Here is a 62,510-nt window from a genome sequence, read left to right as displayed (position 1 = left end):
TGGTCCTGCTTGACCAGACGACCTCCAGAGGTCCCTTTCAACCTCAGCCATTCTGTGACTTCTGTGCTGTCTGTTGCTGAGCTGGCTGGGACCAGCACAGGGCAGTCCCTGGCCTCTTCCCACACAAGACACCCTGCAGCTCTCTCACTACCAAAACCCTGACAGTTATGCTCAATACATGACTGTACAGGGTTTTCTTGCAAATCAAGTCCTTCAGTTTGGGCTGACGGTTTTTGTGAGTGGTAGTTGGTACTGTATTCCCTTTCTGTGTTACTGTTGTCTTAGGTCAAGTAAGTGAAACTCCTAAGGATATAATCAGGCATTTATAGCCAAGTTCTGCGTCTGGTTACATTTGCATCCCCACTGATTTCAGAAGACAGAACTTAGATCTCCACTTGACCAGAGAAGCAGCCAAAGGGGTAAACTACTTTCTTTCTGCTCAACCCTTCATTATCATGAAAACAAATCTTTGTATAGTCTCTATATTCTGTAAACTGGCATGAGGAAACAATACAAAGTCTAATTTGAATCAACAATCAAAAGTCCTTGCCAGCTGAGAGTTGAGTAACCGGAAAGGGGGGAATAGATTCACTGCTTCAAACAAAAATCAAGTTGTGTATAGTTGGTGTGTGTATTTTTAAATATTTAATTTGGATTACTTGAATACTAAGTGTTATGAGCCTTCCCACGTTAAAATGAGGACTGATATATTTCAGAAGTACTTTCTCTTCTTTAACTGTATTAGTGTGCTGTTGTTAACTCATAGTTGTACTGCTGGAAAGTCTGTTTTTAGAATACTTGATCTGAGAAGTCACAACTAAAGAGAGCATAAGCTTTTCCACAATAGACCTTTTATGGTGGTATACTCATATGTTCTGTGAACAGCTGTTGGATCTATCTTTTTAAGATGTTCTTTGCCATAGGTGAGGGGCCATAACAAATGTTGAAATGTTCAGAATAATTGCACTTATCTATTCTGTTTTCTTAATGTATTTCCTATGCATACTGCCTTACCTGTATGTACTGTACTTCACTGGAGGTACGAAAGGTAAATATCAGGTTCTTAATTTATAAAATGTAAATGAGTTTTAAAAATAATTCTGTAATACTACATATTTTCCAGTGATATCTATCTTCTAAGAGAGGGTGATGGTGGTAAGCCCAGGTGAATTTAGTAAAAAATTAATATTGGTGGTCTTTACATTCTCACTTAAGTTCTGACTGATTTTGATAATTTGAAATATATTTTTTCTTTTAAGATTTTTGTAGAGGCTAACCTATGTTAGTAAGACAACTTTTAGGTGATTTGTAACAGCTCTGATACTGCCTCTGACTCATTCAGTTCATATAACGTCTTTGTAACTTATTTTGTGCCTTTTCTTCCCCTGACACAAAATATCTCAATAAAAACAAGCTCTTTTGCAACACTGCAAACCTATTTTATTGTACTGATTTTTTTTTTTTTTTAACTTGCCTGACCCTTTTGTTTTGTTTTCTGGAGGGGGCTGAAGCTCTCATAGTAGAATAGATATTTATAACGGACCCTGCAGAAGAAAATTGACAAGGTGGAAAGCAGGTCATTTTGGAATGGCAGCGCTACAAAGCGCCTGGGAAACTGGGACTGTCAGTACTAATCAATATATTCCACCATATCTATCACAAATCATTTCTAACAAAAACCAGCACCAGTGGAATGTGAGAATCAATTTACTACTGGCTTCAGTTGTCAGTTGTGCTGATTGATGTTGAAAGACTGGAAACACTTTGGGGGGTTTAGCATAGCAAAATGTCTGTGGTAGTGTTACTAACATTTGGGGGGGGGCGCGAGTTCCCATGAACACTAGCTGGGCACTTAACACCCCTTCTTTAAAGTGCTATGCAAATGCACAAAAACATAGTCCCTGTCCTCAGGGCTTCTGTCTAAACATCTTGGCAGGGAATGGCAGAATTTGAACATTTGTCTTCATTACCTGGAAATGAGGTGATAAATAGCTTGACTGCATTTTCTGTCCCCTGTCCAGTGACAAAATATTGTCTGAATCTGAAAAAAAGTGACTGTGGGAAATGGGGATCAGTGCTCCATTTTAAACTGCTAGGTACCAGAGCTTTCATACCTCTGTATATGCTTAAAAAAAAAAAAAGTAGTTTAAAGATTCTCCTTGAATACCTAGTCCCTTGAGCAGATGCCAAAGCACTTCATCTATCAGTATTTTAAAGTGTACATACTAAAGGAGACAGGTGGTCTACATGGCAGATAATATTACCAGACCTTGTGTTATGTTGCATTTTACTCTTCCTCAACATGGAGCTAAGAACAATAATCCAGCCAGACTCCCTGTTCATCCTTCCTGGGCACAGACCACTGCAAAAGTCATCCTTTGCTCTTGTATTGCTTACTGCAAAAGAAAAATGCAACCATCTTAAGTATCTTTTCTGATTGTAACCAGATGTAACCAAAATGATTAGTTCGTTCTTCTGTAACTAAGCAACATAGAGATAAGAGCGGGGTAGACAATACTTTAATGTTGTGTTTGTACACCAATGGCTATGGATATGCTACTGTGCCCAAGGACAGTTGGACAAGGAGTAGTATGGACATGCTGCTATGTTCCCAGTACAGCCCCAGCCCATCTGGACAAAGAGTCGAGGGTGGCTAGAATAATTGGTTTGTGTTAAGGGTGCCAAATCATTGTTAGGGACCATGCACCATGAAGAAGGGAAGCAAGTTACATAAGCAAGGTGGGATTGTGCATGTCCAGAAGAAGGGGTCAACTAAAGGACACACCTGTATGACCACCAAGGACCACCAGAGACCCCCACGGAAGCCCCTTGGAGTTTAAGGATGCGTGCGTAATGAACATGCGAATGCGATAATTAGTTCTGGGAAACAGAGTGAATATGTATGATCATTCTGGGAAATGTGATGCATATGTATGTAATTGGACAATATAAGTTTTGGTTGATGTAACCTGCGGTATGCACGCTAGGTGGAACGATCCCCTGTGCATCCGGCACCGTAATAAAGAATGCCCGCTTCTTAATACTACATTGGTGTTAAGGAGTTTGATTCCCGATTTTGGTGACAGTTTTGGCACCTCAGATGGGACTCTGCTTCTGAATTTCAACGGATCCGAGGGATCGCAGGACCTCCAGCTGGCACCGAGGGATTCTCAGGGAGAGCCTCCCATCCCCGGACCAAAGAATTCTGAGCAAGATCCCCTGGAACAAGGTAATAAGGCATTCTTTCTCAGTATACCGGTAATAAGGGTTGGTTGCCTGTCTGTAAGGTGCAGCGAAAGCTACGCAGGGTTGGGCTAAAAAAGGTACCTAAGGTAGCTAATCTCTGCTAGGCGAAAGCCTGGGGAGCTCTGGCTTAAAGGGTTGGCGTTAGAGTCCCCTATAAGGTTGTGGGTTAGAGTCCCTCTTAAGGGGTCAGAGTCCCCAACTGGCTATTGGTCTTTGAATTTTGGTCTGGATATTGGAACTACGCAGTTGTTGTGCGTTTGGATATAGTTTTTATGGTTTTGTGTTGTCATATTGGTTTTTGAATTTTGGTCTGGATATTGGAGCTATGAATTTGCTGTGTGTTCGGATATAGTCTCTATGTTTTTGTGTTGTATTACTTTATAATGGGAAGTCAGCAGTTGCTGGAAAGGGGGGACCTGAGAACATCCCCTCTAGGCTGTATATTAAGGCACTGGAAAAATCTAGGAGGAGATCCATTAACTTGGAAACAATTGATTGAGTATTGTAATCAGTGGTGGCCACTCTATACTTTAGATAGTGGGGGAAAATGGCCAAAGAATGGTACACTGAAGTATAATACCATCTCGCAATTAATGCTGTTTTGTAGGCGGAAGGGTAAATGGGATGAAATACCTTATGAGGTTTTTATTTTTCGCTTTAAGAAATCATCCAGAGTGGCAAAAACAGTGTGGGATTATCCCGCAAGATTCTATGGTATTGACTTTGGAAAAAAACAGGGAAGGAATAAGAGTTTAAGATGATGTTGCTCTGCCTGTAGCATTGGGAAAAGGTGTTTGAAATGTGGAAAGGAAGAGGACGGAAAGCAAGAATAGGTAGGGGAAGGGGAAGAGGAGGACCACCAGGAGGAGCAGCACCTCCCTTTAGACCTCCCTGGCTGGCAGAAGATCAGTGTGCTGTCTGTAAGGAGAGGGGGCAATGGAAAAGGGAATGTCCCAAAGTGAGAGAATTGGATCCTTCGCTCCAGGCAATTAAGTTGATGACTCTGAATGATGAGGACTGAAGGAGACCAGGGGAGTCAACCCCAGCTGAACGCCTGGTTACATTAAAGCTGGGGAATGATGAAGTAGAATTTTTAGTTGATGCAGGGGCAACATATTTGGTATTAAATATATGCAAAGGGGGGTTTAGTTATAAAACTATAAGTGTTGTTGGGGCAACATGGCAGAAGGAAAAATAGCTGTTTTAATAACCTTTGAAATTCAAATTGGGAAAGCAATGAGTAACTCATCAATTTTTGTATATGCCAGAATGTCCATCATCTTTGTTGGGAAGAGGTATATTGAGTAAATTGAATGCACAAATAATTTTTAAAAATGGGGAGACTCACCTGTTAATACCCAAATCAAAAGCTGTGGAAGTGAGAATTTTTATGTTACAGAACACACCACGACCGAAGGAAGAAACTCCTGCAGAAGTGGAGGGTGCAGTAACACCCTTGGTATGGGCTAGCGGAATCCCAGGTTGGTCTAAATTGGCGGAACCAGTAAAAGTTGTTCTAAAACCTGGAAGCAAACTGGTAAGACAAAAACAGTATCCTATTAAGTGGGAAGCTAGAAAAGGGTTGGAAGAATTAATAACAAAATTTTTGGATTATGGATTATCGATAGAGTGTGAATCAGAGTATAATACCCTGATATTGTCAGTGAAAAAGCAGAATGGCAAGGAATACAGGTTAGCTCAAGATTTAAGAGCCGTGAATCAGATTGTTCAAGACATTCACCCAGTAGTAGCTAACCCATATACCTTGCTGACATCTTTAAAAGAAAAACATAAGTGGTTTACTGTACTTGATCTCAAGGATGCTTTCTTCTGCATACCTCTACACAAAGATAGCCAGGCATATTTGCCTTTGGGAAAGCCCCACCACTGGACGCAAGACACAACTCACCTGGACGGTGCTACCTCAAGGGTTCAAAAATAGTCCTACAATATTTGGTAATCAGTTGGTAAAGGAACTGAAGTGTGGAAAAAGGAAAATTCAGAAGGAATAATATTGCAGTATGTAGATGACATCTTGATAGCAGCAGAGACTCGAGAGGACTGTTTACAAGTGACCATCAGCTTGTTGAATTTTTTGGGACAAGCAGGATACCAAGTATCAAAAAGCAAGGCCCAGATTGGGAAAGAGACTGTGATATATGTAGGCTTTGAAATTTCACAAGGACAAAGGAGACTGGGAGCAGGCAGAAAGGAAGCAATTTGTCAAATTCCAAAACCCAGAACGATACGGGAATTGCAGACATTTTTGGGTATGGTCGGGTGGTGTCGATTGTGGATCCTCAATTATGGATGTTAGTAAGACCTCTTTATGCAGCTTTGAAAGGATCCCAGGAGAATCACCTGTTGTGGACACCTGAGTGTCGGACAGCTTTTAAAAATCTGAAGAAGGCTTTGACATCCGCACCTGCGTTAGGACTCCCAGATTTAGCAAAGCCTTTTGAATGTTTGTACATAAGTGATAACATCTTGCTTTGGGTGTGTTGACTCAAAAATTAGGAACCTGGAAATGGGCCGTTGGGTATTTTTCTAAGCAATTGGATAATGTTAGCAAGGGATGGTTGCGAGCGGTGGCAGCAACTGTACTCTTAATCCAAGAAGCAAGGAAATTAACCATGGGGCAGAAAATTACGGTTTATGTCCCACAGATGGTAATTTCTGTCTTGGAGCAAAAAGGGGGGCACTGGCTGTCCCCAAGCCGCATGCTCAAATACCAGGTCACTCTCTTGGAACAGGATGATGTGGAACTTAAAACTACAACAGCAGCGAACCCAGCAGTGTTTTTGAGCTCGGAAATGGGTGAGTCTTTACACTGTGATTGTTTGCAAACTATTGAACAGGTATATTCTAGCAGACAGGACCTGAAGGATGAACCATTGCCTAATCCTGATTTGGAGCTGTTTACGGATGGAAGCAGTTTTATCTGAGATGGAAAATGAATGGCGGGGTATGCAGTGGTCACCACCACCCAAGTGATGAAAGCTGAAGCCCTCCCTGTGAAAACATCAGCATAGAAAGCAAATTAGTGGCTCTAGGACAAGCTCTGAGAATTGCTAAAGGAAAATGGGTGAATATCTGGACTGATTCAAAATATGCATTTGGCATGGTTCGCGCACATGGAGCTATCTGGAAGGAAAGAGGACTGTTGTCAGCTCAAGGATCGCCCATTAAATACAAGGAAGAAATTCTCCAACTCCTCCAGGACATCCAGCAGCCCAAGGAAGTAGTGGTAATGCATTGTAAAGCACATCAATTTGGACAAACCGTGGTAAATGTGGGCAACTGATTGGCTGATAAAACTGCTAGAGAGGCAGTGGAGCAAAGCATCCTTGCCCTGGTACCAGTAAAACAGGTAAAACTTCCAACCCTAAAACCAAATTTTGGTAAATTGGATAGATTATTGGCAGAATAGTTGAGAGCAGTAGAAAATGAGGATGGATGGTGGGTAACACCCACCCAGCAAGTCATAGTTACCCCACAAATAATGATAAAAATAGGAAGAACATAGAGAAACACATGGGGGAATTGAAGCGATGATTGTGGATTTACAGAAATCAAGATTGCTGTGTGCACATCCCAAGTGTTACAGCTGCTTTGAATGAACAAATAGATGATATGAAGAGGGTGGCACAGCAGACTCAAGGTTTAAGGAGTGAAATGCAAACAAATTGGTTAGGCCAAATTTTGGAACATTTTGGATTTCCTCTTAAAGGATGGATAACTGAGTTGTTACAGACAATAATTATTTTGATTACAGTTGTTTTGATTATTTGTTTGGTTTATCACTGTTTAAATAAAATGTTGACACAGACAATGTGTAGGAACTCTGTAGCAATTTTAAAATCAGTGATGAAGCATCATACACCGATGCTGGGAGAGAAGCCACCTGCTTATATTGAGATATGAAAGATTAAGAGTGGAAGTATTGAAAAGATTATTATTTCAAAACTTCCAAAGGGGGGAAATGTAACCAGATGTAACCAAAATGATTAGTTTGTTCTTTTGTAACTAAGCAACATAGAGATAGGAGTAGGGTAGACAATGCTTTAATATTGTGTTTGTACACCTATGGCTATGGATATGCTACTGTGCCCAAAGACAGTTGGACAAGGAGTAGTACAGACATGCTGCTATGTTCCCAGTACAGCCCCAGCCCATCTGGACAAAGAGTCGAGGGTGGCTAGAATAATTGGTTTGTGTTAAGGGTGCCAAATCATTGTTAGGGACCATGCACCATGAAGAAGGGGAGCAAGTTACATAAGCAAGGTGGGATTGCGCATGTCCAGAAGAAGGGGTCAACTAAAGGACACACCTGTACGACCACCAGGGACCACCAGAGACCCCCACGGAAGCCCCTCGGAGTTTAAGGATGCGTGCGTAATGACCATGCAAATATGATAATTAGTTTTGGGAAACAGAGTGAATATGTATGATCATTCTGGGAAATGTGATGCATATGTATGTAATTGGACAATATAAGTTTCGGCTGATATAACCTGCAGTATGCACACTAGGTGGAATGATCCCCTGTGCATCCGGCACCGTAATAAAGAATGCCTGCTTCTTAATACTACATTGGTGTTAAGGAGTTTGATTCCCAATTTCGGTGACATGATTAATCTGTCATATGCTTTCTAGAATCTCCTGAAGCTTTAAACAAGGTATTTTGAAGTCTTTTCAACACCACGTGTTTTCATCAGCAGCCTTTCTAGAATGACTAATTAGAATATATGAAGCATACACCACCATCCCAAATCACTTGTATTGTTCATCCATTGATCTAAAGTTACCAGATGAAGTCCATCTTTTGTACTTGTTTATTGCCAATTTCTTCTGAGCCTTACTCTTATTTCTGGTACTTGAGACACTTAGTGAAAACTAAAGTAAAATATTTGTGCTGCTGTTTCACCATGGAGGTGATAATTGAAGGCCCAGTTTTTCAGATGTGTCTAGTTATGTGTTCAGCATAGTTCCACTCGTAGCCATTCAAATTTATTGTTCCCTCCTCTCTAATAGGTTTCAGCTACATGCTGCAGGGAACTACTGGCCTGAAAGCCTTTGCTGGTTGTTATCTACACGAGGATAAGGAGTGCTTCTGTGAGCAGCCTGATTCACAGGGCTGATGCACATCAGTGCACCTTTCTTCTGAAACTGCGTTAACTTGGGCTGCTCTTAAATGCAGCTTTGCTTGCCTATGCTTTGTCTGGGAACTGGCTGTATCTTGCAGTAACTGGAGCCTGTTTGACTACCAAGCCATTACGTTGTACTCTTTGTTGGGCCAAGATAAGGGAAAAACAGGGTGAGAGACCAAGAATAGGGGAAGGGGCCGCAAATTATATATGGGAAGGACTGTGGTTCACGTGGCTGCAAGTTGTTTTTTGTTGTTGGGTGGGTTTTTTTTTTTGGTCGGTGTAGCTCTAATATTTGCTTTGTGATGCTTCTGCTGTCAGTAATGTTTCACGCTGACAAGAGGAATACACCTCTGGAAGTCATCAAATGGGAGGTGTGGAACTAAAGTGCCATCCCTTGAAAGCAGGGACATGTTGAGAAATGTGCTTGTCCCTTGCCGATATCAGCCAGTACTGGTGTTGAGATGGCAGTAGTAAGCATTGCCTGCCAGCTACCAAGCAGTTATCAGGTAAAATTACTCAGTTATTCCAAATTGCACCAGGCTCAAATTTAACTAAAGATACCTTACTTCTACTGGACTCCTAGACTATTTCCAAGCAGTGCACTTCTGAGAGAGAGACTCAACTCTGCCTTTTCCAGCATTGTCATCTTGCATCTTGTTGGTTACACAGAAACAAGACAAGTACTTGTGGTCAGATTCTCTCTGTCTTGGTGAATAAAGGTCTCTAATCCTGATCTATTACTTACTTAAGAGCACCTTCAAAGAACAATCCTTGCTGCAGGGAGGAGGGGGAACCTCAACTTACTGATCAAACTTGGTAACAGCAGGTAATATAATGTCATACTTGGAAAAGTGGTTCTTGGGTGACTTACTCTTGCTATTTCTCTTTCTAGTAAACTCATTTTCCCTTCCACACTTCTGTTACTGAAAGGTAGCTAAAATACGACAATCCTGCAATCTGCAGCTAAAAGTGGGCAATTTTGTTCATTCCTTTGCATATTCCTTGGTATAATCTGTGCAGTAGCTTGGGAAAACTACAATGGGGAATGTTGTGAGGACTCATTGAAGGGAAGGCTGACTGATCAATGCAGATGGGATTACTTGGAAGTTTGCAAGTGCAGAAACAATTAAAAATCTAGCTCAGCTTTATTTTGATTCAGCTATGGTTTGAGCCATGGACCAGATCCCAAAGCTGGAGTGCTCTAATGTAGGAGGGTTTTATTTATTATTTTTTTAGGATCGTTGTTAGCTCTCAGATGCTGCATCTTGCAGTATGAGACTTCTGATCCCTAACCTGTCTTCCAGCTGCTCTGTTTACCAGCCATGCCAGGACAAGGTGATGCCTTTGCTAACATCACAATGGAGCTGTCTGCTGGGTGTGCGTAACATAAGCAGAGAAACAAGCATAAGCAGCATGCAGGCGCTTTGTGCAAGTAAAAGCTACTGATAAAGGAAGTTGTTCAGTGTAGGATAATTCCTCTCTTGATCAACTGCTGCTTCTTCCAAGAGCTCCTGCAAAGCTTTGTCACCTCCCAAAGCTATTAGTAGCACTTGGATTTGGTAGAAATCCTCTACCTCATTTTGGATGGTGGGTGCACCAAATAGGAGAGACTACCTCTGCACAAGTCCTAGCAATTGACTGACAGTTTCTTCCTCTTCCCCAAATATGAGGGCTCAAGTAAAAGTAGAAGCTGTTAGAGGAAGTATGCTGTCTACAGTTACATCAAGGAGCCAAATGCAGGTCAGTGCAGAGCTCCCTTGTGTGACAGGAGGGCAGTGGGGCTCCATCCTTCGGCATGCCTGTACTGCCCTTTGTGAAGATCGGCCCTGCCAGCTTGAGCCTGCAATGCTGCATTTTTTTTTACAGTGCAGCTTTCCTGCTCTGCAGTCACCCTTGTTTTTCTGTGATAGTGGAAGTGGCTACTTGTACTTCACATACTGGGGTTTTTTTCCCTCCAATTTTAAACCTGTATCAAGGCACCTCACCAGCTGTGTTGCATATCCTGACCCGTTTGCAGTGGGTATCAAATACCCACCCTGCCGTATATTGGTTCTTAAATAGCAGTGGGAGTCTTGCGCTTGCATAGGCCCTATTCTGTTGGGGTCAAGCTCTCTTTCTGGTTTGTTTGATATTCACTTTGAAATGTTTAACACCTTGTTAGAGTGGAGAAAAATCCTCTCAAGCCTCTGCAAGCCCTGCCAACGCATACACTACCAATGCAGTGATTAGGACAGAACCTTGGAATACTACAGCTGAAATTGGCACCAGCTCTGGGTAAGTCACTTTTTCTCACCAAAGTTTGTTGCTTTCTTGAACCCTCCACCCCCACTCCCAGCTATAAAATGGAGCCGGTGTGAGTTTGCCAGATCACGGGTTATGTTCAATTTAGTGTTTATAATGATGATGCTGGGCAGGGTGCATCTCTGTTAAATTGGCATGAAGATGTCATAGAGAAACTGAAAATTCCTCAGAAATTAATTTTTAATGCTTTGATCCTTGCATGGTATATAGGGAGGGTGAGCTTTTGGGATGGTGTGGCTTTCAGAAACAGTGTGCACAAGGGCAGGAGAAAGTGCTTGCAGAGTGGCCTTTTCTCAGGGATATTGGGTTGTTTGAATTGAGGGTCCGTTATCTTCTCTAAAATTTTGAATTACAGCTGTGGCCATTTGGACTTTTTCTCTGCTAGCCTTTGGTTTGTTAAAGAGCAGTGAATGGAGCAGAAGTTCACTCGGACGAGACCTTCATTGTCCCTGATAGCAGGAACTGGACTGAATGACCCTGTGCTCCTATGAATGCTGTTCCGCTTCCTCCTCCCTTCTGACCCAAACTCAGCATGGTGGAGAAGCAGTCCTGCCCTCTCCTACCAGATGACTGGTTAGCTTTATTCACCTTGTTTCCCCTCCTAAGTATACACACACACACACATCTGTCTGCCCTCCCCTCCCTCCATGAAAGCCCAAGGAACAGAGATGGCTTGCTCCTTCATGTGCTAGCCTGGCCAAGCAACTTGTTCTGCATATTCCCAGTGCTTTTATTCCGGGATTGTTTCTCCTCCCCCACTCTTGCTTTCAGTGCCCTGAATCTGCATTTAACTAGTTCTAGCCCTAAATATCTACCCTATGTCCTATCACTGCCTGGAGCAGATGCAGCGCAAATGATTGACCCTCTCCCTTTGGCAATTTGGCTTTGACTGCACAAAACAGCCAATAAAGTGGAAAGAGCTGGGCAGTTGATTACAGGGATTAGCTTAAAGCTGTATAGTTTTATGGTCTAAGATAGAGGAGGAAGTGTTTGCTTGAAGAATGCAATTGCATTCTTCCTTTCTTCTGCTGCCTGCTCTTGACGATGACAAGTTTTTAGAAGTTGCCGACTAAAAGAATAGCATACGTATTTGCCAGACACAGCTTGGACTGGAGGCTGTTAGCTCATTTTCCAGTGACTGAAGTTGGAGTGTGTAGCAATTCAGGTCATGATCTGATCTGTCTAGAAATTCTCTGAAAAGACTTGACTGAAGCCCCTGTTGACATTCTCCCTCAGACGAGGCTGGTTCTCACTAGTTTGTCTGCTGAATCTCTTGATCTACTTTGTGGTACATATATCATACTTCTAATAAAGAGCATCTCTTTTCTCCCTTCTGCTGCTGCTCTCATTCTCATCTGTATAGTAATTGTTCCTTCATGGCAATTGTTTCCCTCAGGGCCCTCGCACTATAGAGTCTCAATGATTCCCTCCTCCCCTCCTTTCTTCCCACCCAAAGCATGCAGTTGTCTGGCCCTTTCCCTGTGCTTTTCTTGAGACACTTCTACAGGTATACTGACAAAATCTTCCTTTATCCTGATTGCTTCTTCAGCTTCTCCTTTCCATCCTCTCCCCAATGCCATGTTAACTTGGAACACAACACAGTGTCCAAGTTGACATATCCTAGGGATCGCCTATTAGTTGTAAGTTTGATATCTATTACCTGTGTGTTTGAGATGACACAAGTTGAGAAGTTTGATCAGACAGCTTTTACAGTAGATTGGCCATACTGCTAACCAAGATCGTACAAAACCACAGCTGCTTTAATGTGGTTCAATCTCGTGCAGAATGTGGTTGTCCAACCCTCTTCACTCTTTTTTTTGTTTTGTTTTGTTTTAATCTCCTTCCCCTCCCATACAAATATATCTTCCAGCACTCAGAAGTAGCTCCCAAGAACCAGGCTCTCTGGGTCTGGAGACCCTTCTCAACTGCTTGCTGAAGCTGACCTGTTTGTTCTGCAATGATTATATTTTCATCAAGAGAAAGCAATAGATCTTATGGGTATGTAGCTGTCATTGGCCTGTGAGATATGAGACCTAGTTTCTAGTTCTGGCTCCAGCGAACACTTGTACGTTTTTTACTAGTCAGTCACTGGATGAAGCAGATGAACAGGGATGCCAGTCTGAGTCTTCTTTCTCTCAGGTGATTTTGTGTTGGAGTGACTATTTTCACTTAGCACTGGAGATGTATTCTATTTGCTTCAAACTGCCATAGACTCAAGCAATAAGTTCTGAATGGGGTCAGTTTGGACACAACAGCAAAGTGTAAAAATAATACAAGCTAACATTGTTTGTGCTCTGGAGGGCAGCCATGGAAACAATACCAGATCCTGGAAATGCTGTGGTCCAGTCTGATTCAGCCCCTCATATAGACGGAGCATCATTGCAAGCGTGCTCCTTGTTTTAGCTCTTGCAAATATCGGCTGTGGTCTGTCTGTCCTAGAGTTATTGTGCCTCTAGATTTAAAGTCCTTTTCTTGACAGCTGAAAATAATCAGTCTACCAAGAGCCAAGCAAACCTATGCTGAGATCAAAAATGAGGCAGCTTTTTCTCACCTGCCAAGAATTCCAATGCTAAATGTTTTTCCAGTTGCACTGTGCTCTGCCAAACATCATGTTTTCTCCAGATGCTGTTCTTCTAACCATGTGTTTAAATCAGTAAGAGCTTCTTGGTATTGAGTATTTCCTTTTTGGCATTCAGGCCATTTACCTAGGCATATAAATAAAAGTGCTGGAAGGCTCCTGTTTTTATGAATGTTGGTCACAGGTAGTTTTTCAAGATGGTGGGACATCCTGATTGAAACAATAGATCAGTGGTTGTAGTTTAGTGATGGATAAAACATAGTGATAGACGAAAGATACCCTTTGCAGATGCTTGGAAATGGTCTAATGAAATATTTTATGTTTAAATCGTGATGCACTGAACTTGCACTATTTCAGTGAACTTCCAGGGGACAGTACATGGATTTAGAACTCAAAATGCCAGTTTTCCTGCCCAACATCTCGGTCAACTCTCCTGGGAGCCTCAGAGCTGATGCAGCTAGGGCTCCCAGGTTCCTGCCCCCTGCCACCCTCTGAGCTGACCATTATGAACTTGGAAATTTCCAGACTTCCTGAACAGCTCACCGCACTTGGCAATGTGTGGCAATGCTAGTGATCTTGGCAGTACTAGAAGCCCTGCTATATGATTTATGTTTGCTACGCAGTGGCTTGCTTTCTAACAACAGCTGCAAAACTGACTGGATTCTTGTGAATTTGCTAGTTGAAGGTGGTCAATGGTGGGTTGCAGCATCATAATATGAGCATTTTTCAGAATGTCCTGCATCCTCAGCTACTGATAATGGAGTGATCACTTTCTTTGGAAATGCTACACTGGAGCCTGAAACGATTCAGGTTGTAAATAATTTTGGATTTCAAAACTCTTCCCAGGTTGAGAGAACTTGTTTCTAGCAAAAGCTATCTGCCTTTTTCTGACATGTCTGGTCTGGCCACAAATGGAAAAAAGATATCAGGCTTGATAAACCACTGGACATGATCCAATGCTATGCTTAGTTTGGAAAGGATATAAACCTTTAACTTACTTGATATGAAGTGCAGGCCCAAGTCTAATGTGAGAACGTGTGGCAGTGAGAACAAGCAGCATAGGTATTTGGAGCATTTTTGAGCCTGCCAAGTATTGATCGGTGAGGGGTGGGAATGAGCGGAGAAGCATTTCAATTTGGCATCCATATGTGATTCTGATGCTGTCACAGTGAATTAGCAGTGCTTGCTTTTCCCTGTAGCCCATCCCAGGCTTTTGTCATTGAAGCATCCCCTTTGCCCGTATCTACTTGTTAAAAGACAAAGTGAAAAAAACCCAATAAATTCACAGAACTTGTGCCTCAAAAAAAGCCTGATTATGTTATGCTAGTATCCTCTGAATTGAGACTCTGAACAGTACTGAACCATCACTGCTAAAGACTGTTACAGCATAAATGTTATAGGGGATTCAAGCTACAATTACTCATTTTGTACAGTCACTTAATCCACTAATGGGGAGAAATGGGGCAACAGTTTAAGAAGGCAAGAGAACTGTCAGAGATTATTAAATCTACTGGGATGATTTGTTTTGGTAGTCTCTCTTGACCCAAGTACATGCTTCAGCTAACACAACAGACCTAATGCCTCTGGTAATTAGAGCAAGTAGTGATGGGTCATCATTAGCAACTGCAAATTAAGGGTTGTATTTCATCTGGAAGGCAGCATCTTCAACTGGGCTTATGTGTTGCCACTGCAGATCATCTGTGTCACAAGTGGTTCATTGGACTGACTCATTTGTGTGATTTAGTAGAGGCTTTTTAATACATGCTTACTGTTCCGTATGAGTAGTTTTTCTAAATAGTTGCCAAACAGAAAACGCCACAATATTGGACTTCCCCATCCAGTTAATACTACTGCTCTTATTTACATGATGTTAGTGATTTTTTTTGTTGTACAGTTCACAGTTCAGATGATTTTTGATTGTAGGTTTGAAATATATTTGTCATATCTATGAAACTGAAGAGTGAAGAAAGGAAAGCCAGGCAAGCATGGAAAGCATCAGTAATTGGCAGCTTCAGAAGATACAAGAGCCAATCTAATACCATTCAAGATATATATTCACAGAATACTTTTATGTGGGTTTCACAGATCCACAACCATATTCAGTTCTGGATATTGCCAAAGGCATGAATGAAGATGATATGTCATAGATTCAGTATTTTTGCAGATACTAGGAAATCCCTAAATCCTCTTAAAAGAATACCAATAGGCAAATGAAGACACAGGTACAAAGGAAGTTAGCCGCACACTGAACTCCATTACAAGGTGCTATGAGGTGGACACTGAAATAAAACAAATGGGGGGATGTAATATAGCTGAATCATTTCAGATGAACTTATGCAGATCAGCAGGCAGGGAACTATGTCTTGAGAAGACCTGGATATTGAAGTGTGGCTTGAAAATGCTTGAGAACAGCTGGATAAATCAATGGATGCTCATCAAGCAGAATTTGGGGGACTGTCTCTGGTCAGCTAGCTAAGTAAGTGATGCTGATAACCTCCTGAGGGACGGAAAAGAGGGAAGGAAGGTTGCAGTGCAAGGTTGCACCCTCAGCAAGAACTGTCTGAGGGTGAGCCTCCCTCTCAGAAATATACGCAGACCCCAATGGGGGCTTAAGCCTCTTTCAAAAATCAAGAGAAAAGAAAGGGATTCAGAGGAGTCAGAAAGGTAGCCATTCTCAGTGCAGATGAGAATCTCCTTAGAAACAAGTATACTTGGGGAATGTACTTTGTTAGGAATGTACTTTGTTACATTAACAAAGCTCAAAAGCTCTTTATGGGGCTCAGATCCATGATTTCTGGTGGATTGTGAGCTAACTAGAACTGAAGAGGCCTTTTCTGTTTGCGTCTTCATGTCGTTGCCTGGTTTCAGCGGGGTGCTTTGTATCTCCGTGAAGCGGCTGTGAGCTTTCCCTGTCCGTTCAGTCCATGGCTTGCTCGGCCATCAGGCTGACACTTGGGAGAACTGGATGGGAACACGTGGCCCTGGCTGATACTCTGTGAAGACACATTTCTGTGGCAGGCCACGGCCTCCCCTGCTCAGGGAGTCTTAGCAGTGTCTAAGCTGCTCAAAAAGCAACAGTTAGTAAACATTATCCTTCAAGGAACAAAATATGTCTGGTCCTGGAGAAAGGAGGAGAGTCTAAGTGACAAGAGGGGTGTTCTTTCCTTCTGTGCTTCTTGAAGAGTGAGGAACAAAAAATAGCCTTTCTTCACTCCCTCTTGCTGGTGTGCCAGGGGCATTAAGCTGTTGTAGGTTCAGACGAAATGTTTTCTCAGGAGATTGTGTTTATTAGCCTTTCAAGCTTGGGTCCATCTCAAGTTTTCTCCATTTGTAATCTTGCTTTCAAGCACTGACAAGCACTGTCAGGATAGATGCTCCCTGAGAAGCAACAACCTGTAGCATGGGTTTGCTTCTGTAGTTTTGGTGGTTAATTGCAGCAAAAAAAAAAAGCAAGCTAGAAATCCTGAACTTTGAATGATGTGAGCTACAAAAGCCATGACTATCGGCTGAAGATAGTTGAAGGTTTCACTGCAACAATGCTGCATCAGTTCAGCAGATCTCACTGGAGGAGCCTGGATTCTTCCCCCTTTGGGTCTATGTCCTCTTTTATCTCTGCAGATGTTTCTGCCTCTGCACTCTCCTTTCTCTTTTTCCCTTCTGATGCAGGTTTTTCCCACAGTAACATTCCCTCCTCACACGTGGCCATCTGCCTCTACTTTTCTCTTGTGTTCTGTGCTGTCTGGTCCTCATGTAACAAATGACAGTCCCTGTGATGTCTGTTTTCCTCAGTGAGGTCAAGACTGGCTGCTGTCTCCCATACCACCATGCTGCTTTTCCCTTTAGAGAAGGGCCTATTGCTACTCTAAGCTGGACTGTATTTTGCTGTTGTAAAGGGCCTTTATCGGTTGCAGTATTTTCTGTCAGTCAAACAGCACTCTTCTCATCCTATAAGTAGCATAATAAAATCCATAGGCACTCGGTGCAAGTTGTCCATCTGCTATGATCTCCTGCATCCAATTCTTGTAACTGCTTTTCTCCTTCTTTCTTTCTTTGGATTCACTGAAGTCCAAGGAAATTATGAAGCAGCAAATTCTTACAGCTGGAGCAAGTTTTCGGAGTTGAGAAAAACCTGTGTTTGATGTTACATTTGATACTGGATTTCTTGTTGCTTTTTCCTCAGCCATCTCCCCTTGTATCTCCTTAACAGTGATGGTAAGGGAGAGTTATTTATTCTCTTCAGATGGCAGGAGCAGGCAGGAACTGTTGCTCAGATCTTTGGATTACAGCATAAACTTGGACTTGAACTTAAATAAGCTTGAACATAAAACAAAAAGACAGCCCTTCTCCAAGACTTTATGCCACCTTCCCTCACTATGAGGAGGGGGAGTCGGGGACATCCAGACCCTCTTGGAGAAGTGCTTCCCAATATAAAAAGGGTTATAAACATAAGGTGTGTTACTGTATACAAGAAAAATTACCAAAACCATATTCTTCATCTGTCTGCCAGCACCTGTGACTCTGGACAGTTGTCATGAGGACAGACCTTATAGGTGCAAGAAAGTGAGACCCTTAATCTCCCCTTGCTTCCTAATACACATCTGAGGTTCTGGGTATTAAAGTAATGTATGGTAGGGTTAAGGAAATTGTCTTCTGTATGTACAGCTAGCTGCCTGAGGGGGCACAAAGGAGTTAATGTTTTAGGGACACTTTTAATGGAATCTGACCATTTAAAAGGCTCATTCTCCTCCCTTGCACACTCTGCTTGGACTTAAGCCCATACAACCTGCCCCTACAAGTCCTTCTTAACCTATTGTTCCACTCACCTTCTTTCAGATCCTGCCTTTTGTCTGGCTTCCCCAGCAGAGCTCACATACACTGAAAGATAGCCAGTAAGTCTTGAAGCGAGCCAGGATGAGGTATGGTTCCCTAAAAATTGTGGGGCTCATCTTTTTCAGTGTCCAACTCCCATGGAAGCTGGTTTGGGAAGTAAATGCCTACATGTCTTTGTGAAGGAGTCCCCAAGTCCCTCAGCCAAAAGACGAAGGCAGATGCCTGGGAGGCACAAAGAAAGGTTTGATTTGTAGATTCTCGGGAATCAGATCTCCTGCAGGTACTGGTACTCCATTAATGTACTTAGTATTTGACTGTTAATAAGGAACATCATGAAGGATAACTAGCAACAACAGTGCCTGCCCTGAGGTAGCACCCAATGCCTACCCAGGTGCTGCCTTTTGCCAGCTGCTGTAGAGGTAATAAATCAGTCAAGGGATGCCAAAGTTCCGTTTCCAGAGGGAAATAATGATTTTACTCAAAAGTGGAGTGTTCCTTCCTTAATAAGGGACACTTAGCAGTATGGGATCTCGTCTCTATTCTCTGTCACTCCCTGACATGTGCTGATGTACCCTTTTTTCTAAAAGCCACCAACCCTCACTGGATCAATGAGGCCTGATCAATTGTTTTTCCCTCTGAATTATCCATATGGGGTTGTTAGCTGAGCTGCTGGCAGAAAACGAGAGACAGCTTTCTGTCTGTTTACTGTAAAGAAAGCTAAGCAAACTACAGGAGGGGACAGGCTGCAGGATATTTACTGTCAATACAGCCGGAGAGAGAAAGGAGATATAAGGAGAGGGGAGGAGAGGGGAGCAGAGGCTGCAGACTGCAACCCAAATGAATGATCTGAGTGTAAAAATACCCATGCAGTTTCAGACAGAAAGTGGGTGGATTGAAGTCAACAAGGGATAGCTGAGAGTGTTTAACAAATGCTTTATTGAAGGGCTAGTGAAGCAGGGAAGTACTTGTGGCACACAAAATAATAATGCTGTGCATGAGCATACTGAATCTGCAGTGCAATCTGAAAGGCACTTCCAGATCTGCCCTGAGACAGAGCAGTAGCTGGGATATTTTTGCGTGTGCCTGCATGCAAGACCCACCGTTTAAAAGCAGTAAGATGAATAATAATGATTGAACTTAGAAAATAATAATTGGAGCTAGGTTTCCGAAGCAGCTGGATGTCACCATTGTAACTCAGACCAGAATTTTTTTTTTAAATAGGCATACTTCCTTGCTTCTCTCTCCTCTTCTTCATCCACAGAGCAATTAGGTGACCTGAGCTTCACAGGGCAAGAAGGCTCTGAGCAGCTCCCTCTGAGTGCCCCTCTCCTTCCAGAGGCAGGTGAACGAGTGAAGAGTGAATTCACACTTTAGAGAGCAGCGAAGACCATCTTGCCATGAAACCATTCACAGATGAAGATGTAGAAATCTACATCCAGAGCAAGGTAAGGCTTTATCTGTCCAGATTTTCTGTCTCCCACACTAGGTGTTGATTCTGAAGGGTGCCAAACTTGACAGTTAGTTGCTTGCCTGCTGTCTTCATTTCTGAGACAAGACTGGGTGAAGTTTCATGAGAACTGTATTTCTAATGAGATTTCTAGGTTTCTGTTGCAGAATGTTATCAGGCATCTCAGCTGGTAGCCTAATTTTTCAAGGTGCTTGTCCTCTTCTTCTTCAGAGGTCCTGAATTTTTGCTCCCAATCTGGAATTCCAGATGTGAGACTAGCTGTAATTGCCAGCATTTAATCTAAGGAAAGGTCCTTACCTCTCTCCTTGTCCAGTGGTCTTGACTTGACAGAAACATGACCGAAACCACACCAGGGGTTGCCTCTAAGAAAGATGCATGTAATCTTTCTCTAGAAAGAGAAAGAGAGAGAGAGAGAGAGAGAGATTGTTGGAATTCACTCATCGGTCTGTCACCTCAGCTAAGGATACTTCACTATACACCATGATTAAAATAACATGCCTCATTAGCACATGCAGGCTGGAACCACATTTTCTATTTTATGAGATATTCCAGCATTCGATTTTTTTTCCCATTATGAAATGAAGTAAAACAGAATAAAATCATCAATTAAACAATACTGTTTAATAAAGGTAACTGTAAGTGAGCCATAACATTTTTTAAAGCTGACATGTTTCATCACAGTACTTAGCTAGTTCCTATTTTATAGTCTGCTTTCCCCAACAAAATGCAAGACACCAAAATGAAAAATCATTTCAAAATGGAAAACTGTAAGGCTTTCTTTTCTGTAAAGGGTGAAATATTCTAGTACCATGAAGGGGCTGGTAAGAAAGGTTTGTTTTCTCTATGGAAATGTTTTGGTGACAAGTAGATGTATTTGTAGAGAACTTTCATTTTCAGCCATGCAGTGTTGTGCGCCGGAAAATCATTCCATGAGAATCTGTTCAGTGAGCCATAATAGTGAACACTTCTCTGAAGATTTATAAAGTGGAGCTACAAAGGAGGGAACAGAGGGAAGCCATACACAGGAAGATGCTCATATGACTGCCATAAGCACAAGGAACAGAAGCAGAGCGTAGTTAAGTGAGGCTCATAGTTGCCAATATTTTAGGTTCTACTGAAACTCTGTTTTCTAGCAGCCTTCCATGGCTGGATTCCTAGTTTCTGCCTGCTCTTGAGTCTCCTGTCCAAGTAAGGCTGCCTAATCTTCAGGCAGCCCCAGATCTGCTTGTCAAATGCTGCCTGGTTTTGAAAATAGGTCAACCACCTGGTGCAATGAATCTCTATGATACCAAAGATTTCTTTCTTAAGCCACGCAGCAAAGGAAAAACTCAAGTTGCGTATGGAGTGGATGTGACTGGGTAAATAAGAACAAGCCCAAATGTTCTTAACAATCCCCAGTAAATCCCAGTCCTGCTTCCTTCCTCCATAGTAAAACCTTAATTGACATTGTTCTGGTTTTGTGCATTTGTTTTGGCACGATTTCCAAAGTTAAGGCCTGGTAAGGGGAATGCCAGTAGGTGGTAGAAGTGGCTGTCCAACAAAGAGCTTATTCTGTCTCTTCTCCCAACATGCCCGTGCTGGTGCTAAAGACGTCTTAGATAAATGCCTTGGCTCTTCAGAAGCTGCATTCACTCACTCATATTCTGTCTTCTGATTTTTATGCCTTCTCTTCTGTAGTAAGGTTATATCTTCCAATAGCATGACTAGGGAGCCCATTGTGGTTAGCAACAGTTAGCACTATCTGTCACATGCCCTTTGTTCTTTTATCCCTGCCCCAGTGATGAGGAGTACATGCAGAAAGAGGTGTTTAGTGATACCTCCCTTAATAGGGTTTTTGAGAGTCTATACTCTCTTAAAGATTTCGTGACAACTGCCATAGCCTAGCCAGTAGGTGATGAAGGCACAATTAAATGAGGCCAGGCTGGGTTGGATGGATTCTCCCAGGATACTGGAGATGGCAGAAAGTGTTTCTAGCAGGTGCCCCTTAGAGAGAACATAGCATAAGCAATGGATACAGGGGCACTCTTAGACTGCTGTTTGAGCTGACCCACAGTGATTGTATACTTTCAACAGAAAAAGTCTGGGGTTTGTGTCTAAAAGCTCTTACAGGTGGACAACTTGCTCCACCACTCACGCCATTTGCTTCTTGGAGAAACCATTAGGTGCCTTGTCAAGCAAGTCAAGCTTATTGGACTGCTCTAAGGAGTTCTTCTGGATGAGCAAAAACATGGCGGACAAAATAGCTATAGTTACAGATGGAGAAGTGCCATAAATGAAAACTGAGATGAGGAGGTGAAAATGAACATGGGCTAAAATTTTTCAGTATAAATTTTCTTAAAAAAAAAAAAAAAGGTACTTGTAAGCTAGCTAAAACTTGTCTCAGAGAACAAGGATGAATTGGAATGAGGAGGAGGGTGAATTACTAGGGAAGTTAAAGGGTATTATATAAACATAAGGAGCTATGTGTTGTTAACACAGCAAAGAATCAGGATGTCAAGAGTAGATGAGAGCCCAGCGAAGGGAATATGATGCTGCTGTCTGATATATTTTCCACTTGCAAAAACTATCCAAGCTTAGTAAAAATTCTGTTAACTTTGCTGGCTGCGGGAGAGATATTCAAACAATTGACTAACACTGAACTGGAACAAGTTCAGTGTTAGTCAATTGCTCTTCATTGGTTAATTGATGTTAGGCAAGCACTAGTCCTTTTTAGTCCATTGTATGGTCAGTTGTTGTGAAGAAGTGCAGCTATTTGTCACCTCCCAGGGCTTGGGGACACATTTCAACACACTTGAGTGTTTTGTCTGACAGTTCAGCATTTGACAGAAAGGTGTCCATTTGGACTTTTAATGAAGTGCTTGTCAGTGCTATTTTCTAAAAGGGAGAAGAATGTTGCTTAGGTGCTGAAGCAGAAGCTAAGCAAGCAGGACACTGGAGCTTTAGAATAGAATCACAGAATGGTTTGGGTTGGAAGGGACCTTTACAGATCACATAGTCCGCCCCTCCTGCCATGGGCAGGGACATCTTTCACTAGATCAGATTGCTCAAACCCCCATCTAATCTGACTTTGAACACTTCCAGGCATGAGGCATCCACAATTTCTCTGGGCAACTTGTTCCAGGGTCTCACCACCCTCATTGTAAAAAATTTCTTCCTTATGCTTTTGCTTCCTTTTGCCTTGGTCTTTGATAATAACACAAGACTGTAGCAATTATGTTTGACTGTGGCAATTATACTTGATCATTCACTTTAGCCAATCTGTTAATGATCTAAACACTCTTGTTTCATGCCTGCAAATAGCCCAACTGGGGTTTTAGTTCTAGCTTCAGGTGGGTTTTCATTTTCTGATCTAGTCCTTTCAAACGTCTCATCTGTTTCTGAATTTTGTTCTTGCCTCCAAACAATGAGATTTAGTAGAATATGATGAGGAAAAATAAAAAGCAAGAAGGAATTAAAGCAAGAACTTAAACCAGATGAGATAAAGCATTAGTATGCAAAAAAGCACAGTAAACGGTCTTCATCTCTCACCCTGCATAGGTAATTCTGGATGAATAAGTAATGAGGAATATTTTCATGAACGTCACTAAAAGTAGCTGAATCTCCTCCTCACTTTTGTGAATGTGTAAGGATCTTTGGGAAATATTTAAATGTCCTTTACTAACATGGTTCCTCCATGTTCCTCCTGTTGAATCTTCTTGTTCAGATTTTGACCATCCCCTTATGCTCTATGCATTTTAGTAGTATGTGAAGTTTCAGGTTAATCTGTATTTTTGAGTTGTCCATACTTCATCTCAGTCCGTGCAAGACACAGACCTTCCATTGAAATAATTTTTAATAAATAATTATGCTACTACTGCTTGAATTGAAGGACTATCCATCAAGTCACACAAACACCTAGTCCCCAGTGGGACTACATGTGGAAAGATACCTTCTCACCATCTAGGAATGGACTCTCATATGTACTTCAGATATGAAGACAGTATGGATACTTTCAGCATATTATGTAGGCATCTAAATGCTAATGCACAGGGTATCTGTAATTCTTGACGTCTTGTCAGCTCTTCAAATGAAACATATCCTGGCTCCAAGAATGGCAAGTATATGCAGGGGAATAGCTGGGTATTCTGCATCAAAATGGGTAAAGAATGAGACTGTAGCTGGTTGGTAGCAAACTTATCCATGAAATGAACTCCTTCCCTTCCATCCAATGGTACTGGCATGGAAATATCAATTAATGCTCAGCAGTCTTGAGTATTGGTCCTTCTGTGTTCACAAGCAAGAGCTCTGTTTCATGGCAAGTTGGTTGTAACATACAGGGAATGGTAAGTTTTATTCCCAGCGCAGCACAGGCACACATGTTTCAGGATGCTTTCAGTCAATTGTCTGTTTTCTGTTGGAGACAAAGACTGCAGTTACCTGTAATACGAAGTGTGTGTCTTGGAACTGACAGGTGGAACGGCGACATTATCTGGTTTCCAAAGCAGTGGAGGAAGTGCAGAAAGTCATCCAGCAACTGACTGCAGAAATCAGCTATAAGGCCACGCGATTCCAGGCTATCTCCAACTCTGGCATTCACAATGAGAATATTAAGGTATGAACAATAGCTCTAGTATACTCTGGCAGCTTGTAGGCAGTCAGTAAGTGATTTCTCCATTGTATAAGTGTCTGTATGGACAGGTACCTCACCCAAAATGCCACAGACAATGTGTTGACACTTCACTGTGTAAGTTCTAATGACTGACTGGGTCGTAGGGACTTACTCATGGACATCTTACAACTAGAGGAGCATCAGAGAGGGCCGGATAAATCAGGCAGAGCCTCTTTTTACAGCTGCTGCTTTTACAAAGAGAGTCTATTGCCAGAGCTGTCAATCTGCAAGCAGAAGCCAAAGCTCTTTGGGAGACAGAAAGAAAAACTTGTACAGCAGTAACATGAGAAGAAAAAAATACTCATGCCTTCATGAGCTATGACTCATATTTTTCACAGGTGGAAAACCTGTCAACTCACTAAAAAAAGATAAAAATAATCAAAAATCCTTCTTCTGCTAAAAACATTAGAAAGCTCCTTCAGAAAAATATGGTTTTTTCTTGGTCATGGATTGGAACTTCTTTTTTACGGGGAAGAAATATGCTTATTGGTAGGAGAAGTTAAATGCCTCCCCATTTTAGACCGTCAAATACCAAAATAATAATGTCCTATCCCAGCTGTGACAGGAGAAGACTGGTTATTTCCTCTGACTACTTAACACAAGAATAACTAGTGTAAGGATATAAGAAACAATCATAGCAATGGCAACTTCAGATGAAAATGATCTTTTTCATCTGAAGTAGTTTACGTACTCTAGCTATGTCAACCCTTACACTAAAATGCAGCCAGTTACGGATCAAAACACACCAAACATGTAAAAGCATGAGGCAACTTTTGCAGCTGTCTAGGATTGAAAGGGGAGAATTCTGTGTGTATCAAGCTGCTGAAAGGATATAGAGGTGGAGGCAGAATATAATCATCCAGTCTGAAATGTGGCTATTGTTCTGGGGACAGAAACATTCAGATTTATATCTTTCCTGGAATTTCGCATATCCCAGGGCATGTGGTCTTGCCAGTAGGAATGACCACAGTGATATAAAACGGTGCCACATTTTGGGCCACGTGTTCCTTAGTGCCATAGTCTGCCATCCACCTCTCATGCTGGAACAAACCTGCTTGGCTAATGAAGTCTGACAAGACCAGGGTCAGGGTAAAATTGCTGTTCTGGAGAGCAAAGCAGAACAAAACCAAGGCAATCTATTCTGAGCAGTAATTTTGTATTACGGTAGGCTGATCTGAACAACCTCTGTGTAAAAGGAATCCCCAAATTTTATTTTCTTAAAAAGTAGCACATTTGTTATTCATACTTAACCGAACCCCTTGCTATAAACTTTTCAGAACTTTCAGCTTCTGATTAAAAGGACTTAATTTAACATGGTGAGGGGTCTAGGTTTATTGAGAAGCTACAAGCCTCCTTCTAAATAGGCTCAGTGGGGAATATAGAAGAAAAGTCTTTAGATATTCAGTGTTTTTCTGTAACCCAGGGGACGAAGTCAAAATCTTTAATAAGAAATTTGAAATAAAATTCAGATGGACAAAATGGAATATTGTATTTTTAAAACATTTAAGTGTTTGGTTTTAGTTGTGGCCTACCATTTTTGCAGCTGTCAACTGTGCAGGGCCGATGCAAAGGCTGTGGAGGCTTCAGTAAGGTGTAATGAGCACGTTAGTGTCCAGAGTAATTACTAGTACAGCACTGCCCAGCAGCATTGCCAAGTGTTTAACTCTGTAACCACAGCGGGGGGGTGGATTTCCCTTTTAACAAATAGGCTCGAAGGAAGCTTGAAGCTTTGCTCTGTGAATGAATGACCTGGCACATGCTTTCTCTCTGGTCTGTGTCCTTCTTGTTTTTCTTTCTGCTTCTCTCAGGATCAGCCAGCTTTACTGGCCAAGTGGTCAGCTATGCTTCGGGGGAAGCGCCCATTCCACCCATCCATCCAGGTACAAAGCCTTCCTGCCACCTGGTGCCTGTGGGTTTGTGTGCCTGCTTCCTCCTTGCTCACCCTCTTCTCCAGACAACTTCACCCACCTAACCGATCCTCCCACGACTATTTCATCCTCTCCGCAAGAGACTTGCTTTTTTGCTCAAAGCGTAAATATTTTGTTTCTAACCTAATGCTTCTGCCTCCCTGGGATATCCTGGCCAGGATTGCAAGAATGAGGCTATATTTAATTTCCCCAGCATACTGCAGGCAGGTTTTTAATACAGCAGAATTAGCCATAAGTTACACACCCCAGAATTTGAGGCTCTTGTTCAAGCCTGTGACTTGCTGGGGCCCATGGTCTGCATATGGTGCATAAGACCATCGTGTGACAGAGCATAGGTGTGGGACTGGAATTTGTTTAGACCAAGAGGACACCAGCTGCCCAGCTTTACAGTGCCATCCCCAGCCTTGTGATTTCTGGTGTTTCCTGGTAAATCCCAGGTGGAGGAGCTTTGTGACTTGTATTTGAAGGCATTCACATGACACCTGCAGCTCTTCCCTTTAAAATCTGTTGGGTGCCAGTGCATACAAGTTGGTATGGGAAGGAATGGTTGTTTATCTGCAAATGTGGCCGAGGCAATGAGATGAGCAGTAACTGCATGACAGCCATTGTATTTTTGCCTTCTGGAGCCTAGCACTTCGTTCCTGAGCTGCTCACAGGATTTCTCAGCCCCACCAAACCTGACTTGTGCAGGTCAGCTTGGTCTGCAATGTCATTCTTCCAGTATCCTTCTGCCTTTAGGTGGTTTATATTTGACAAAAGAAGGGCTTTCTGGTGTTTCCTTTGCCATTTCTGTGCTTCTTGCTGGCCATCTTTTGTATTTCAAATCTCTTGCCAGGGAGCAGAGAAGACCGGCTGCTCCCTGTGGGAAAGGAAGCCAGGAGGTGAGCGTGACAACACGGCAGTGCCTGCCCCAAGGTCCCCCAGCGAGGCAGACCTAGGGAGGGCAGCTGGGGTCAGCCGAGAGTCTGGATCATCAGGCAAGTCTGTGCTGATAATGCAGGTCTGAGGTCAAGCCAGGAGCACTCATCAGGGTCAGGATCAGGCCCAATGACAGTAACAAGGGTTAGATGCAGTCTATTGATTGCCCCATAAGTCCGTAGTGGCCAGGTGGGTCTGAGGTCAGGCCAGGAAGGCAGTCTGCAGGTAGGACAACAAGCTCTATGGCCAGGCACAGGCATAGCTGTCACACAGCTGGAGACCAGCACTCCTACAACATAGCCCAGCGCTGAGCTGAAATGGGGGTCCCAGACCCATAGGCAGAAGGTGTGGGTAGAAGCCCCAGAAAGGCTGCTCAGGGATATTAAAGCCTATTAAGTGCCCTCAGGACCCTGGCACCTCTGCAGTAATATTTTAAATCAGCTGAGCTACCAGGAAGGCCACTAGAGTGTTTTTATTATTACAGGAGCGTGACAAGGGCATTCAGTCACCTCAAGGTAACTACCTTGCAGCAACAGCTGTCACTTCACATCCTGCTCGTGCAGCAGCTTGACCTTATTAATCCCATTGTAAGTTAGGCTTGGTAGCAAGTGGAGTTTAAAAGCTTCTGAGTCAACACGGTAAAAGTCTGAAGGAGTTTGAACACCCTCTCTGAATACCTGGAGCCACAGTCGCCAAATGCTTCCAAACTAGTGTTTGGAGATGTCTGGCTATGCCCTGGGCCAGTATGAGGTTTCATGGTATTTATGTCGTCTTATTTACTTTTTGCAAATACTGGTTCAGCACTGGTTTTATTGGAAAATGGTCATTCCCACAGTGAGGCCAATTAATTGGCTTGCAAACAAGCCTGTATGAGGGTTTGTTGCCCACTGGTTACTGTTTCCATCCTTACACTGTTTCTGGCTTCTGCTCAGCAGATGCAGGTTCATACAATACAGCTGGCCAAGACCTGGGTTTATTTCTGAGAGTGCCACTGCCCGTGTAGGCTCAGGCATGTCACTTGCCTCACATCTCTGTCTCTTAAAGGATAGTCATGCAGAGTGAAATACTTGTAAAATGAATGGGCCATAGCCTTATTTTACTAATGTCTCTAGTGGACTTGGAAAGAGATCGGAGAAGTGCACTTTTTGACATAGTTATTACTACTATTGAACTCTAGGCTCACCTCTAGTAATAATTCTGAGGTAATAACTTGCACTACTTTGTTTCCTTTTGCTGCCTCTCAAAACATGCTCTCTGATGTCTTCCTGCTCCTTGGAAGCTGCTAGTTATGACATCTCATGCAATTGCAGGCTAGGAATAACAAGGAATGGGGGAAACCATGGCAGGTGTGGTGGCAAATCAGTCAGTGTGCTCTTCCCTTCTATGGGCCATAGCTGACACATCGGACTCCTTCTAAAACAGTTTCCTTTTAGTCTGTGTACTTCCAAAGTAACCCTCAGACAGGCATGGAACAGGTCCTGGCTGTAATCAATTACTCCCATCATACCGTGGCCTTTCCTCCTCTCCAAAGTCCCCAGTTTTACCTGTTGCTTCCTTAACCCTCTTTTCCTTACTCCAGGCTCATGGATCTGCCCTTGTCTCCTCTCTCAATCTCTCTGCACTCTCCTAGGTCTTAGCACCCAGCCAATTCCTCATCACAGTCCCTCTGCGCGGCCTGACCGGGTACAGGGAATGCCAGGTACGGCACTGGCGTTATTACACCGTGCATGGAGCCAAGCTCCTCTCCTCCGTGCGGGACCCTGAGGAACTGCATCAATGGCTAGAGGTGGAGCAGTTCTCAAAAAGCCTTCAGCAGTGGCATGAAACGGATGTGAACATCGAAGGTGATCTGGTTCCAGCCAAAGTCCTTATCATCTTCCGGGAGCTGGTGGAGAAGTCGATTATCTCCTGTAACCTCTCCAGTGAGTTTAGTGGGGACAGGTATAAGGGGAACCGGCTGTCTTCTGCAGCTGGGGAAACCATCACACACACAAAGTATTTGTTTGGTTGACATGATCAAAAGTTAAAAAGCAACAAGCCCCTCCAAAATCAGGGAGCCTTTAGCCCATTTCAGTGATGCATGTAGACCTGCATTGAGGATAGAAATAAGTAGTTCTTGGCCTCTTCATACCCAAGATGTTTCTCCTTTGTTAGGAATTTGGGTAGGGTCTCCAGAAACATCACCCTTACAGTTCACCCAAGATGCAACACAGATTTTCAGAACATTTAGGAATTTGTTTGGGAAAAATCTTTTTTCTACTGCCACAATATATCTAGACTAGCAAGGAAGATATTATAGGAAAATTGGATACAGGGAAGGTGCATAAGTCAGAGGAGAAAGTGCTTGAAGATTTTTATAGAGCAGATAATGCTCTGGGGAAACCTTAGCTGCCCATAGCTTTCCGCATAGGGTGGTGGGAACTAAGCAGAAGGACTTCTACTTAAGCAAAGTCTGTTGGACAAGTACTCTTTTCCCCAGCGCCCAGAATACTCCAGTCCCATTCAGCAGAACTGGACTCAGGAATTTTGCTTTCAGCAGTGGTGCTGATCCCTCTGTGAGCAATCTGAAGCGCCTGTTTATTTCCTGTGGCTATTTATACTAGAAGTGCTGATCACTGACATAATGCAATCAGTGGTGCAAGCAACATGCCTTCATAGCTGCAACATCTGTAGCAAGATGCTGCCTGAACAGTGATCCTCATACTCAATTCTTAGCATCCTAGAGGTGTGGTATAGACATCAGCTAACCCACACTTGGCTTGGTCCAAGCTAAATAGTCAATGTCCATCTTTTCACATTAAGATACTGTGACATGATCAAATCCAGACTGTGGTGCCTCCTCTCATGGCATGTTTCCAGGATGACTTTAGTCATCAGCAGCCTGATATGGGTCTTCTGTATTCCAGAGAAGTAGGAGCCATTTCCACTCATCTGATTGCACTCTGAATTTTAGTCACAGCAGAAAACATGTTAAAGTCAAGCTCAGCTAGACCATTGCATTCTTCTAGGAAATATTTGTCATCATAGAAGTGGAAAGGTTGATGGGAATGAAATTTCACCATTGAGGCTCACAGAAAAGACCAGATGGAATGGGCTTGCATCTGAGGCTTTACTTATGTGAAAGGCATTGTGTTGAAATGAAAACCTGCCACTGTGTCTAGCAGCAGCACATCAAGTTGTTGAGCCAGGAGAGGTACTTCCAAGGGACCCAGGGAGTGATGTTTGGGCTGATGATTCTGATGCCTTTTTTGTAAGGAGGAGATTGACACACACAGAAGATGAGCTAAGATGAAGTCAGGAGGAGTAATTACCATTTTTGTTTGTTTCTGTGAAGAATGAACTTCCTTCATCCCACAGTACAATTAAAGTTACAAAAAATTTTCCCTGATTTCATTGCTTCCCTGTTTTTTTAATTCTTTGAGCACCAGCAAAACCAGTTTTTGAGGTGTCTCACCTTTCATTGGTGGAAAAATAGGTAGCACGATAGCAATGCTTTTGGAAATACTGTGAATGTATTTACATGCCGACACTGCAGTTGCCCTAATGCCTTTCAGCTGCTAGGGATCCCTGCTCAGGGCTTGGGAGCAGTACAGTTCCTGTTTTGGTGCCAGGCTTGGCTCAGCAGGGAAATAACATGCAGATTTTACTGAGGGTTATAAAGTTCTGGTTGGGATGGACTCCACTATTTGCAAGGTAATTCACCCCTGAGCTTCCTGGAGGAGATGCTAAATTACCATTGGGAGTATGCAGATATTTCCTCTGCGAGGGCAGATGATGTTCATCACTGTCCCTTCAAGTCTGTTGTGTGGGCTCCTTGTGGAATTGCTCCTTAGCCCATGCCAGTCAAAATGAGGTGGGTTAACACACTACTATTTAACCAGCTTATGGTAATCTGCTCCGTCTTTTATTTCAGTAGGTTAGAGCATGATCACGCGATTGGCTCAAATGGCAAAGTTGAAGGGATAGTGATCCTGCCAGAGTGACAGAGAAAGCTGGAGACAGAAACTTCTTCCACGAACACAGCTGGACCAACAGGAAACATCTCACTAAGTCCATTAGTTGCAGCTTTCATTCCTTTCTGCTCTCTTAGAGCACATTGTTCCTGGAGATGAGCCACTCTTCTTTCACTGAGGAAATTTCTTTCCTCCAAATCACCACAGAACTAACTCTTTTAGACTCTCAGCAGTCCCAGTGAGGCAAGCAGTTAGCCCTTTTTGTATGACTGCTCTGCACAACAGGCCATAAATTCTGGCGTTGTCTTCTGTGCAAATGCATCTCCAGAAACAAAACTTATCGATACCCCACAAAACATTCTGAATGACCGGCACGGGTAAGTCATTTGGTCTGATCACGGGTTCTCTGAAGGAATAAGGAGATCTTTAGATATGACATGTTCATCTGGTTCCCTCTAATCTGCAGTGATCTCCTTGTTGTATTGTACCATTAGAAATGTTAGGTTGCACCAGTTGTCTATCTGTATTTTTAAGAAGCTGGTCCTAGGATTTAAGAGGACCCACAGAGGAAAACAAAAGCAAGGTAAAACTGAGAACTGTTACTCCTTCATCTTCTTTCTGTTCTCATTCCCCAGGGTAGATTAAGATGATAACTTTTTTCTTGTATTCTGCTTTGGGCACTGAAGAGAAAGTGTTAAGACAGAACAGTAGAACTGCAAGGCCCCACACAGCCCTTTGCTTGGCTTGTGGAAAAGGACATTTTCCTCTTTATTGTCTTCTCTTGCTGTTCCTTCACAGGTAAAGTGACGGTGCTGGAGAGCTTCAGCTCAGTGGTCCGGGTGGCTGTGGAGACCTCAGAATCTCAGGTTGAGGTGGAGCTGGTCCCTGCTGTGGAGATTCCAACTTGCTGGCCTGAGAAAGCCCGGTGGCCTCGTTGCCTTAAGCGTTGGCCTTCCCAGGAAAAAGTGCAGTGCATCAAGGTGAACAGTATAAAAAGCACTATTAACTCTGTGCCGGAATTTACCACACAGGTGTCTGACAGTGGTTTCCCAACTGAAGGACTGCATGGCAGGCAACAGCATGGTTGGAAGGTGTATTCTCTAGAGAAGTGATATTTCAAAGTATTCTGTCAGATTTTATTGGGATTTTTTTTCCCCCTTTACAGTGGTGAATTCTATGGAAGAAGAACTGAGTTAACTGTTTATTGCATAAGTCTCTTGCACACAGCTCTGCCTGTGTAGCTCAGTGCTGACGTGCATCATTCTTGCTGTTCTGCTCTGCCTCATGTAAGCCTTCTGCAAATGGGCTGCTATCTTAGAGTTTTCCCTCTGGCCTAACCCCATCTTTCCCTACAAAGCTCATGGCTGGATTCTGGCACTCCAGCTCAGCCCTAGCTGCCATGTTCCTGCAGGTCCAGTTATGCCTTCCAGTCCTGCACAACCTTCCTCTCATGCACGACCTGCTGCTCCATGGCAAAGTGCCTGCAGAGCTGTGCCTCTGCTTTAGTAGCACTGCTGGTACTGCACCTGATGGCTCTAGAGCTGGATCTCCTGGGAGTAACTGATGTCAGCACATGAGGAAACAAATCAAATTGCACAGTCATTTGACTAGAAATTAGGATGGGAGCATGGCCTGTGTTTGCTGCCTCTGCTAACCCTGTTTAGAATACACTTTGAGAGATGTCACGCATCCTTTTTGTGACATCTCTGCATTGCTCAGAGAAGTTTGCCTCTGATCTCGTGTCGCACTTCCCCTTTTGTCCACAGTCGCTTGGTTTCGACCTTTTGGCCCGCTCCAATTATCACTGGCAGCTCTGCTTCTCCCGTGCTGAGCATATACTCATGGAAGGACTTGATGAAGATGGTGGTTGTCGCATGAAGTGCTTCAGGGTCATGAGGCAGATGAAGGAAGATGTCTGGTGTGCTGGAAATAAGCCTGTCATCACAGCTTATCACCTTCAGGTAGGCATCACCATGATACCAAGATACGGTCTCAGTATCTGTTGCAGGGGCTTCCATGTCAAAATATCATGGTGTAAATCACTGCAGCGTCTATGTAACTTCTAAGGTAATTGTCAAAACTGCAGTACCATTTCATTACTTTACAGTGGCAAGAAGTTCAGTAAATATATGTTCCAAACTTCAACAAGAAACTAAAGCCTGTAGGAACACTTATGATTGCAGCAACATAAATAATGTTAGAATTGAGGCCCCTGCTCTGTTTTGACTTCACATAGGCATTGTAATACTGTCTTTAATTGCATGGTTACCTCCTGCTTTTTGACTATCCCAGCTATCCACAACCATCTATCTGTCTGAAGGAAAATTGTGCATTTGTCTTTGTGGATGTGCACCAAACAAAATTCTCTTAGGTGAGCATTATTTCATGAATGAGGTGCAAACTGACAGTTCTGGTGTTGTTTCACCTGGGGTGGGAAGGGAAGAAAGAGGTAAAGGGGTGGTAGCATCCTCCCTGCATGTACTTCAAGGTTCAAGATGGCTTCAAACAACATTTGTGAAGAAGAGACAGACGGCTCTGCTATGACTGTCCCCCCACATCTGACAGCTGCAGACGCTGATGGACCACAGGCAGCACCATTCATCAGACAGTAGAGCAATCCTGTTTTCTGGGCCTCCATCCTCCTGGAGCTGCCAGGGAGAGGCTGTTCTTCTCCCACCTTGAAGCCTCAAGCCACCAGGCTTCCACAGTAGTTACTGATCTTTTGGTGTCCAAAACCAGATGCAATGCCAAGATTTCTCCTAAAGAAAGGTTGTGACCATCAAATGCTATTGTAGTCATGGGACTAATCTAAGCCAAGATAGAGTCAAAAAAGACATGACGAGGCTGGTTATAGCTTAGCAGAATGCAAGACTTCTCAGTGCTTGTAAGAACAACCTGGTGGAAAAACTGTCATAGGTAGGAGAAAGTGGAAAACTATTTAACCATTAGTAACAATCTCTTTCTCTGGCAAAAGGAGAAGAGGTGCAGGAAGTGCTGTTGCACGGACTCTTGATCAAAATAAAAAGCTCTTTAAAGCTCTTCAGTTTTTTTACTGTAACTGTACTTCAGGCTTTTACTGCAAGACAGGATTGGTTTACCAGGCAGAAGGAATGCTTCAACATTACTTCCTTTTTAAAAAAAAAAAAAAGAGAAACAAGAGAGAGAAACTGTCAGTGGATAAACCAGCAGTTGAGCAGAGGCTTAGTGTTAGGTTTCTTCACATTATCAGGTTTCCCCTGTCAGAGGTATCCAACAATTACTATTAAAAAAGACTCCACATGAAAAAGGCCCTCTATGACAGAGAAAATCCTTCCCCCAGAAGTTGTGAAAGCCTTAGAGGAGCGAGTAAGTGCACTCATTATGCTTACCTCCATAGGAATGAAGTTCAAGATCAGGAAGTCTGAAAGACCTAGGTACATTTTGAAGGCCAAGTCTATGCCTCCAGTAGACAGCTGGCAGTTAGGGATGGTTCAGAAAATGCTGGGGATAGATCATCTGTTTGTCACCTGACTGGAAGAGCAGCGCTATTTTCCTTGCCTCCAGAAACTTCAATTGCAACTGCTGCCCATGGATCTTGCTGAAGTACTTTTAGTGTGACGAAAGGTAACTGCTCTGCAAGTCTCCAAGGAGTAGCTCTTGTAGAGGTACAGCTTGATTTCCTCACTACATCTTTTGTTCCCTGACAACATTAAAAAAAAGTCTTTGTGGTTATTGCAGCTGCAAACAAAACATTGTTCACATTTGAAAAGCTGTCTGAGAAGAAATTTGTTAGCAATACAACCATTGCAAGGCCTACTGGAGGAAAAAAACAGGCAATCCAGAAGTGTGGCTTATTTTGATGAAATTCTACCTCTGAAGAAACAGAGGAGTTGAAGGCTGTAGTTCAGCCACATCTCACAGTGTCTGTGGGTCTCTTTTTGGGTCGCTGAATCTGCAAAATAAAATTGGGATTCAGAGGACAGTAAGGAACTTAGCAGAATTATTGAACCCAAGATGGGTGGCGTTGTACTTTAAAAACTGATTTCAGGTTGACCAAGGCAGTCAGAATGGCTTTTTTGGTACAGTAAGTATAAGTACCTCAAGAAAATTGTTCTCAGTCATAGGAAAGTCTGAAAAATGCAACATGGGCAGCGTAAAAATAATACTATAACAGCAATAATCATATCCATTTTGTTATTTTAACTATGGATTTCTCGAATGTAAAATCACATAAAGTAAACTTGGGGGAACAGAGCATAGCACATGCTGTATCATATGTCAGAAAAAAAAACAGGCTGCACTTGACCAGAAAGCATGCCCTGCACCTGCAATAGTTGCTTGGAATCTCAATCTGTTTGGGGTGCAGATCTGTGCGCATCTTCAGCACAAATACAGCTGAAGCTAACAAATAATTTTGTTAATCTAATTATTCTTCTCTCCCTCCTTGCACCTACTGGCTTCTACATTTGTATAATAGGCCATTTTCTACAGCCTAAAATGGCTGGCATGTCTACAGAGGCTCCTGCTGCAGGATGGCAAATAGGCTAAGATTATTTTAGCAAGACCATTTTCCTTGGGCTCCCGGACCAGTCAATGGAGAGGGGCTCTTCTGGGGAGAGATCCTAACCAGGCACATCAGAGTTGCTCTGCCTGATCCCCAGAGGAGGCTTTAGTTGTGATCCCTCTGTCGCAGAAATGTTAACACAGGGAGACAGCAGTGCAAGTCTCTCTGATTTCCAAGGCTGTCAGCCATTTACCAGCACTAAAACTGCCTTAGTAAGCTATGTGAGCCCTCGACAGAACCTCTAACACCTCTTCTTTCCCATCTGCTTCTTGCAGACAGTGCTATTCTGGACGTGTGAAAAATACCCACGCACCAAGGATTGGCGCTGCTTCCCCGAAGCCTTTCTGAGGCTGGTGCAGAAGCTGCACAAGTGTGTAAGCCAGCACTTCCTCAAGCATTACTTTGTCAAGAACACCAATCTGCTCAAATATGCCAACACCAGTGACCTGGACCTGGTGGCCAGCAAGCTCGCAGTCTTCTTGGAGAACCCTGTATTCTGCCTGGACTAAGGCAGGAAAAGACCTCACCCCAAACCTGAGCCGATCCCCCGCCTCCTCTCCCCACCTGTGGTTGTTCTTCGTGTCCTTCCAGTAGATGTTGCAGCTAGCTTTGTAAGACAGTTGGCACATGCAGCGTGAAAGAGAAGTGTCAAGCTGGCAGCAGTGGGCGGTGAAAACTGATGGGAGGTATTGCTTGATGCCCAGCTGATCTAATTTGCTTTCAGCAGTGACAGCCTGCCTGGAAGCTACAGCCAGTGAAACCCAACTTTCTGTGTCAGTCAGAGCACGCAACTGCCTTGTTCTCTGTCTCTAGTCTTGCGGCACCTAAGCAGAAAGACGGTGCAAAGAAGTCTCGCCCAGCTGCCTACCGGCTGTGTAACATAGCACATGTATTGTTGCTGCCTCCCCCTTTCTCACAAGGGCAGTGGGTTCAATTCCCTGCTCACCTCACAGGCCAGCTCTGCAGAGGAGCATTTCTGAAGTGTACTGAAGCTGGAAGCTTTCTCAGAGGCACTTCGATGCCTCCATCTCCAATTAAATGGGATTCTGCTCCAGCACGAAGATAACCATGCTGCTAGTATTGAATAGCTCAAGGGAAGCAAGAGGAGGAATGGTGGATTTTGCCGCCTCCTCATTTTTCTCTCCTCCACTTCCATTTTTATTCCTGTTGTTTCAAATATGTTTTCTTCATGTTTGCCTTTGCCAGTTGCGTTAGTACCATACAACCAGGGGGCTTTGCCAGAGCAGATTTCACTCCCACCCCTGGCTCCGTCCAGCAGGCTGGAGGAGGAGCAGGTCTTTCCCTAGTTGTTAGCACCCACATATTTTTGGGTGGTGTACAGGAGGAGAATATTTTTCAAAGGCTGTTAGCTCCAAAACCCCCAGTGCTTTTAATATTATGGATGTTTAAAAAGAAAATCAGTTTTAGTGTTTCAAAAGAAGAGAGTTCTAGAATGAGTATAAAGAATGTTGGTTTTAATGTTATTAAATCACTGAAACTAAACCAAAGTGGGCTTTTTTTTTTTCTTACACCTGCATAGGAAAGTATCTCCTTTGCCAAGGGAGGTGGCAGAGAGGATTTGCAGCCCATACTCCAGGGACCTGCTGCAGTCGATGGCCTACAAGATGACCATCCGTGGCAGAGCATCTCCCCCTTGTGTCAAATTGTGGTCTAACCGTGCATCTTTAGCACAGCGTCTGCTTTCTGGCTTGATTTTGTACACGGCAGTATGTTCACAAGTTCATGGGGCCTGATGGGATTCACCCCAGAGTACTGAAGGAGCTAGCGGATGTTACAGCAGGACCCCTCTCAATCATCTACCAAAGGTCTTGGGAGTCTGGGGAGGTCCCTGCTGACTGGAAGCTAGCCAATGTTATTCCAATCTACAAAAAGAGCATGGGGAAGAACACAGGGAACTGCAGACCTGTTGGTCTAACCTCATTTCCTGGAAAAATTATGGTACTGTTGAAAGGCATTTAAAGAATAATGCAATCATCAGGTACAGTCAACATGGGTTCACAATGGGAGAGTCCTGTTTAACTAATTTGATATCTTTTTATGATAAGGTCACCCTCCTAATGGATGAAGGGAAGGCAGTGGATGTAGTTTTTCTGGGTTTTAGTAAGGCTTTTGATACTGTCCCTCACAGCATCCTTCTGGACAAGTTGTCCAACTGTGGGATGAGTGGGTTCACGGTGTGCTGGGTGAAGAAGTGGCTGGAAGGGCAGAGCTCAAAGGGTTGTAGTGAATGGGGCTACATCTGGCTGGCAAATGGTCACCAGCAGTGTTCCTCAGGGCTCAATTCTAGGGCCAGTTCCATTCAATATATTTATCAATGATCTGGATGCAGGAGTTGAATGCACCATTAGCAAGTTTGCTGATGATACCAAACTGGGAGGTGCTGTTGACTCCCTTGAGGGACAAGATGCCTTCCAGAGGGATCTAGACAGATTGAAGCATTGGGCAGTGATTAATGGGATGAAATTTAACAAGTCCAAATGCCGGATTCTGCACCTAGGATGGAGTAACGCCAGGCACAAGTATAAACTGGGAGAGGAGGGCTGGAGAGCAGCCCTGCAGAAAGGGATCTGGGGGTGCTGGTCGACAGCAGGCTCAATATGAGTCAGCAGTGTGCCCTGGCAGCCAGGAGGGCAAACCGCATCCTGGGGTGCATCAAACACAGCATAACCAGCCAGTCAAAAGGGGTGATTGTCCCACTGTACTCAGCACTGGTGCGGCCTTACCTTGAGTGCTGTGTGCAGTTCTGGGGCTCACAATTTAAGAAGGATGTGAAGCTCCTTGAATGCATCCAGAGGAGGGCAAAAAAGCTGGTGGAAGGGCTGGACGGAATGTCCTATAGGGAGCAGCTAAGGACTTTGGGCTTGTCTGGTTTGGAGACAAGGAGGCTGAGGGGCGACCTCATTGCTCTCTACAGCTTCCTGAGGAGGGGACATAGAGAGGGAGGTGCTGATCTCTTCTCCCTGGTATCCAGTGATAGGACTTGTGGGAATGGTTCAAAGCTATGCCAGGGGGGGTTTAGACTGGACTTTAGGAAGCATTTCTTTACTGAGAGGGTAGTCAAACACTGGAATAGGCTTCCTAGAGAGGTAGTCGATGCCCCAAGCCTGCCAGTATTTAAGAGGCATTTGGACAATGCCCTTAATAACATTCTTAATCTGGTGAGCCCTGAAGTGGTCAGGCAGTTGGACTAGATGATTGTTGTAGGTCCCTTCCAACTGAAATAGTCTAGTCTATTCTATTTGCTTCCTTATCCTTCACCCAAGTATAGGAGGAGGTTTTCTTCTACAGTTAATTCCTTAGCAGAGAAGATACGGGTCAGGCAGGATCCCAGCTTCGTGGTCGTTCTTGCACTGGTCTCCTGCATGAGATCCCACTGTGTGCAGATCTGACCCTACCATGAAACCAGCACTCTCTTTGCTAAGGACCTGGGAATACACTTCAAGTTGCCTTTCCACATGCGTAACTACATTGTGTGGAACTGTTTTGAACAGGTAACTCTCTTGCTAAACCTTTGTTATCCGGGCTCGTTTCTAAATGGGGCACAAGTGGCAGTTTCATGATGACACACAGCCCTCACCCTGTTAAAGCGTGGCTTTCCTGTTTCCGGCAAGCAGAGCTGTTTTGGTAAAAAGCAAAGAGATGCCAATCTGCCAAGCAGTCAGGCAGCTGTGACTATGAAGTAATGTCTCCTGTTTCATCTTGTTTTTGTTTGTGGTTGAAGGGTTAGCTTCTGAAGTTGGAGGAGGGCAAAAGCAGTTTGAAAGGACAGTGAAAATTGTTCAGGGCTCTTAATCCCAAATTTTATATTTTAGGGCCCTGATGCATGATTCGTTTGGGATTTAGTTGTGGCTGTTGAAGAATTTATCTCCATTTGTAGCCAGGGTGAAAAGTGTTTCAGTGGTGATATCTTAACTTAGATGCAGCTGTGTATCAGAGTCCTCAGTTGCTACAGTTCACAGCCTGCTGTGAAGTGAAATCGTGGCCATGCACTGTGTGCTGCAGAGCCACGAGGTGGAAGGTACTGCTGCTCTGCCAGGGCGGCAGCCTCTCACAGCCAGGAATCATAGAATCATAGAATCGTTTAGGTTGGAAAAGACCTACAAGATCATAGAGTCCAACCATTAACCTAGCACTGCCAAGTCCACCACTAAACCATGTCCCTAAGCACAACATCTACTCATCTATTAAATGCCTCCAGGGATGGTGACTCAACCACTTCCCTGGGCAGCCTGTGCCAATGCTTGACAACCCTTTTGGTGGAGAAATTTTTCTTAAGATCCAATCTAAACTTCCCCTGGTGCAACCTGAGGCCATTTCCTCTTGTCCTATCGCTTGTTACTTGGGAGAAGAGACCGACACCCACCTCACTACAACCTCCTTTCAGGTAGTTGTAGACAGCAAGAAGGTCTCCCCTGAGCCTCCCTTTTGCCAGGCTAAACAACCCCAGTTCCCTCAGCTGCTCCTCACAAGACTTGCTCTCTAGACCCTTCACCAGCTTCGTTGTCCTTCTCTGGACACGCTCCAGCACCTCAATGTCTCTCTTGTAGTGAGGGGCCCAAAACTGAACACAGTATTTGAGGTGCAGCCTCACCAGTGCTGAGTACAGGGGCACGATCACTTCCCTAGTCCTGCTGGCCACACTATTCCTGATACAAGCCAGGATGCTGTTGGCCTTCTTGGCCACCTGGGCACACTGCTGGCTCATGTTCTGCCGGCTGTTGACCAACACTCCCAGGTCCTTTTCCACCAGGCAGCTTTCCAGCCACTCTTCCCCAAGCCTGTAGCGTTGCATGGGGTTGTTGTGACCGAAGTGCAGGACCTGGCACTTGGCCTTGTTGAACCTCATACAATTGGCCTTGGCCTATCGATCCAGCCTGTCCAGATCCCTCTGCAGAGCCTTCCTACCATCAAGCAGATCAACAGTCCTGCACAGCTTGGTCTCATCTGCAAACTTACTGAGGGTGCACTCAATCCCTTCGTCCAGATCATTGATAAAGAAAGATATTATTGTGTTAGGTTTACGGTTGGACTCGATCTTAAAGGTCTTTTCCAACCTATATGATTCTGTGATTAAACAGAACTGGCCCCCATACTGAGCCCTGGGGAACACCACTTGTGACTCGCCACCAGCTGGGTTTAACTCCATTCACCACAACTCTTTGGGCCCAGCCATCCAGACAGTTTTTTACCCAGCGAAGCGTATGCCTGTCCAAGCCACGAGCAGCCAGTTTCTCCAGGAGAATGCTGTGGGAAACAGCATCAAAGGCTTTACTAAAGTCTAGGCAGACAACATCCACAGCCTTTCCCTCATCCACTAAGCAGGTCACCTTGTCGTAGAAGGAGACCAGGCTAGTCAAGCAGGACCTGCCTTTCATAAACCTATGCTGACTGGGCCTGATCACCTGGTTGTCCTGTACAGGCCATGTGATGGCACTCAAGATGATCTGCTCCATAACCTTCCCTGGCACTGAGGTCAGGCTGACAGGCCTGTAGTTTCCTGGATCCTCCTTCTGGCCCTTCTTGTAGATGGGTGTCACATTTGCTAACTTCCAGTCAGCTGAGACTTCCCTGGTTAGCCATGACTGCTGATAAAGGATTGAGAGTGGCTTGGTGAGCACTTCTGCCAGCTCCCTCAGTACCCTTGGGTGGATCCCATCCGGCCCCATAGACTTGTGTGTGTATCAAAGCCAGTAAGTAAGCACAGAATGATGGACTCCTGCTTTGAGCCAAATATGATGAATTTTTTTCTCTCTTTTCTTGTTGATATACAGGCAAATGCATCAGCTAGCATATGCTACTGCAGGAAATATCATCGTGACCATATAAAACTAAAGGTCTGCCCTGGCAGGTACGTTGCTACTGACCACAAAGGCACAGTAACCATCCTCAGCTTTTTCTCTAGAACAGCAATACGTGACACAGCTGGCCACTAGCAAGGGGTGAGGGAAAAGGCTTTGAATGAAGAACTTACATGTTCATTGAAGTGGTTGAATACAAGAAATTATTCCATCTGAGAGATCTGGGGGGGGCATACTACATACTATCTTATATCATCTGGTACAGGTCTGGTTGGGTGTGTGCGTGTTTTTTGTGAGGCAGTTTTTTGCCGTGGTGGGAGAGTTGTGCAGGAGGTGTCTGATAAAAAACTTTGCCAAATGTACTTGTTGCCTTTCTTATCACAGTAAACTTTCTGCAAACAGCTTTTCACTTACACATCCAGCCTAATTGCAAAATCATGCCCTTATCCCAAGGTTTTCCTCCAAAAAAGGACATCACATTGTGTTTTGGCTACGTAATAAGTTTTATGTTTCATGTTTTAAATTTTTCTTTAAAAAAAGTGAGCATCTTGACAAATACAGACTTTCTTGAAGTATGTTAAATTTAATCAAAAGCTCTATCTTTGTTCAGAGCATCTGAAAGGAATGACCATTCATTCTCTCTCTCTTTTTAATTGCTTTCATGAGTATTTGCTCTATCAGGGAAGGAAGGAGAATTCTTGACTTTCATCATTTCTTTATGGTTGGCTGTGACTTTTTGTTTACCTCTCAGTTTTGCTTTCTCTCCTTAACTGAATTATTGTCTTTAAAACAAGAAGAGGTGAACAGTGGCCAAAAGGGAACTTTCTTGCATGCATGTGAAGCACAGCACTCAAGAACAACAGACATTCCTAAAGCATTCACATAAGCAAAAGAGGGAGAAATTAAAATGCATTTTTGTGACGAGACATGGGGTGCAATGACTGTTTACAGAAATCCTCTGTTCAGAAGACATGAAACAGCAGCTATGAGAGAATTTCAGCTGACTCACAGCTGAGCTCTTGGCCACCACTGCCTTTGCAGAAAGTGATGGCACTCAGGCTGAGTGCTAACGGAAGGTGTTTTTCAAGGTACCCTCAGCTCGTTGCTAGCTGCTGGCCGGGCAGGAGAGGTGGGTGTGACCCTCACTGTCCTGTCATATGCTGGAGCCTTAACTGGGACTAGGGATGCTTTCTGAGATGGCTCATGGTGGGTGCTAAGGGCCTCCTTACAGCTATGGGGCATTCTCAGCCCTCACCACAGACACCATTGCTCGATCTATCAGAAACTTCAATTTGAAAGGTGTTCCTCTGTTATCATAGAAAACCCTACAAAACTCTTGATGTTCTAGCACTTTTACACTGTCTGCCTTTAAGTCACTAGAGGGCAATGTCTCTCTCACACACACCGGTCCAGGATCTCGCTCTTAAAATCAGCATCTCTTTAGTTATCATTGAACTGAGACAAATGAACTCGATTAATTTAATGCTAAATTCTATTGCCAAAAAAGAAAGAAGGAACGAGACCATGGGAGAGCCTTCTAATAAATAGCAAGACTCGGGTAAAAAGTCTCTAAACTCTGGGAACCACTCCAAGAGCCAGATTATGGATTTATTGCCGCCTTCAGCAAAAGACAGGCTTGCAGTAATTCCCAACAGCCTTGTTTTGGGGAGAGCACCGACAAGCAAAGTGCAGGCAGGGTTCTGGGAAGGAGGCAACTTGCGGGAATAGCCACCACCCTGCTCCATCAGAGCATGTGTCCTGCTGTCTCTCCATGGGCTTGGGCCATGGACCTGGTGAGAAGGCAACGTGACCATGACTCCCACATGTGCCTACCTCCCAAGCACCTCTGTCTCCCTCTTTTTCTCCTCCCCCCCCCCCCCCTCCCCCCCAAGAGATTTTTTTCTGAACAGATTTTCTGATGCCAGAGCCAAAGGGGTGGTAATATAGTAATAGTATATTTTGGTGAGCTGGTATATTTGGTATATTTTGGTACCTGCCAGGGCAGACCTTTAGTTTTATATGGTCACGATGATATTTCCTGCAGTAGCATATGCTAGCTGATGCATTTGCCTGTATATCAACAAGAAAAGAGAGAAAAAAATTCATCATATTTGGCTCAAAGCAGGAGTCCATCATTCTGTGCTTACTTACTGGCTTTGATACACACACAAGTCTATGGGGCCGGATGGGATCCACCCAAGGGTACTGAGGGAGCTGGCAGAAGTGCTCACCAATAGTAATATCTGAGTGTGCATTGTCTCTTCTTTATGTCATGCAACCCAGGTGTATACAGAGGCCATTACAGACCATCTACCCCCCTCTTATGCGCCATCTTTAGTTTGGAGTGATGCCCAGCAATAAAGTTAGAGCACCTTGGAAACTATGTTCCCAGTGGGAGCAGCCTGGCCACTCTGAGCAAAAGTGGGGCATGGACAGTGATAGATAACAGGCTAATTCTGCCTTCACATTAAATGTTTCTCTTCCTACCAATGCTAGGATTGGTGTTTTTAAAGATAAACATCATAATAGCAGTAGTAGTATTTCCCCCTAGGACTCTCATCCAAGGCCCTTGCAATGTCACATGAGACAGTGACACACCGCCAATGTTCAAAACATGGTGAGATCCCACTTGCCCTATCAGGCCAACCTCTGCCACATGTGTGTGCAACTCCCCAGCATCGCCATAGGACGCATGTGGTGCCCTCGATCTCTTTGGGGTCTGACTTCTCTGTCTGGAGGAAGATGCGCAGTTTTGAAGAAAATTAAACAGCTCCAGGTAGCAAATGTATTTTAGCCTTTGTGTTGCAGCACAAAGAAATGGAGAAAGCTTTTCTCATGACACGGGCATTTGTCAGTTCTGCTCCAAGCAACGCCTTTGGTCTGAAAGAAAGGACAGGACCAGAGCCTGGTTTTGAAAGCATCTCCTGGATGGGTGATGAGGAATGCACAGATGCTACCAGAGACCAGGCCTGTGGAGAGTGCAGGATGTATTTTCCACAGGAAAGAGTCTCTAATTTACCCTTAGCATCCTCACAAACAGAAATTACAAGGAAATGCATCAAGGAAATAATTAATCAGATTGAAAGGCTTTGTAGTAATTAGAAAAAAGAATGGCATCTTCTCAAGCTCCCCTGGGTGGTGGTAATTACAAGCTGCACAACTGTGGTTTGTGCAACTTAAAGTTTTCTGGATTTAAAAACCTAAATATCTTCTTGTTTCCTTTCTTAGAGAAGCCACTCTTGGAATCAGGCAGCTACACAGGCCAACAGCTCAGAGAAATGTGCCTCGAGCCTCCTTCGGCCTGGCAGGGCACCACTTCACATGTGGGGTGGTCCAGAGCCTGATCCCAAGCCATGGCCCAGTTGCATCTGGCCTATCAGTTTTTGCTGTTTCCTTGGGGGAGATGGGTACCATTTGTTATCCAGCAATCCAAGCAGCCAAACCCCTTCTGCCTCAACTGCAGGCAGACTTAGACCCATCTGCTTCTGCACCGCATCCCAGCAGCAAAGGCCAGGTCATATCCTCTTCCGATGCCAATACTGTCACTGACATGGCTGGGGTGGTCTGAGGGGCAAGGTTGCATGCACTGTAGCTCAAGGGGGCTAGGTAACACAGGGAAGGAGTTTTATTAATTCAAGAGAGCTTATGAAAGTCCGGTTCCAAGCTAGTAATGAACCAAAATGAAAACGCAGCTCAGGGGAAATAAAAAAAAATCCCTCGCAAAAATAATTTTTAAGGACATAAATATCAAGTGGTGAATTCCTGTGATCCCCTTGTAAAAGGATACGGACACAGGGCTGGGAGGGACCTCATCAGCCACTGAATCCATCCACTGCTCTTCTGGTCCTTTCCCCCAAATAAGTCAAGAGCTGTTTCAAAGGTAGTTAGATACTTTGCCACCCTGCTCCTCAGGCAGGCAGACTGTTTCAGACCCGCACAGATCATTAGGAGCTTTCTTTGAACTTTCAGCCTAAGTCTGTTCACAGCCAGTGTTGTCTGGTTTGTACCAATACAGACTCAAGCTGCTGTTTTCCCTCCATAGGGTTTGCTGTCCGTGCAAGCATCACAAGGGTAATCATAAGCTCCCTTGGCTTTAGCTGAGCATGACTAGATATGCCTAACTCTTATGGTCTCTTTTTCTCTGATAAAACCTCTGTTCCAGTCCTGCTTTGCACCTTTGCTGGACATTCTTCAAGATGGAAATCTTAAGGCGCAGGAGCAGGCATCCCCATGTGCCAAAAGACGAGCTGGTGAGGAAGAAGACCAGCCTGGCTGAACAGAGAGCTTTGGCTGGAACTCAGAAAAAAAAGGAGAGTTTACGACCTTTGGAAGAAGGGCAGGCAACTCAGGAGGACTACAAAGATGTTGTGACATTATGCAGGGAGAAAATTAGAAGGGCCAGAGCCCAAATAGAACTTAATCTGGCTACTGCCATAAAAGACAACAAAAAATGTTTCTACAAATACATTAGCAACAAAAGGAGGGCTAAGGAGAATCTCCATCCTTTATTGGACATGAGGGGAAACATGGTGAGAAAGGATGAGGAAAAGGCTCAGGTACTTAATGCCTTCTTTGCCTCAGTCTTTAACAGTAAGACCAGTTGTTCTCTGGGTACCCAGGCCCTGGGCTGGAAGACAGGGACGGGGAGCAGAATGAAGCCCCCATAATCCAAGGGAAAATGGTCAGCAACCTGTTACACCGCTTAGACACACACAAGTCTATGGGGCCAGATGGGATCCACCCAAGAGTACTGAGGGAGCTGGCAGAAGTGCTCACCAAGCCACTCTCAATCCTTTATCAGCAGTCATGGCTAACCAGGGAAGTCTCAGCTGACTGGAAGTTAGCAAATGTGACACCCATCTACAAGAAGGGCCAGAAGGAGGATCCGGGAAACTACAGGCCTGTCAGCCTGACCTCAGTGCCAGGGAAGGTTATGGAGCAGATCATCCTGAGTGCCATCACACGGCATGTACAGGACAACCAGGTGATCAGGCCCAGTCAGCATGGGTTTATGAAAGGCAGGTCCTGCTTGACTAGCCTGGTCTCCTTCTACGACAAGGTGACCTGCTTAGTGGATGAGGGAAAGGCTGTGGATGTTGTCTGCCTAGACTTTAGTAAAGCCTTTCATGCTGTTTCCCACAGCATTCTCCTGGAGAAACTGGCTGCTCGTGGCTTGGACAGGCATACGCTTCGCTGGGTAAAAAACTGTCTGGATGGCTGGGCCCAAAGAGTTGTGGTGAATGGAGTTAAACCCAGCTGGTGGCGAGTCACAAGTGGTGTTCCCCAGGGCTCAGTATGGGGGCCAGTTCTGTTTAATATCTTTCTTTATCAATGATCTGGACGAAGGGATCCAGTGCACCCTCAGTAAGTTTGCAGATGAGACCAAGCTGTGCAGGCGTGTTGATCTGCTTGAGGGTAGGAAGGCTCTGCAGAGGGATCTGGACAGGCTGGATCAACGGGCCAAGGCCAGTTGTATGAGGTTCAACAAGGCCAAGTGCCAGGTCCTGCACTTCGGTCACAACAACCCCATGCAACGCTACAGGCTTGGGGAAGAGTGGCTGGAAAGCTGCCTGGTGGAAAAGGACCTGGGAGTGTTGGTCAACAGCCGGCAGAACATGAGCCAGCAGTGTGCCCAGGTGGCCAAGAAGGCCAACAGCATCCTGGCTTGTATCAGGAATAGTGTGGCCAGCAGGACTAGGGAAGTGATCGTGCCCCTGTACTCAGCACTGGTGAGGCTGCACCTCAAATACTGTGTTCAGTTTTGGGCCCCTCACTACAAGAAAGACATTGAGGTGCTGGAGCGTGTCCAGAGAAGGACAACGAAGCTGGTGAAGGGTCTAGAGCAGAAGTCTGATGAGGAGCAGCTGAGGGAACTGGGGTCATTTAGCCTGGAGAAAAGGAGGCTCAGGGGAGACCTTCTTGCTGTCTACAACTACCTGAAAGGAGGTTGTAGTGAGGTGGGTGTCGGTCTCTTCTCCCAAGTAACAAGCGATAGGACAAGAGGAAATGGCCTCAGGTTGCACCAGGGGAAGTTTAGATTGGATCTTAAGAAAAATTTCTCCACCAAAAGGGTTGTCAAGCATTGGCACAGGCTGCCCAGGGAAGTGGTTGAGTCACCATCCCTGGAGGCATTTAAAAGATGAGTAGATGTTGTGCTTAGGGACATGGTTTAGTGGTGGACTTGGCAGTGTTAGGGTAATGGCTGGACTCGATGATCTTACAGGTCTTTTCCAACCTAAACGATTCTATCATTCTATGATTTTCCAAGTGTAATTCATCTCAACATGGATAACCAGAGTGGTTTGCAGCATTCCAGATGGGGTCTCATCAGTATCTCCTGTAATGGCATGTCATGTAGATAGTATTAATCCAAGCAGCACATCCCCTCTGCTGAAGAGGAAAGAACATCCAAGGGTTAAGTTCCCTTTAAAAATAACTGCAACTTCAAAGGAGGAGCAACTACTGTCAATGATTTCCTTTGGCAAACCAGGTTAGGCTGGCTGAAAGGCTTGCCGTGGTCTGGTTGTCTTGGAAGTGAACTGAATTCCCAAGGCTGTGAGCCAAGAGATTCATCATCTCCCTGAGACCCAAGCTCAGGCCAGAATCAATAAGTCTGTTTCAGCATGTTCCTCTCTGCCCTCCCCAGTCGACAGCTTTCTTTGGGCTGTGTTTCTCCCCCACTTCTTCCCCTTGAGTCAGTAGTAGACACCGTCCCTCCTTGTAATATAAATCCAGCTTTTTACCACTAAGCTGAAGAGTTTGGCTGTTTTCTAGCTGTGTCATTAAAATACCATAGACTGGAAAGGCAACAGATCAGTGACCAGAGCTAATAGCAGCAAAAAGGATTAAATGAACAGTAGGTCTTGAGCATAATTTATGAATGCCATTAGCCACTGAGAGGGTTACTTTATGGCTGCAGTTCTGAGGGGGAAGGGTAGGTCTTATCTAGGCAGGAAGAAAAAAAAGTGTCTGGTTGCATTTGGATTAACAAACAATGATATTGATTCGCCATGTGATATGTCTCAGGCTCTTATGTTTAGATCAGATGTAATAACATCTGAACAAAGACAAACTGCATTTTCTGTATTTTGCATTTGGACCCCCATGGCAGCAAAGGTTGTGTTTGTATCTATCTCAGGGCTGCCGGTCATGCAGCATCCACCAACCCTGCCTGGTAAAGCACAGTTCTCCATCAAGATTCTTGCAGAAAGGCAGGTTTTCTTCCTTTTCCAGGTGCAGTGGTCTCTAAGAGGCACATTAGTTGCACGAGCATTTCTTTGCAGCCTGTGCACCACGTCCCAGGGATGGGACTGAGCAAGCAATGCCTTTGTTTGCAGGATCTCCTCCGCCTTTCATTTGATACCCAACATGGTATCTCATTAAACTGCTTAGCTTGGCAGCTGGGGCCATTTGTTATAGCGTGATATGAAGGATCGTAATCAGATTAAACCTCAGGATCGTATTGTGGAGGGAGAGATTAGACTGCAGAATAAAGAGAAAGTTTAATTTTGTGTGACAGTGCAGAGTTGCCTCTACTTGGGGCGGCAAGGCGGGGCAGAAAGCGATTGCAGAGGCTCGAGCTGGGGAGGATTTGTTTTGTTGGCTCCCTGCTCAGTTTTGAGCAGAAGGGTTTTAGCACCCACTTTGAAATACGGGATAGCTCTGCAGCCACCAGCCCCCTGACAGGGTTCGTTCACTCTGCTTTGCCTCCCAAATGAGGGCTCGAATAGAGGGCTTGCATGGGGAAGGAAAACCCGGGGGGGGGTAAATGATACCAGAAGCCAAAGCTGCATGTGCACTGAAGCGTGGTACTTCTCGGAGGGCGATGCCCTTAGCACTAGCCACTTAATTCTCATTATCTCTGTGCTGGAGGCCCAGGTCCTTGAGCTGAACTGCTGTTCCCCAGCTCCTTCCCACTCCAGTGCATTTAGCGCAGCATCCTATGAGTCCTCCAGCAGTCTCGGGACAGGAGACACTCTCCAAAAGTCAACAGTGTGAATACACAGCCAGGAGGTCTTCTGTGAGCTCCTCTGAGCCGATTTGGCTAGTATTAAAAGTTCAGTAAGAGAAAAGTTGGCAGATTTGGAAAGGCAGCATGCAGATGAATTTCTGGCATCTGTGCCACCAGAAAGAAATGTGATCATGGGTCAGAGCAGCTCCAGCCTCTGTCCTGAGCCCATTTAACAGGCAGGTCTCATGGAGAGACCCCAGCTACCACCAACTTCAGAAACAAACTCAGACCTCTGCAGCTCTCTCCATGGGCATTGCAACGGGCAGCAGGTATCCCAAACCCTGCCAAAAGGATTTTTTAAAATGTTGGCTGCCATAGTGCAGCTCAGGAATCTCTGTCTTGTTTTTTCCCCTTAGACAATGGACAGTTAAAGCCAAAGAGGGGGCAAAATCTGTAGGGAGAACTCCTTTGGCTCAGGGGAGCTCCAGGTTCAGAGGAGGTGCATGCACTCACATAATCACATGCACCAGTGAAGCCAGTGGGAACCATTTTTGAAAGTGAGTCAATATACCCACTTTCAAAAATGGTGGCTAGGCTGAGTCCTATCCCAAATGAAGTAAACAGCTGTCAAAAAAGTGGAGAAAAAAAAGGGTATATAAATTTTTTAAAACTGTACCTAAGACCATTGTAAGCTCTGTTCCCACACTCCCTCTGTTACTTGTCCTGGAGATACACTTAATGAATAATATTATTTAATAATATATTCTCTCATCAGCTTGATCGTTTGCTCAGATATTGTACCCTCTTCCTTCTCCTTTGTCTGCTCTCCATTCCCTAGAGACTAAGTACTTTAGGCCAGGAGCCCGGCACAGAAAGGTCTTCAGATTCATTGGGCTTCCTGAAACTTAACACAATGCAAACCCCTAGCAAAACCTCAGAGTAACAGAGGAGATACTGATCTAAACAGCTGGAAAGCTGCCAGAGCCTTTCCAGCCACCCAAGATGACTTCTGGGGTGATGAGGAGACACGTGGGGGGGGACCAGGTGGACGAAAAACTTGCACCCCGCTCCACATGAGTGCTACAGCCATGCAGTTTGCTAATGACGTCCCCTGGTTTGGGATGATGAAGTGCCAGCGCGCAGGGGATGGCGGTGTCAGATGCTCAGTTTATGGCTTCGGGGAACTTGCATCCAACATTAACGACCAAAAAAAGACAGCAACAGACTGTCTTCCCCTCCTGGTGCCTGACAGAAACTGAGAAAGGGCACCTGCACAACGGGAAAGCATAAATCTAGCTGTGACACTCTTTAACCTTACAGCAGGATGGGAGGACGCTCACTGCTCCCCCCGGGCCAGCTGGAGTCCTGGGCTGCCCCCGGGACCTCGGCACAGCATGTTGACTTTGGGCAAGCTCCTGGCCCCATGAGGAGCCAGGGAAGCTTGCTCTGGAGGCAGAGCCCTTCGGCAGCGCCTAGAGGCTTTTCTGCTCAGCCCACAGCAACGGTGCAAGTGGAGCAGGGGCAGAAATCCTGCTCCAGCTGGCCGAGCCCACCTTGGGTGCAGTGGTGGTCTGAGCCAGCGCTGCACAGGGGTGACAGCAGACATGTGCCCTCAGGAGCTCCTCCTTCTGTGGCACTGGACACTCCGGAAAGCATCCCTGCTGATGAAAGAGGTTGCTCTCAGCAAAGGCATCTCAGGTCTTGCTGAAGGTTTTAATAAGTGATGATGATCATATGCAATATGGATACAATAGACATTATATAGTGTATGTACCAATCCAGCCAGACCTAGGCTGTATTTTCCTCCAGCACTCTCTGTAGGTACACGGGCAACATGTATTAGGGGCAGAGCCCAGCTCTCTGCCTGTGCCTCCAGCTGGAACCGAAGGCAGCTGCCCCTGCAAGCACGGTGCAAAGCACACTGCCGAGAGGAGACTGACCCCATCAAATGCTGTTCTCCTGTTGCCCTGGTGACTTTGTCAGATAAGGTAGCCTGCACCCAGGCAGTGTCTGTTCTTGTATTAAAGGCTCTTAAAGGCAATGATCCTGCTAAAGCCCCCACGCAGAGAGGCACCTGTCTTCAATGCGTCTCTTGGAGCTGCTGCAACACAAGAACGTCTTTGAAAATGGCTTCAATTAGGTTACACCAGGCACTGTCCCCTGAGAAAGGGGAACCTGAGGCACAGCGGTGAGACATCAGAGGTGGTAAAGTCAAACCCCATGATACACCCAGACTTGGGGCCTATGAAGAGGGGACAGCAACACCTAAAAATATGGGTAACCAACCTTCTGGCAAATAAAGTACTTCAAGAGTTGTTAAAAAGACTCCAAAACAAGAGCAAAGACCTGAGATGATCCCTGCTCTGCCTGCTGCGTGGGCAACAGCCACGTGGCGAGGTGGACTGATGGAGGTTGGGATATGAAGGGGGTTGGGAGGTGAGGGCAGTCGGGATGAGAAGGGGGTTGGGACATGAAGGAGGTTGGGACGTGAAGGAGGCTGGGACGTGAAGGAGGCAGCAACCTCACCAGGCAGCCTGGGCAAAGCCATTAACATGACTGCAGCATAGAGAAGCTGTAGCAACTGGGTGCTTTCATTTGCTAGGATTTAACGAGAGCAGAGTTTTTCCACTCTGTGGTGTGGAAAAAGTGGAGGTCCTCTGAAAGTGGAGGACCACATCCGGGTTTGTGTTACAATATCTAACTTTCCTCTTTTACTTAGGAAACCACAGCAAAGGCCACTCTTGGTGTTCTCAAATTGAATCTCTTTGAACCTTCAGCCTACAATCAAAACAAGAAAACAGAAAACAATGCTTCAACAAATAGTCACTGTTTACATCCAAAATACATGTAATTTATGAAAAACATGCCAGCATCCAAACCCAGCATCTGTTCACTGAGCTCTGCATAACACTTGGTTAGTGAACAGGAGGGCACTGGGGTCTGGGTGTGTTTTTCTGAACCAGAAACATCTCAAAAAACAAACAGAAATTTTGGCAATAGTCAGTAGTTAAAATACAGCCTAAATACAGTCTGGGAGAGCCCTAATACATTTCTGTTTTGCCTTGTATCATGGGGACTGCAGGCATAGCTCTTTGAGAGGCTGGTCAGGTACCCACAAACTTGCTGTGCTAAGCCCACACTGAAATTTCACACAAAACTCAGAGGCATGAACAGGCGCATCCATTTCTCGGTTCGCAGAGAGACTGATCTGGTCTGTGACCAGTAATAAAGGAAAAATATAATATGTGCCAAATTCTGAGGCTTAATAGACAGAAGCACTAATGTCTGCCCAGCAAGAGTCTTGTAATGCTAAGAGCAGATCTATGGGGGAACAATATAACGGTTCTTACACTGGACAACTGTTCAATCTAAATATCAGTCTATAAGAAGCTGCAATTTAAACTTAGTTTTTATTGATTTTTTTTTTTTTTTCAGTTATCTGCTCTTACCAGCTGGAAAAGCCCTGTAACAAAACCCTGGTCAAATGAAATGCAGGTGCTGGAGTCTCATTTGAAACACTTGTGACGTAAGGCACACGGTAGTGCTTTGAAAGAAGATAACCACTGAAATCACCTGGTCTCCCTCTTTTTCTTCTTTCCATTTCCCTTCAATTTATCATCAGAACATCCCCAAAAGCATCTTCAGACCCTCTCCTCTCCCTGGCCTGGGAAAGATGTGAATGTGCTGTAAGCATCAGCCCACCTCCAAGAGCCTGCAAAGACCGGGTAAGACCTGAACTGGATTTAACAGGACTTTTAAGGTGAGGGAGCTGTAGTTTCTCCTTCCAGCCACAGCCATTTAGCACAGGTAGTACTGTGCATCATTTTGGGAAGGGAGAGGGAGGCGTGACTGTGGTGTTGCATATTCTAGGCTTCTCCTTACTTGTATCAGTGTGGGGGGTGAAAGGATGGCCGGTGGCTTGTCCAACATGATGCAGCAGACGGTGGGAGGCAGACCTGGACCCAGCTCTCCCAGACCTCTGGCCTGATGCCTTAGCATTTGCTGAGCTGAGAAGGTCATCTTTGACTGTACAGCTACTCCTGTACGCAGAAAAGCTGCTGCTGCTGCTGTTAGTGATGCTGTGTTGTTTTTCTCTCTGTTGTTATTTGATATTCTTAATGGTATGGTTTCCTTTCTGTTTGTTTGTTTAAATCCTTCTTGGTGATTATAGAGCCATCTCTTGTCAAATTTGCAGTGCTCTGTCTGCAACATTTCTTGTGCCTTGGATGTAAATAGCTTTCATTAGTTTCAATAGTTCCTGGCTGTAAATGCAAGATTGTCATGAGGAGAGCATTATATACACTGCTGCCCTGGCCTCTGTTTAAAAGGCAGTCCTGCAACAGGGCAGGAATGACTGGGAAGATGGTATTTCTCAGACTGACCAGAAATAGCAGTGTTTGCAGTAATTCTGTTTCTCTAGCCCAGGCAGGAAGCTATACGAGTATCTGAACCACTGTCGCTATTTGCCCAGAAACCCAGTGGCAGCACGTGAATGGATGCCATCGCACTTACCTGGTGCAGGAAGGCAATGCTTCTCTGCCCCCCTTCTGCCATCTGATCTGGCTGGCTCAGGTGAGAGCCCTGCTGTGGGCTGCCTGTGTCTCAGCTCCATGAAAACACCGGGGGCCTAATGTTATATTTCAGGGCAGCACTGCAGCTGCATCTCCAGGTGGAGGAGGACCTCCCTGTATTTATTTCTCTCCCATCAAGGGCAGGGCATCGCTCTGGCCCTGCTGCTGGCAGCTGGGTGCTCTGGTGTCCATCAGGGTGACAGCGGGAGTGCAGCTCCCGCAGTTTGAGCTCTGCCCGTGTCCTTCCAGGAAGAGCCCTCCCTGCTTGCTGTCTCCTCCTCTGCTCCCTGAGCTTGAGGTCTGGTGTGTAAGAGCTGGGGAGGGGGCAGGCAGGTCACCCCTCTGATGCCCTACAGCCTGCATGTGCCCACTTGTGCCCTCTGGAGTGCCGCAGTGCAATTGCCCCACCTCTTCCCCTTGGAGAGCCGTGAGCACTGGGGAGAAGGGGCTGTGGGGCTCCAGGTTACCTCGGCTTTGTTCTCCCTTGTCCCTCATGTCTCTTTGGGGGTGGAGAAGAAGGTGCTGTCAAGGGTCCTGCTCCATTTACTCTTACGTGCACACACATGTGCCCTTATCCAGTGTGAGCAGCCCCTGGCTCCCCAAACCTTGCCGACCATGGTCCTTGTACAAGCTCTTCCTTAGGCTACAGACCTGCACCATGTTGCTGGAGGGAAGCTGGGATGGAGGGGCAACAGGATCATGGGAGAAGCTTTCTGGCACTAAAGTGGCCTTAAAACTGAAAAGGTTTTTCTGAAAGAGAGGCGTAGGTGGTGCACAGAAAGGCACAGGGAGGGCTGCAAGCAGGCGCTGGGGGCTCTCACAGTGGGGAGGCCCGTGCGGATGCTCGGGATGCTGTCGTGGTTTAACCCCAGCTGGCAACTAAGCACCACACAGCTGCTCGCTCACTTCCCCCTGGTGGGATGGGGGAGAGAATCAGAAGAGTAAAAGTGAGAAAACTCGTGGGTTGAGATGAAGACAGTTTAATAGGTAAAGCAAAAGCCGCGCATGCAAGCAAAGCAAAACAAGGAATTCATTTCCCACTTCCCATGGGCAGGCAGGTGTTCAGCCATCTCCAGGAAAGCAGGGCTCCATCAGGCATAATGGTTACTTGGGAAGACAAATGCCATCACTCCAAACGTCCTCCCCTTCCTTCTTCTTTCCCAGCTTTATGCGCTGAGCATGACATCATATGGTATGGGATATCCCTTTGGTCAGTTTGGATCAACTGTCCTGGCTGTGTCCCCTCCCAGCTTCTTCTGCACCTGGCAGAGCATGGGAAGCTGAAAAGTCCTTGACTGGTGCAGCAACAACTAAAACATCTCTGCATTATCAACACTATTTTCAGCACAAATCCAAAACACAGCCACATACCAGCCCTATAAAGAAAAGTAACTCTATCTCAGCTGAAACCAGGACAGATGCAGAGGGAGTCCTCTCCCCCCTTGGGGCTGCCTGTGCAGGGCACCCCGGGGCACCGGTTTGCGGGGAGCGCGGTGGCCGCTGGGGAGCACTGCAGCCCCGCCGTCCGCCCCGCCGGGCAGGGGCTGGCTCCGGGCTCCTGCCGTGGGGCTGCGATCGCAGGCGGCGAGGTCCGGCGGCATCTTCCCTCCCTGGCTCCCGCATCTGGGAGCCATCAGGATGGCCCGGGGCTGCTTGAACATGGCAGTCCATGCACACGTGAACCTCCTTCTTTCCCCCATAACCTCCTTCTGTTCCTCTCAAACCTGATGTGGGGAACGCGGTCCTCTGGAAAGCATACCGTTAGGAATAAGCTTCACTTGTGGGGAGTGGCAGAAGGCCCGGGGGCAGGTGGAGCTGATTCCCGCAGCCCCCTACCTGTATGTTAAGTAGAGGGCTCCTGGGTTCAGGGTAATCCAGCGCCGGAGCCATCCCTGCCAGGGCAGGACGGTAACTGCCCTCCCTTGGGCAGAAGCCACAGCTGAGCGTGTCTGCACCCCTGGCCTGCATTTGCCGTTGCAGTCAGGTAATGCAAAGAGCGTGGCTTCAGACCTGGGCAGCTCCACAAAAAACCTCCTGAAAAGCTTCTCATGCATTTCAGTTTCATCCAAAGTTGCACAGGCTTTTTCCCTACCTGCTCTGATGCAAGCCTAAATTTTCCTCTGCGTTAGCTCTGCCAGTGTGAGCAAGCAGGCTCTCCCTGGGCGGCAAACACACCCATTGCCCTGTACCCACTCCGTTGCCCCGTGCCCCCAGCTTGGGCCAAGAACATCATGTACCTGCTGGTGGGTGGTTGCGCATCAGCACCTCCCCTGCACTGTTACATTCCGCAAGCCAACACCAAAAGTTGTCCTTTTTCTTCCCCCCCCCCCCCTTTTAATTGAGTGTGCTAGATTTATTGGGCAATGGGAACTTTCCATTCCAAATGACTCAAGTTATGCTGGAAACTGAAACATTTAAATATTTCTCAGCAGCCTTTTACACAGCTCCCTCCTGTTCCTTCTCTCCAGAAGAGCTTTTAAACCCGCAGATGAGCTGAGGGGGCCACTCATTGCCCCCCCTTCCCCAGACAGCAGCGCAGGCTCCAGGTTGCTGAGCACGGCAGCCCCCCTCGCTGGGAGTAAGGCATTCTCAGCCAGCGTGGGGTCCAGACGCAGCCAGGCACTTTGGATGCAATCGCTAGTCCTAACGCCAGACTTCTGGCTTGCTAGTGCTGCAATGGCGGTGTGTGCCTCCTTAACAGCAGCGCTGTGCGCTGGTTATCAGATCCACTGGGTCCAAATTCCTTCCTTCCCACCCACCCAGATACCAGCTCAGGGAGGCAGCTGGTGCTGTGCCAGCCCGAAGGAAAGTCCACGCATGAGGGTAGCTGGTGTAGGGGGGACCCTGTGTTACTTAGCACAGAGCTTCTGCCCTCCCACGCTGATTTGGGGCACCCCTGGGCTCCCCTGATCCCACGTAGCAGTCCAACAAAGTCAGGGTGATGCCATGTGGAAACTGTAGGCAGTACCTTGGTATCTGCTTTGAGCCTCATGCATCTCAAAGAGCTTGTCTATAAATGGAGTTATTTCAGACTAGGGGAAAAGCACTCACTCTTTACACCACGCGTGTTGTTACTTAGGCAGAGTAATTAACGTGCAAATGCTACTTGCATCCAAATTAACTGCTGAGCAAGGGCATGCCCTATGTCAGCAAGTCAGCCCAACCCTGGGTGAGATGACTTTTGAAGGCAGTGCTCCCTGGGACGGGCGGCCGGGGTGCAAAGAGCAGCGGGCTGTTGCTGGGACTCCCGGTTGGCACTCAGTGCAGCTTGGCTCAGCCTTGGGGACAGCGCCTGCGCTGCTGCTCCCCTGTAGTATGCCCTGTCAGCAGTCCCCCTCCCTGCCATCAGCCCCAAAACCTGCAGCAGACCCTGGGTGCAGCTGGGAAGGGGTGACCCTGGTAGGGGTACCTTTCCTCCCACATGCCCTTGCAGCACAGCAGCCAGCCCTGCCTGGGGTGCAAGGTGATGGGGTGTGGGAAATATGATGTCAGGAGGGACCTGGCTCCTACAGGTGCTCCCCACTCAAAGGAGTTGCAGTAAAAAGTGTGCTCCCCTGCTGCAGCTGGCTGCTGGTGGGGAGATGGGTACCTCTCGTAAGCATGTTGGCGGGCTCGTGGTACACACGTCTCCTGTCCCACGAGGCAGATGTGTCCCCATGACACAGCCAGGTGCTTCCAGCTGCAGGCACGGGGACTGCAGAGGATGAGCATGGCCCCATTGCAGCCAGCGTAGTGAGGACAGTCTGCGCAGCACCAGCAGCTGAGCCAGCTGCAGGGAGCCCAAAGCGTTTGGCCTTGCACTGGTGTGACCAAATGACTCATGTCACCCTGGTTTTCTGAAGAATAACAGGCGTTGTCGGCAAGCCAGGGTGAGGCTGAGTCATTCTGGCTGGAGCGGGTATATGCAAAGTGCAAGGGGCCATCTCAGATCTGTCCACAGCTGGAGCACTGCCGTAGTCAAATCTGTCTGGCCGTGGGCTGGGTGGGACCAGGAGCAGGGGTTGGAGCCACGCCGCAGCAGTAACAGCATCGGATCAGCATGCTGCCTGTTGCAGCGTGGCTGGAGACTTGGCTCTGAACAAGAGGTTAAAATAATCCCTCCCTCTCCTTCGGGGGGGTTGGATTTCCACTATCAGAAACATCAGCTTGGACGGGAGATTTCTGACTGAAGCGCTGCTTTGCTGCAGTTCTGCAGGGCAATGGAGAGAGCAAGTCGTGCCTTTATTTTTTTTTCTTTCTTCCCTTCCCAGCTCTAGCGCTGTGCATAGCATTTGCTGTCTTCCCCTTAGTCTGCACCCAGACCTTCTTCTGCATCCCGCTGGGGTTTTGTTTGTGTTACCTACAGGGAAACTTTTAAATCTGGGTAGTTTCCCTCTTGATAGCAATAATGTTTTTTAAAAAAAAAACAACCCTTTTCAATTTGTACTGTTTTGTACATCAAATAATTGTGATCATCGATAGAGGTTTGTAAATCACTTCTATTGTTTTCATATTAAATATTACTTCTCAAAGCCCTAACGAGAAGATGAGAGACCTTGCTCTTCATCTTAAATGTGATGGAAACCTCAAGATTTCTGCGCAGGTGGCAGCACTGGGCAGCACTGACAAACACTCACAGTTAGTAGTTACTCCAGTAAACCTCCAGAGCTTGGAGCCATGTAATTATGAAAAACACCACATTTTCATTTAAAAATAATAAAGTATCTTTCCAGGCCTGGGGGTTGTGTGTGGGGAAGTGTGAAAAATGAGCCTATGAGCTTCACATTTCTAAAATTAAGGAGCAAATATAAACCCTACAGATTCCTTTTTAAAAAAATCTTGTCTTTTTTTAGCCATGCTCATGACACTTGAAAGCCTCACATATGATATTTATTTTTTTTTTATTACTCCCCCCACCCCAAAAGCTGAGGAGCTGGCAATAAAAAGGCAGCCATTAATCCACCCATCAAGTGGTTCTGAAAATACAACCTGTGGCAATGTAGCTGAGATGGATGGTGGTGCCAGGCTGGCTGTGTACATAGCCAGGGAGGAGCCTTTTATATTTAAAAGGCTAATATGGTGGTTAGAGCAGAAAATAAGACAAGTGAGTCCATTAATTAGGAGTTGAAAGCCTCAGTCCCTGCAGTTCTTGTACACATCACACTTTGCTCCAGCCCTTGGCTTCCTCTCCACCCTGGTTATTTCATCTTTCTTGTTCATCTTATATTTGATTATGAGGTCTTGGAGAAAAGGCTTTCTTGTCCCAGCACAGCAGGGCAGTCAGCTGTAACGTCCTTTTCTACTCTTTAGGTCCCTAAAAGTGTTATTCGGTGATCCCCATAATAAGTGGCAATAGCTCTCACAACTGCTCAATGTTAGGCAAAATGCCTTTGACCTCAGGGTGCCATTTAATAGCAAAGGATCATCTGGTGCCGGTGCTAGCAACCAGAAGATGATGTTTCTTTGAGGTATTGACTTTCAAAATTTTCCTGTACCCAGTGTCGTAGTGATGTTCTGCTTGAGCAGCCTTGAAATAGCCCAAAAGTTTGACCTTCAGGATTTCAAAATCAATGAATTTTGTAACGTGTGGCTCCATGTGGGACTAAAGGAGTCATACCAAAATCTGGGAGACCAAGCACTGCTGTGTTGTGTTTGGCCTGGTATTTGAAGCAGGAAGCGTCCAAGGTTTCAGGAAGCCAGTTTCCACAAATCCAGCCTAATTTTGGCAAATTCAGGAGACTTGGAAAGGACAGCCAGCTCTTACATGACCTTAATCACATGGAAGCGGGAGGGTGGGAAGAAGTTTGGTTCCAGGGTATTTGAGGGTTTCCTCATTGCTGACAAACAGCCCAAGTTTTACAGAACATACGCTGCACACATCTGTCCCAGCCAGTCAGAGATGCTAAGCCTCGGGTTCTGCATGCGGTACCTGCTTGGACCTCTGCTGCATGTGAGTCTCGCAAGCACCATGCAAGGTGATGGTGTTTCCTCATCCCTCCATGCCAGGTATTGCTGGCTGGCCTTACCTAGTGCTCAGAAAGGCTTTTTCTTTGTAGGCTAGCAAGGCCTGTTTCCCTGCTCTGGTGAGTCAGGGACAGGCTGTTTTGGGCTCACCCAGCAAAAGCAAAGGCTGGATTGTGGATATTCTCAGACAACAGGATGGAAGGTGGTATCTCCCCATCACATGCTCACTGTAATGCTCCCAAAGGCTGCAATGGACTACCAAAACCTGTTATTCCCTGGGGCAATGATGATCGGTACCACACTCACTCTGGCTGCTTTGTGTTGATCCACAGCCGAGAAACCATCCTGCAGCAATCGGGTGGTTTTCCATCAGAGGTCCATTACACTTAATACCAGCCATCTGTAAAGCTCTCTGTTCCACCTGCAGCCTTAAGATATCTCTTCTCCTTAATAATTCAGTGCCTTTAGATATGCACAGTAAAGACTTGGCTCCTTTCAGTGGGGACTTTGCCTCCCAAGCAGCAAGCAGAGGTCTCTTGGTGTGGTAATGCTGCCCTTTCCCTCCAGGATGGGCTTGCCTCTGCAGATACCAGAGGCAGAAATGCAGCTTTCCTCTCGGCACTGCAGAGCTGCCATCCCCACCTGAACCTCCCTGAAAAAGACAGTTTTAGCAAAGCTGTAGCTGTCCAGAATTGCTCTCCTGCTGCAATTGCTGGTGGAATCCAATGAGGGGCATCCCGGGGCTTCCCAACAACAGCCAATGTGGGGCTGCCCCATCAGCGTGGGGCTGATGGGGTGGCTCCACACCCCTGGCAGCTTCCTGTGGCTAGTGGTGCTGAGCTGATTTATCGTCCATGGTTTCCTCTGTCCTGCGACTGCTCCCGGTTGTGCCAGCGCCTGAAGTGAAAGAGCCTGTTGTTTCCCGCAAAGGGGTATAACCTTGCCAGGTCTATCATGTCCTCATTACGGGAGGGCTGCTTATCTCCTAACCTGTGTTGGAGATTGCAATGTGCCCTTGGTTATGTCTCCATCCAACTGTACAAAGCAGCCGGGGCCGGAGCCTGGATGTGGGAGCATGGGGGTGCACACACACACGTGCACTCCTTCCTGCGGCTGGCCAAGGACTGGGTGACCTGCACGCCCCCCACACCAGCCTTCTGCCCTGAAACATGGTCATCTGATGAAATTTAATTAGATAGCAAGAAACAAGCAGAAGGGATGGGGAGTTAAATGGGTGGCTAAGGGAGAGAAAAGTAGTGAGTTGGGTTTTTTTTAGCCTTCCCCCGTGGGCAGGGAAGATGCCCCCTCTTGCTGCTGTACCTGAGAGCACTCGCAGCTGCAGGCATCCCCCTCTTGACCTTTAGCCTTGGCTGCACTGAATTTTTAAATTTCTCTTAAATTAACTGCCAGTCATATGTGAGGAAAGGCCAGAAATAAGCTGAAATCCAAGCTGCCCACCAGCTGGCGTGTCCAGTGTGAGCAGGAGCCTGGGACAGGGCTCCTCTCCGCTGGCGGGAGGGGAGCCAGGCACTGCTGCAAGGCCCTCCATGTGACTTCACTGCTTTTACTGAATCCCCATGAGCATCAGGAGTGCTGCAGGAGGGGGAGGAAAAAAGCAACTACCCTTAAATTAGCATGACAGCCAAAGGAAAAAGGCCAAACGCTGCTGCCCTCTGCGCCAGTGGCCCTCGCAGGCTGGTCTGCAGGCAGCCACCCCTGCGGGGAGGGTGGGATGTAGCAGCCAAGGACGCAGATGTGCATCTCGAGGTACCCGAGCAGAGGAGTTGGCTGCTCCCAGGTGAGCTGGCCCCAGCTGCAGGGGACAAGGGACTCCTGGAAAGCCACACAGGGAGCAGGGTGGCCAGCGTGCACCATGTCTGGGTCTGGCACCACCAGATCTGACAAGCACCCAGCAGCACGGCCCCTCTGCTGGGCATCACAGCCGGTCTCAGCAGCTCTCCCGTCTGCCCAGTGTGCGGCCACGTTTGTGACTTCTGCTGCAGTAGTTTTCCATCGGTGAACATGTGCAAGGCTGGGTGTTTTCCAGAAAGTGGGACAGAAACGTTGACATCTTCCCGGACCCCCCCCTAGTCATCAGCTGGTACAGCTGACTCATTTTTATCTTGTTTTGAGGGCTGTGCCTGCCTCTATGCTTATTCCTCTCCCCATCCCCACATCTCACCCCGGCACAGCCTCTGTCTTGCTGCTGCACACGTGAATGCTGCCGGCATTGCCAGTGCCCCAGGGTGGCTCTGACCACTTGTGTGGCATGTGCCAAGCAGGAGGCAAGAGCCAGCCTGCTCCATCCCTCCTCTCAGCTACATCTCCAAAAACCTTGCCAGTCCCTTCTCCCCCAGGGTTTCTCACCTGACCTCTCTGCATCCTCTAATTTAGCTCATCAGGGTCCTCTGCACTGTCCAAGCTGCCCACAGCTGCCACAGCTCCCCTGCCCTTCAGATGCTTAGTCCCACCATGCTTTTGCTGCAGCATCTTCCCTCCTCATCCTCGCCCCTGCCCCACCATGCCTGTGGGCAAGGCGAGGAAGCCCCCCACTGCGGATGGCAATTCAGCTGGCACATGATGTGATGGCCAGCATCGTCGTGTGGGGGACAAAGTTTTAACCAAGGCTCTGCAGAGGTATTTACAAGCTAGGTCATGCAGTC

At 45.8% G+C, this 62,510-nt stretch overlaps 1 protein-coding gene across 1 annotated transcript; it reads left to right on the top strand.

Moving 5' to 3' along the window:
* Positions 1-18,107: 18,107 nt before the first annotated feature.
* Positions 18,108-36,915, top strand: MAB21L3 (mab-21 like 3). The gene is made up of 7 exons (XM_072851119.1): positions 18,108-18,164; positions 19,367-19,550; positions 24,024-24,164; positions 28,698-28,989; positions 31,819-32,000; positions 32,787-32,981; positions 35,839-36,915. The coding sequence occupies exons 2-7, from the start codon at positions 19,503-19,505 to the stop codon at positions 36,070-36,072; spliced, it is 1,092 nt and encodes a 363-aa protein (XP_072707220.1). The 5' UTR covers positions 18,108-18,164; positions 19,367-19,502; the 3' UTR covers positions 36,073-36,915.
* The last annotated feature ends 25,595 nt before the right edge of the window (positions 36,916-62,510 follow it).

This window comes from Ciconia boyciana, chromosome 1 (genome assembly GCF_034638445.1).
Source record: "Ciconia boyciana chromosome 1, ASM3463844v1, whole genome shotgun sequence".
In the NCBI taxonomy this organism is placed as follows: domain Eukaryota; kingdom Metazoa; phylum Chordata; class Aves; order Ciconiiformes; family Ciconiidae; genus Ciconia; species Ciconia boyciana.
Note: the sequence above shows the minus strand (reverse complement) of the source record. Positions and strands in the feature narration are given on the sequence as shown.

Coding starts and splice junctions, on each gene's coding strand:
- MAB21L3 (XM_072851119.1), top strand. CDS start 19,503: ATGAAACCATTCACAGATGAAGATGTAGAAATCTACATCCAGAGCAAG. Junction 28,990..31,818: donor TATCTCCTGTAACCTCTCCA/GTGAGTTTAGTG, acceptor GTTCCTTCACAG/GTAAAGTGACGGTGCTGGAG. Junction 32,001..32,786: donor AAAAAGTGCAGTGCATCAAG/GTGAACAGTATA, acceptor TTTTGTCCACAG/TCGCTTGGTTTCGACCTTTT.